Genomic DNA, 72,089 nt, shown 5'->3' with positions numbered 1-72,089 from the left:
ACCCCCATAATGAGAGAAAATAACTGTCAGGAATCCTCTGGCCCTTATTAATTCCTGAATATTCAGAAATTAAGAGGAGAGGCACGCCTTTCCTGGGGCTGAGGAATCCAGGAATTTCCTTTGCTAGTTTCTCATTATTGTGATAAGTACCCTCTTGTCTCTTTAATAGGGATCACCTTGTGTTTTGTAAGTCTGGAATTTTAGCCTTTATCTTTGCTGAGAATAACTACCTTGTAAGACAGTATATATGCCCACGCCATGTTGGTTAAAACACTTTGCTCCATCAGAGTTTTGGTCCCCGTGTCTTTCTTTCTTTCTTTTCCCTCTCTCTCTCTCTCTCTCTCTCTCTCTCTCTCTCTCTCTCTCTCTATTTCTGACTGATTCCCTGGAGCGCAGAAGCTGGCTGCATAACCCAGGGAATGTTAGCCTATTTCCTTCTTTCATTCTCTTATCGTCGACTCCAGACCACCAGGTTCCAATCCATTAAAGGACCAACAAATAATAACAAATGAAACAACTGACAAAGGATGAATTTCCAAAATATACAAGCAGCTTATACAACTCAATACCAGAAAAATAAATAACCCAATAAAAAGTGGGAAAAAGACCTAAACAGACATTTCTCCAAAGAAGACATACAGATGGCTAACAAACATATAAAAAGATGCTCAACACTGCTCATTATTAGAGAAATGCAAATCAAAACTAAAATGAGATATCACCTCACACTGGTCAGAATGGCCATCATCAAATAGTCTACAAACAATAAATGCTGGAGAGGGTGTCAAGAAAAGGGGACACTCTTGCACTGTTGGTGGGAATGTAAATTGATACATCCACTATGGAAGATGGTAGGGAGACCCTTTAAAAAACTAGGAATAAAGAAAGCCACCATAGACCCAACAACCCCACTCCTAGGCATATTCCCTGAGGAAAACAGAATTGAAAGAGACACGTGTATCCCATTTTTCATTGCAGCACTATTTACAACAGCTAGATCATGGAAGCAACCCAGATGTCCATTGACAGATAAATGGATAAAGAAGTTGTGGTACATATACACAATGGAATTTTACTCAGTCATAAAAAGGAATGCATTTCAGTCAGTTCTAATGAGGTGGATGAATCTAGAACCTATTATACAGAGTGAAGTGAGTCAGAAAGAGAAAGATAAATACCGTATTCTAAAGCATATATACAGAATCTAAAAAATAGTACTGAATGATTTATTTACAGGGCAACAGTGGAGAAACAGACAAAGAGAATAGACATGGGGATAGGGGAAGAGAGGGAGAGATGTATGGAAAGAGTAACATGAAAACTTACATTACCATATGTAAAATAAATAGCCAACGGGAATTTGCTCTATTGCTCATGAAACTCAAACAGGGGCTCTGTATCAGCCGAGAGGGGTGGGATGAGAAGGGAGATGGGAGGGAGTTTCAAAAGGGGAGGTTCATATGAATATGAATCATATGGCTGATTCATGTTGATATTTGACAGAAAACAGCAAAATTATTAAATAAAAAAATTATCCTTCAATAAAAATAAATAAATTTTTAAAAATTGCTTCTACCCCAGATCATGCTATTTCTGGAGCTCTAAACTATCCTTTGTTTTCAGTGCATGAGTCCTGTTTCTTCTGTCTGCATCAATGAATTGAGGCAGGCCAATTAGCAAGTAGGGTAAAAATCTTAGACTCTTGACATAGAGCAGATTAATTTTTACACATATTTATATATTAATTTTTACAGCTATTTATATAAAAATTTCTACAGCCATTTATATATAGACATATAAATGGATATGAATATATGTATAAATATATAAATGGCTGTAGAAAATAGTTTATCCTCACAATAATCCATTCATGTTTCCTTACAAAAACCTATTATTTATGGCAGTATGTACTAACTTATTTTTTAATGTTATTTAGTTTTGTTTTTGCTTGCTTTTTTTTTTTTTTGAAGAGGAAATACAGTGTAGATATAGATACTTCCATTACATAGAAAATAAAATTGTTATCGGTAAGATAAAAGACTTGCCTAATATTACATGAGGAATACAGATCTGGATAGAGTCTTAGTCTCTGAATTCCTCCAATATCATGAAGCATCTACAGATCTTCCAATAATGCAAGATATTCTCCTATCTCACTATCATCACTGTAAATCAGCAATAACTTACATGCTGGGTACAAAGAGAAAGCTGAGGGAAATGTCACTCAAAATGGTTACATCAAAAGCATTAAAGCATATCTATTCTCCATTAGCAGTCATGAAGAAACCAACTTATGAAAGGAGATTTAAGTCCTCTTTGAGGTGATCTCTCTTGACATTATAGATAATAAAGCAATTTGCCTGCAAATATCCCATACTCTGAAGATCATGTTACCAGCTGCATTACAAAATTCAGTTAGTTACTTTATTCTCTGCTGGACACCATTAGTTTCTACTGAATGAGCTTTCATATGTACTGGCATCTCCAAACATATGCCTTTGTGAATGCATACTGAAATACTTGAAATGTGCTACTTAACACACTTGGTTGGAACGCTGCATGTTAACATTATGTAAAATTATTAGGAAAACAAGAAAATACATTTTATCTTTGACTTTTGAGATGATTTCCTCATGCAAGCATATTAAAGTCATTGATGCTAAGAAAGGTTTCAAATATTGTTCTGTATGTGATTTCAGCACACAATGTATGTTTCAGTGAAGCTTTCCCTCTCTGCCTTGTGACCTAGACTAAACAAACAATTTTCTTTCATTGCCTAATTTTGAATGATGCTTACAGTTGTCATGCAATAAATGGCTCTTGATTGGCTGGGAAATGGTACATAATGCTTTTAAAATTCTAACATACCAAGAGCAGTGAAAATTTTTGGGACTTTAATAGTTTCTAAAACGTATGCAATTTTAAATTTGTTACTTGAGATGATTTTAATGTGAAACTCTTTAAGCATAGTTTGGATTTCATTTCACTTTTGATTATGAACAATACCCTTTTGTACATGCAGTAAACAGGGCATTATAAGCAAGCACTCTATCCATAACTCATTGGACATCATTCTGATACCCCAGTATGCTGTTTACTAGTACAGTCATTCCATCTACCTTCCAAACTATAATTCTTCTCACTTGCTTCTGTGTGCATTGACTGATCTCTGTACTTATGGTCTATTGTCGAACTAACTTTCATTAGGTTATCTTTTTCCTGGCCAACCCTATCCCATTTCTGTCCTCTCTCAAATACTTTTAGTAAGGCAGCAATCTCCATAAATGGAGAAGAAAATGACAACCCACTGCAGTATTCTTGCCCTGACAACCCCTTGGAAAAAGGAGCCTGGCTCCATCCAGGAGGTCGTAAATAGTCGGATGTGACTTGCGACTGAACACCAACAGCAGCAAATCTCTGTATCTCACAAACACCTTTTAAAAAGGATGGGATTCAACTAAGAGTGAAGTTTAGGTAATTTTTCATTTTATAGCAGCCTTAGCCAAAACCACAAAGAGTGGGGGCCTGTGTTAAGTAGGACTTGTTATGACACTATGAAATGAGCCGTCCTACTCCACCAACCTCAGCTCTTCTGGTCTGAATATAAGAGGAGGTTGAAATGCTAGGAATGAGAACTTCTTAGAAGGCAGTATTCAACATTCTTCTGCTTCCTGATTGATTATTAGACATTAGGTGGGCAGTGGGTTTCTCACTTACCTTAAGCCCTCTCATTAGTATTTAGGGAGACAGACATCCAAAAGTCCCCTTTGAAGAGACTGGAATTCATCTTCTCAAGTTGGTAGAATAAAAGAAATGTTATATGAGTTGTTTTAAAAATCTCGAGGCCTGAGAGAGGCTGGCTTGAGGGACCTGCCTGAGAACAAAAAATAACGGTGAGGAAGTTTCTCACCAAAAATTGAGATAGTGGTTTTTTAAATTACTTATTTTGTTGAATTGCCACCAAACATTTTAATCAATCAGTAAATAATTATTGTGGCTACATGCATGCTCAGTTGCATCCAACTCTTTGAGACCTCCTGGACTGCGGTCTGCCAAGCCATTCTGTCCTTGGGATTTCCAGGCAAGAACACTGGGATGGGTTGCCATTCCCTTCTCCAGGGGATCTTCCTGACTCAGAAAGTCTCCTGAGTCTCTTGCATTGGCAGGTGGATTTTTTTTTTTTTTTTTTTTTTTTACCACTAAGCCACCTAAGACTGCCAGTACTTATCAAGTACCAACTATATGCCAGGCACCGTTCAGATAGCAGTGCTTGAAACAAAGTCTGTCCTCATGCCTCTGCATTCTAATAGAGGGAGAGAACACCCAACAGGTAAGACAAATCCTGGACTTATAACTGCTATAGAGGAAATAAACAGGATGATGTGACAGAATAGAAGGAGTTGGGGGGCTACCTTAGTTAAGTTGTCTTACAGGAGGTGACACCTGTAATTTAAAGGATGCACACAAGCCAGCCATGGGAACCATCTAGGGAAGAGAGAACATTCCACAGCAGAGATAACAGCAAGGCCAGTGGTGTCTGGTGGTACTGATCTTGACATGCTAAAGAAACTGAAAGCTGGATCTTCAGCTGTAGGGGATACCTCAGCTTTGCTCCCCTCCACTTTATGACACTTGCTCTGCCTTTCCCCATTCTAGTGTTTATTTAACTTGCCATGAGTCCGGTTCTTGCCTGAGCCTAGATGTCTGGACCTTGTGCGGGTGAAGCTTCCACTCTCCCCTCCATGCCCTGGGCTTGGGTCAGCTGAAGACACCTATCTAACCCCCACAGAAATGTTCTGCTTTAATCATCCTGAGAGCTGGACACTGGTCATGGTAAAATTCAAAGCAGAATACATGGAGCAGCTCATTCCTCCAATCACATATCTGCCAGTTGGCCAGGACTTCATTCACACCCCACAACTAACTGTGGTAAGGATTATATTTCTCAGGACTCACCCACAGTCTTACCCAATGACATTTCTGGGAGCTCCTATCACCACTCAAGAGACTCTCCTTCCTAATTTGCAAAATAATATATTGAAGGATAGTGGAACATCAGTTGAATAAAATAGCCTGAAGTAAAAATATATCCCTGAGAGCAAGGAGCTGACAGGGTAGTGCTAAATCATCACTTGGATGAGATTGTACCTGAAACAAGGGATCTGGGATGAAATACTCCATTATAGAAGTGTTTCTTTAAAAAAAAAAAAAAAAAAAAAAACTAAAGAAGGAGAAAAAAAAGTGGGGGTAGGGGGAATACCCAGTGAATGAAAGAGCCAGTGTTTGATAATCTGCTGAAAAGGATACCAATACTGGTTTATAGATGCATAAGCTTTCCAGTGGTAAAAAATTCTCCTGTCCATGCAGGAGACACAGGGGACAAGGCTCCCATCCCTAGTAGGGGAGATCCCCTGGAGGAGAAAATGGCCACTCACTCCAGTATTCTTGCGTGGGACAGCCCATGGACAGAGGAACCTGGTGGGCTACAGTCCATGTGGTCACAGAGTCAGACGCAATAATTCAAGCCATGTAAGTCTTAAGTTTTCTCATCAGACTCTCCCCTGCCCTTCTCTTCAGACACAGTCTTCAAGAGGAGAATTGCAGTAGCAGCCAGTAAAGGATGCATGCAGCTGGTAAAAGGGAATGAAATGACCTCACCCTTCCCTTTCTCACAGTGAGCTTCAGGTTCCAGGTGGTTTCTGATGGTGGATGCTATGGAGTTGGGAGGAAAGAGAGGTGAAGGGAGTGGAGAAGTTTTGAATGACATGGGTAAGGATATCTTAGATCGACTGGACTTTTTAATACCTTAGAAAATTAGAGTGTTCTTTAATACCTGTAAATCATAGAGAATGCTATGGAATCTATCAAGATTTTATCCAGGAGTAGGAAAGAACAAGCCCTCAGAATGTGCTCAAAGAGAGCAAATGTGAGAACAAACAAAATTACTTTTTGTTCTCACTTCACTAAGTTCAGTAAATATATTAAACCCACTGTTATAATTTCCATAAGTTGCTTTTTCTCTCTTCTAGAACTGCTAATCCTCTTTCATTGGTTTGTGCTGAAAAAACAAATTTTGATTTCCTGAGTAAACATGAATTAGTTTTTGAGGTGCTCTGCTTAATTCTCCAACCATTATGTCTATCAAATAATAGCTAAAAACACTAAAAAAAAAATCTTCATCTTGTTTACTTTCTATTCTGTCAATTACAATTTGATCAACTGGCTAGTCTTATTGCACATGTACATTGTAAAGTTTTTTTTTCCTTAGTTTGATGTTGTGACCTCAAAAGATTTTTTGTATTATGAAAATGATGTCAAGATTATTTTGGTGCTGTTTCTTATTGTATTATTTTAAAGTAGAAAATGCACATAACTTACATGGTTATGATTACTTTATTTGCCAAATCTCAAATCAAGAAATGTGATCTGACCAATGGTTTTGCGGCTACATCCAGGTAGACCCAAAAGCTTACCTAGAGAGAAAGACCCTATACTGCCCAAACATTGCTAGTGGTTTAGTGTTTCTGATTTAATCCCTTTGGTCTAATGAGCTGACAAATAGAATATTAAACATATGAAGTGAACAGGGAATATATTTGAATTATGTAGGGTAAACAGATGGTAATGTGCTTTCCATTAATATCAGAATCTTAAGTTGCCTTTCTTGCTTCTGCCTTTTAGGGACTTTGTAAAATCTGAGTCACTTTTAAGGAAAACCTCCTCCATTAGATATTACATTAACCAGTTTGTCTATTTGCCTGATCATGGTATTACAACCTCTGCCATGTTGTTGGATACAGAGTCTGTCCACCATATTGCTCTTTCAAAACTCTGAAATATTAAGGATGTAAGCCATCTGTATAGCCATATTTCTAAGTCATTTTATTGCACAATTATTTGGCATGCTAATTCCAGTTATTTTCACTGGAGAGAGATCAGGTTTTTTCTTGTTTTTTGGGGGTTTTTTTGTGTGTGCTTATTTTCAACTATTGTCATTCAGTACATATGCCTTCTACTCTTCTTCTAACTCAGAAAAGGAGACAGTTAGAAAGAGTTTAGAACACCAGATCAAGCATTATCACAGTCCTTAACTATGTTTTGAAGTTATTCCAAATGGTAATGTTCATCTAAGAATAAGCCAAGCATTACAGCAAAAGAAGTGTGAAATAGCCACATAAACACTCCTAATATTAGTTCATTTCTCAGTGTACTAAGAACATCATTAACAAGAAAGCAGCAGGGATTTTTTTTTTACAGTTTAAAATAATTACTGGAATAGTCCAGAATCTAAATAAAATTGCAAAAGTCTGAGACTGAGAACCAAATGTATCTGTAAAACATCTATGTATTAAAAAGGAGTCAAACCTAACTTCAGGCAATAGATGCATGACTGAGTAAGTGGAATACAGGGTTCTTTATTAGTTATAAACCAAGAGTTTGAAAACAGAAAAAGAAACACTCTGAGGAATAATGCACAGTTTATTTGACAGAGATCCACCACCATACGAGCAAATGAATTTTCCAAAGATATATGCTGTCATGTCTGGATGTGAGAGTTGGACCATAAAGAGAGAATTGATGCTTTTGAACTGTGGTATTGGAGAAGACTCTTGAGAGTCCCTTGAACTGCAAGGAGTTCAAACTAGTCAATCATAAAGGAAATCAGTCCTAATTGGAAAGACTGATGCTGAAGCTGAAACTCCAATACTTTGGCCACCTGGTGTGAATAATGGATTCGTTGGAAAAGACCCTGATGTTAGGAAAGATTGAAGGCAGGAGGAGAAGGTGATACAGAGGATGAAATAGTTGAATGGCATCACCAACTCAATGGACATGAGTCTGAGCAAGCTCTGGGAGTTGGTGATGGACAGGGAAGCCTGGTGTGCTGCAGTCCATGGGGTCACAAAGAGTCGGATAGGACTGAGTGACTGAACTGAACGCTCTGTTTCCCCCTTAGCTAAATTCACTAATCTCATCGGAGTTTCTTAAATGTCTTATTTTAAGGTCTGGGCATATAAGTTAATTGTCAGTCATTCTTGTTAAGAAAAATGAAAGTTTATATGGTATTTTTACCTTTTGCTTAAGGAGACTCACTTACTAAACACAGCATTTCTATGATTTTTTTTTTTTTTTTTTTTTTTGTCCTCAAGCTTGACATTTGAAGATATAAAGCTAAAACTCAAAATGACAGTTTGGTTCAGGTTTGGATAGGTTGTTTTTGGTTTTTTTTTCCCCCTCATGTTAAAAAAAATTTAAGTCACAGTTCCAATGTTAATCCTGGCTGAATTTTAGGTTATGATTCATTAAGAAGGGAAAGTTAATTCATATTTCCCTCATCAATAATTTATTAATAAAAAGACTTACCAGCTAGAAGTAATGCAAATTATATTAGAAGGAATGCAACTGAAACACAAAACATAAACATTTAAATAAACCCACAAAGTTCCCAAAAAACTATGTTTGCAATTTTTAAAAAAAACCCTAAAGAAATAAAACCACTGTGAATAAAAATTATCCCAGGGTCGGGGGTGGTGGTGGGAACTACCTGTAGAAAAAGACCCATGAAGATGGCATGTGTTAAAATTAAAAATGCTTGTTTCATATGTTTGGAGAAGTGAAGGATATATTACTTATATGATGGGATTCTACTCTTACTTAGGATATATAAAGTTAGACAAGAGCATCACTCCTGCTCTAACAACAAAAGGATTAACTATATAAACTACAAAATTAGCATGTTTTTATTCCATTGAAGAGCTGAGTTTACATTTTCAGGCCAGAGAAGTTCAAGCAGGAGAGACAGAATACAAAAGAAGAAAGTGCAGCTCCAGTAGGTAAGAGAAAATTAGAATTCCATGACATTCTTCCAAGATAAATGTGGGCTAGGCCAAAAGCATAGAATCCTTGGGTGCCTCAGATGCAAGGGAATTTTCCCTCACTTGGTGACTCTTCTCCATGCAACCCCACTGAAGAATAAGAGACTTACAAGAAAGCTTGTGCAAGTCCAGGAGACAGAAGAAAGCCTCCCATGTGTGGTGGGGGCACAAAGGAAGAAATTATCTATTACTATAGGAAAGCCATGAAGGGTCTTGTTTGTACCCTCTCATACAAAATTAAAACCTTAAGACTTTTGTGGAAAAACAACAAACTCATCACTCTCAGAGCATAGGTTGTCTTTGTTGCTTAGTTGCTAAGTTGCATCCAACTCTTTTGTGACCCTATGAATATAGCCCTCTAGGCTCAGCCCCACTGAGCCACCAGGGAAGCCCTCAAAGCACAGGTTGATCCCATTATTGCTGTGGGAAGGGAAGTGGAAACAAACCTATACCCTTAGGGAAGTGGCAGGAAGAATTCTGTACAGTGTCTTATGTCAATAGCATTAAGAGTTTCAACACTAAAAAAAAAAAAAAAAAAAGAGAGAGAGAGAGTTTCAGCAGTGTAGAAGGTTAAAAAGCAGAAACACTACTTTGTCAACAAAGGGCTGTCTAGTCAAAGCTCTGGTTTTTCCAGTAGTTGTGTGTGGATGTGAGAGTTGTATTATAAAGAAGGTTGTTTTGTTTTTTTAGTTGCTCCATTGTGTCCAACTCTTGTGACCCTATGGACTGTAGCCCACCAGGCTGAGCACTGAAGGACTGATGCTTTGAACTGTGGTGTTGAAGAAAACACTTGAGAATCCCTTGGACTGCAAGGAGATCAAACCAGTCAATCCTAAGGGAAATCAATCCTGAATATTATTGGAAGGACTGATGCTAAGGCTGAGGCTCTAATACTTTGGCCACCTGATGTGAGGGCCTGACTCATTAAAAAGACCCTGATGTTGGGGAAGATAGAAGGCAGGAGGAGAAGGGGATGACAGAGGACGAGATGGTTGGATGGCATCACTGACTCAATGCACAAGCTTTTGAGCAAGCTCTGGGAGATGGTGAAGGACAGGGAAACCTGGTGTGCTTCAGTTGATGGGGTCACAGAGTCAAAGGTGACTGAGTGACTGAACAACAACTGTAGAAGGTGGTGCTAGTGGTAAAGAACCTGCCTGCCATGCAGGAGACGTGAGAGACTCAGGTTCGATCCCTGGGTTGGGAAGATCCCCTGTAGTAGGGTATGGCAACCTACTCCAGTATTCTTTCCTGGAGAATCTCATGGACAGAAGAGCCTGGTGGGGTCGCACAGAGTTGGACACGGCTGGAGTGACTTAGTACACTCATGCATGCACACAATGTAGAAGGAAAATCTACACGATCTACAAAAATCCTTCAAGGGACCTACTACATACAGGTCAAATTAGAGACCTGCTATCATGGGCAGGAGGTGTAGCAATAGTGAGAAAGTTATAAAGCCCAGGCATACAGAGTCTGACTAAGACTTATACTGGACCAGGCCAAAAGAGAACAGCTTCTGTCTTGCAGCCCAGTGGGTAGTAACATGCAATAATGCTCTTTCCTGGGGAAGGAGCAAGGGTCCTTATTAAAGAGAGACCACCTGTGTTGCAGTTAGACAGGATGGCTGAAAATGGAGGTTGGAGCAGGAATATGGGGAGGAAAAAAACAAAAATAAAAACCTCTGGTAGCTTAACTCCCACCCTTAAACTTAAGAAACCACTAGAAGAACTTGAATTCTGCTGTGCACTAAGAGTAACAATAGCTTCCATGAAACCCACCCCCAGCTCAACTCCTGACCAGATGGCTCAGTGCTTTAAGCCAGAAGTTTGACAGAGGAAAGGCCAGTCTTGTTTCCAGGAATACATACAAATTATCTCAGTATCTACTGTTCACATGATACATTTAATTAAATACATATTTTAGACACAATAAAGGAAAAAAAGTTTTCTAGTTTTCTCAGTTTTTTTTTTTTTATCATAAATGGATTTGAATTTTCTTGAATGAATTTTTGGTTTGTCTATGGAGATGATCGTATGGTTTTTGTTTTAATTTAATACAATTAATTTTACTGATTTTCAAATGTTAAGAAAAAAGTTAATTCCTAAAATAAATTCTACTTGGTTACAAATTTATCAATATTTATGTATTGTGAGATTCAACTTAGTTAACTTTGTTTAGATTTTTGCATCTACATTCATGAGCATTGGTCTTTACATGTGATGGCTTTGATCACAGATTTTTACTGATCTCATACAATGAGTTTGGAACAGTTTTTTTCCCTTCCATTTTCTGAAAGGACTAATGAATTATGGGTATTTGTTCTTTAAATGTTTGGGAGAAGTTACCTACAAAGCCATTAGAACATAAGGTACTTTTTTGTTTGTGAAAGGTTTTAAATACAGATTCAACTTCCACAATGAATATTGGCAATTTTAGTATCCTAATTCTTCTTGAGTAAAATTTAGTAGTCTGTAACATTTAAGGGTTTTTTTTTTCTATTTCATTAAAATTGCTATGTTTATGCCATGAAGTAAATCCAAGTATTATCATAACTTTAATATCTGTAAATCAGCTATATTTCTCATAATTGGTATGAATATTTTAGTTTTTCTCTGTTATGTTTCCTTATCGGTCTTGCTAGAGTTTAACAATTTTGTAGGTCATTTCAAAGAATCAGCTCTTGAATTTATTTTCTTTTGTCTTTCATTTAAAAACTGCTCTGTGTCCTCACTGGTGCAATAATACTAACACCTACTTTTTATTTTTACTGGTACAATAATACTAACACCTACTTTTTATTTTTTTGACCTACTCACAGTGATTCGCTCAGACTCAGACAGGCCAATGCATATACAATTTACTCTGCACACTGCTATATGCAAATTTCTTTTGTGTTGCTTTTTAAAAGTTTCTGAAATTGCGTTCATTGCATGGAAATGAATATGTGAACTATAGTTGGTACTTTACTTTGACAAATCAGTGAATGCATATACCAGGAAAAAAATTTGAGTGCTTTTGTTTATATAGGTAAAACTCTGGCAAAGTGGACTCAGGTATATTATATTCATTCTTTTATTTCTCTTTCTACATTCTTGGGAAGGGAAATAGGCACAACATTTTGGGGGATTTCCTGAAGGATAAACTGAGTGTGAATTCCATGCATTACCTCACAAAACAGGCAGAAGGTGTCTGCTGGCTGGATGCAGAGGCATCTGTGTTGCATGTAGGCAGCCTTTTTAGACTTTCTGTGCCAGTGACAATCCCAAATCTTTGCTAAAGTGAGCTGGGGAGACCACCACAGGTAGTGGTCATGACAAATATGAACCTGCATACTGACCTCGAATCCAATCTCTTACTTAGTTTTGTCTGTTTTGTGGTTCAGTAATTAAACAAATTATTATAAGTAACTAAAAAAATGGAAGCCAAGAAACCCATTTCTATTGCTGGCAGCCTGACACATTAGAAGTTTAATCACTAAATGTTCTGTCAGAGCCAAATTCCTTATTATCGTTTGCCTAACAAGTACAAATAAGTGGGTGGGTAGAAGTGGCACTTTGGATGCTATAAGAATTCTTTTATGATGTATTCCCCCCAAAATATATGATTCTTTATAGTGACTGAGTTGCTTGGAAATGGATTAGGGTAACCCATCTTTTTGACCAGAGATGTAGTTTTAAACCAGTGATACTTGCTGCTACTAAGGAGGTTTAAATCATCAGAGTTGGTCTGCATACTTTCTCCAGAGAATTATCAGACAAATAAAGGTTTCAGTTTATATTTTGTTGAGTTTGTGAAGAATGCAGCCTCTTCTTTGAGGTTTCCCCCTCTGCTATGGATGAAAATGTTTCTATGCAGTTCTCTTCCTATTATCTTAAAAAAAGGGCCTTAAAACTAACAAACAGCCACATCCTTGGGACACTCATTTGACCATCACAGTACAAATTATTCCAGCTTCCTTCCAAATGCACATACTGTTTCCAAGACCACTTAATTTTCACTCTTAGTTCCATACCTTAAAGTCATATAGGCATATCTTTTATTTGCATAAAATATGGAAGAAAGCTATTTTTCCATATGGACAACAGATACTATTTATCTCTTTACTATGCTGTGTAGGAAACATTTAATAAGACTTCATGGTTTTTTTGTTAGTTTAAAATTATATATTTTTTGGAGTATTAAAGTAATGCATCTTTAGTTTAGAAAATTGGAAAAATACATAATTGAAAAAAAATATACATTATTCAAAACCCCAAATTGGCTTATTAGATTTATCTCAGCAAATACTCTATTCCTCCTTCAGTTCAGTTCAGTTCAGGTGCTCAGTCATGTTGGACTCTTTGTGACCCCATGGAGTACAGCATGCCAGGCCTCCCTGTCCATCACCAAATCCCAGAGTTTATTCAAACTTGTGTCCATTAAGTCAGTGATGCCATCCAACCATCTCATTCTCAATTATCCCCTTCTCCTGCCTTCAATCTTTCCCAGTATCAGGGTCTTTTCAAATGAGTCAGTTCTTCCCATCAGGTGGCCAAAGTATTGGAGTTTCAGCTTCAGCATCAGTCCTTCCAATGAGTATTCAGGACTGATTTCTTTAGGATGGAATGGTTGGATATTTTTGCAGTCCAGGGGACTTTCAAGAGTCTTCTCTAACACCACAGTTCAAAAGTATCAATTCTTCAGCACTCAGCTTTCTTTATAGTCCAACTATCACATCCATACATGGCTACTGGAAAAACCATAGCCTTAACCAGATCGACCTTTGTTGGCAAAGTAATGTCTCTGCTTTTTAATATGCTGTCTATGTTGGCCATAGCTTTTCTTCCAAGGAGTAAGCATCTTTTAATTTCATGTCTGCAGTCACCATCTGTAGTGATTTTTGGAGCCCCCCAAAATAAAGTCAGACACTGTTTCTACTATTTCCCCATCTATTTGTAATGAAGTGATGGGACTTGATGCCATGATATTAATTTTTGAATGTTAAGTTTTAAGCCAACTTTTTCACTCTCCTTTTTCACTTTCATCAAGAGGCTCTTTAGTTCCTCTTCACTTTCTGCCATAAGGGTGGTGTCATCTGTATATCTGAGGTTATTGATATTTTTCCCAGTAATCTTAATTCCAGCTTGTGCTTCTTCCAGCCCAGCATTTCTCATGATGTATTCTAGATATAAGTTAAATAAGCAGAGTGACAAGATACAGCCTCGACGTACTTCTTTTCCTATTGGGAACCAGTCTGTTGTTCCGTGTCCAGTTCTAACTGTTGCTTCCTGATCTGCATACTGGTTTCTCAAGAGGCAGGTCAGGCGGTCTGGTAGTCCCATCTCTTTCATTCAGAATTTTCCACAGTTTGTGGTGATTCACACAGTCAAAGGCTTGGCATAGTCAATAAAGCAGAAGTAGATGTTTTTCTGGAACTCTCTTGCTTTTTCAGTGATCCAGTAGATGTTGGCAATTTGATCTCTGGTTCCTCTGCCTTTTCGAAATCCAGTTTGAATATATGGAAGTTCATGGTTTGTGTACAGTTGAAGCCTGGCTTGGAGAACTTTGAGCATTCCTTTATTAGTGTGTGCTGCTGCTGCTGCTAAATCCCTTCAGTTGTGTCTGACTTTGTGTGATCCCATAGACGGCAGCCCACCAGGCTCCCCCGTCCCTGGGATTCTCCAGTCAAGAACACTGGAGTGGGTTGCCATTGCATTCTCCTTACTAGCATGTGAGATGAATGCAATTGTGTGATAGTTTGAGCATTCTTTAGTATTGCCTTTCTTTGGGACTGGAATGAAAACTAAACTTTTCCAGTTCTGTGGCGACTCCCGAGTTTTCCAAATTTACTGGCATATTGGGTCTAGCACTTTCACAGCATCATCTGCTAGGATTTCAAACAGCTCAACTGGAATTCCATCACCTCCACTAGCTTTGTTCTTAGTGATACTGCCTAAGGCAGCCCAGGATGTCTGGCTCTAGATGAGTGATCACACCATCGGGATTATCTGGATTGTGAAGATCTTTTTTGTGTAGTTCTTCTGTGTATTCTTGCCACCTCTTCTTAATGTCTTCTGCTTCTTTTAGGTCCATACCGTTTCTTTCCTTTATTGAGCTCATCTTTGCATGAAATGTTTCCTTGGTATCTCTAATTTTCTTGGAGAGATCACTAGTCTCTCCCATTCTGTTGTTTTCCTCTATTTCTTTGCATTGATCACTGAGGAATGCTTTCTTATCTCTCCTTGCTATTTTTTGGAACTCTGCTGTCAAATGGGTATATCTTTCCATTTCTCCTTTTCCTTTTGCTTCTCTTCTAAGGGCTCCTCAGATAACCATTTTACCCTTTATCCTTTTTTCTGTTGTTGTTTGGGGATGGTCTTGATTCCTGCCTCCTATACAATGTCACAAACCTCTGTCCATAGTTCTTCAGGCTCTCTGTCTAACAGATATCTCTTAAATCTATTTGTCACTTCTACTGTATAATAATAAGGGATTTGATTTAGGTCATACCTGAATGGTCTAGTGGTTTTCCCTACTTTCCTCAATTTAAGTATGAATTTGGCCATAAGGAGTTAATGGTCTGTGCTACAGTCACCTTGTCTTATTTTTGCTGACTGTATAAAACTTCTCCATCTTTGGCTGCAATGAATATAATTAATCTGATTTCTATATTGACTATGTGGTGATGTCCATGTCCTCTTGTATTGTTGGAAGAGGGTGTTTGCTATGACCAGTGCATTCTTTTGGCAAAACTCTATTAGCCTTTGCTCTGCTTCATTCTGCACTCCAAGGCCAAACTTATTTCCTACTCCAGGCATTGCTTGAATTCCTACTTTTGCTATCCAGTCCCCTACAATGAGAAGGACAGCTTTTTTAGGTGTTAGTTCTAGAAAGTCTTATAGGGCTTCATAGAACCATTCATCTTCAGCTTCTTCAGCATTACAGGTTGGGGCACAGACTTGGATTACTGTGACATTGAATGGTTTGCCTTGGAAACAGAGATTATTTTCTCATTTTTTGAGATTGCATTTGCCAAGTACTGCATTTTGGGCTCTTTTGTTGACTATGATGGATACTCCATTTTTTCTAAGAGATTCTTGCCCATAGTAGTAAATAGAATGGTCATCTGAGTTAAATTCACCCATTCCAGTCTTTTTTAGTTCGCTGATTCCTATAATGTCAACGTTCACTCTTGTCATCTCCTGTTTGACCACTTCCAATTTGCCTTGATTCATGGACCTAATATTCCAGGTTCCTATGCAGTATAGCTCTTTACAGCATCAGACCTTGCTTCCTTCACCAGTCACATCCACAACTGGGTGTTGTTTTTGCTTTGGCTCCATCTTTTCATTCTTTCTGGAGTTATTTTTCCACTGATCTCCAGGAGCATATTGAGCACCTACTGACCTGCGTAGTTCATCTTTCAGTGTCCTATCTTTTTCCTTTTCATGCTGTTCATGGGGTTCTCAAGGCAATAATACCAAAGTGGTTTGCCATTCCATTCTCCAGTGGACCACTTTTTGTCAGAACTCTCCACCATGACCTGTCCATCTTGGGTGGCCCTACATGGCATGGGTCATAGTTTCATTGAGTTAGACAATCTGTGATCAGATTGGTTAGTTTCCTGTGATTGTGGTTTTAAGTCTGTCACCCTCTGATGGAGAAGGATAAGAAGGCTATGGAAGAGGCTTATGGAAGGATAAGAGGCTTAATGGAAGCTTCTCTCTTCCTGAGAGACTGCTTGAGGGGGAAACTGGGTCTTGTTCTGATGGGCAGGGCCATGCTCAGTAAACCTTTAATCCAAATTTCTGTTGATGGATGGAGCTGTGTTCCCTCCCTGTTATTTACCTGGGGCCAAACAATGGTGGAGGTAATGAAGATAATGGCAGCCTCCTTCAAAAGGTCCCATGCATGCATTGCTACACTCAGTGCCCCCAGCCCTGCCTCAGGTCACCACTGACCCAGGCCTCCAACGACCCAGGTCTCCACCGGAGACTCCTGGACACTTATGGGCAAGTCTGGGTCAGTCTCTTGTGGGATCACTGCTCCTTTCTCCAGGGTCCTTGTGCATACAAGGTTCTGTTTTTGCCTACCAAGAATCTGTTTTCCAGTCCTGTGTAAGTTCTTGTGGCTTTATGGTGGGGTTTGTGGCGACCTCCTCCAAGAGGGCTTATGCCATACGCAAGTCTGCTGCATCCAGAGCCCCTGTCCTTGCGGCTCTGGCTCCTGTACCTTGCAGCCACTGCTCCTTAGAGTAGTATATTTTTCTCCTTGACAGTGAAAGTGAAGTCACTCAGTCGTGTCTGACTCTTTGCAACCCCATGGACTGTAGCCTACCAGGCTCCTCGGTCCATGGGATTTTCCAGGCAAGAGTACTGGAGTGGGTTGCCATTTCCTTCTCCAGGGACCTTCCTGACCCAGGGATGGAACCTGGGTCTTCTGCATTGTAGGCAGACGCTTTACCGTCTGAGCCACCAGGGAAGCATATTCCTCCTTAGAGTAGTATACATCTCCTGGCCCACTGAGTTTGGGCTTGGTGATAGATTTCACTTTGCCTCTGGAATGTGGGCAGAAGTGTCAGTTCAGAGTAAATGCTTTCAGAAGCTTACTCTCTTGTATTCCCACAGCCTTAGCTCATGCAGACCCTGCTCCTTCAGCCTGGGTTCCAGACTGAGAGACATGCAAAACACACCTGCACAAATGCTCATCCAATCCAAGCCAGATCTAGACAAGTTCCAGCTGGCCATTTTTTGAGCCTGAAGTAAATCTCTTAATATAAGCGAATTGATGCTTTCGAATGGTGGTGCTAGAGAAGACTCTTGAAAGTCCCTTGGACAGCAGGGAGATCAAACCAGTTAATCCTAAGGGAAATCAACCCTGAATACTCATTCGAAGAACTGATACTGAAGCTGAAGATCCAATACTTCGTCACCTGACACAAAGAGCTGACTCACTGGAGAAGACCCTGATGCTGGGAAAGATTGGAGGCAGGAGGAGAAAGGGACAACAGAGGGTGAGATTGTTGGATAGCACCACGGATTCAATGGACATGAACTTGGGCAGACTCTGGGAGACGGTTGAGGACAGAGAGGCTTGGTGTCCCTGGGGTCACAAAGAGTCGGACATGTCTTAGCTACTGAACAACAACAATAAACCTTTGAGATTCTGAGAATGCTGATACACAGCAAAGTTGACCTATGTACCTAACTTTCAATAGAGATTTTACTTTTGGGTATTTGTATGTATGCATGTATGTATGCACAGACCTATACACACATACATATACACATACATTCTGGCATATTTTCTTCTAAGTATCCATTAAAAAAAAAAAACTGTCTCAGTATGAGTATGTCAAGTACACTACATGTATATTAAGGATATGTATAGGTTATGCAAAAATATTGTGCGTGTTCGTATGTGTACGTATGTATTGAGTAAATTACATCTAGATTTAAAATAGCTTTCTGAGACTTCCTTGGAGGTCCAATGGTTAATAGTCTGCCTGCCAATATAGTGACATGCATTCAATCCCTGGTTCAGGAAGATCCCACTTGTGTGAGCAACTGTGAGCTGCAACTACTGAAGCCCATGCGCCCTGGAGCTTGTGTTCCACAACAAGAGAAGTCACCACAATAAGCCCATGCACTGCAACTAGAGAAAGCCTGCAAGGAGCAATGAAGATCCAGCACAGCCAAAAATAAGTTAATTTTAAAAATAAATTAGGTCTCTTATAAGGTGATTAACCCATTCTAGTTTGCCTGGAACTTCCCTGGTTTTAGCACTAGTAGTCCTCTATCCTGGGGCACTTTTAGTTTAGGCAAGAGAGGACTGTTAACCCTTGCTTCTTCCTTTCTTTACTTTAAAAAAATCTGCTTTTCTATTTTAATAGCTCTTGGATAAAAATCTTCTAAATTCACTGCATGTTCTTTTTCATCTGCAGTATTTTCATGGTAAGCTCAACACATGCACACACTACACACACAATTTAACCAATCATCAAACCTTAAGTATTTTTTTTTCTATTTTTTCTTATAAGTTTAAAAGCATTTATCTTAAAATCTTCGACTCAGTTGTAAGATAGTTTTTTTTTTTATGTTATCATCATGACTTAAAATTTTATAATTCTGGAGGTTAACTTATTTTCTGAATTCAATGACTTAATTTGTTTTGAAGCAATAGCATAGTTATAACTTATATTACAATATGATTTTTAATCAAAGGATATACATAACAATCTATTCAATAGAATAATTTCCATAACCTTTGAGCCACATGGATTTTCTATTCAATACAAGTCTTAGTACCTACCCTCATTTGACATTCAAAAGAAGTATATGAATAAAATAGGTACATACGAAAAATAAATTTACAATATTAATAATATGGGACATACAAAGTATGATACTAATATCAAATGCTACCCAATTCTGAGGGTGTAAACAGATAATACAATTTAGTGTGGTTAAGCAAAACTTCACCAAGAAGATAGAATATGTTGTTTAGGAAACATTATACATGATATATGGCACTTATTATCTATTCTTAAAACCATTTATATGATGCAAAACAAAAATTAGGACTCAATAAAATAAAAAGCATAATTGTGCAGTTAAAGGCTGAAGTCTATAAAGGAGAGATTCATGTGGAATGAAGCAACAAGGGAGCATTTGTGAGAGAGAAGGCATCTGAACTGGGTCTCAGAATTCTTTTCAGACCTGGTGAATAAGATATTTACATCTCCAATATCTACAAATATAACAAAATTAATAAACAAAAGTGATAAAGTTTCTGAGTTGTGTTTAGAATGCTTTTAAGAAGAAATAATCCATGCAAATATCCTGACAGATAATAATATTTTAAAATAGACCTCTAAAAAACTTTGTTGTCAAATGCTGGGTTAAGAGATTTATATTCAATCTCTAATTCCATCTTTGACTCTCTTGATTAAATTTCTAAAAGTTCCAATTTCGTTTTAGACATGGTGTCTTATTCTTTCCAGTATTGGTAAAAGTGTTTGTGTATTTTGATGTACAGTAGTAAAGTGGCAAGTTTTAAGTCACATTACTGAAATACTGTTACACAAACCTAATATTCCCTTTCATGGCATGATAAACTACAGAGAATATAGTAGTAAACCATACCTTGCCAAGTCATACTAGGAGATGCAAGAATTAAAATAAATGATATTAGACATAAAATGCTACACAGCATGGAAAACAAAACAAAATAATACTCCTTTGTATCTTTATCCAAAGCAATTGTCATATGCAGGTGGGCATTGGTCTTAGCAAGAATGAAATCACTCCCAAACACACAATTTAAGTAAACCAAACAGCTAGTGGTATTAACACTTAAAGGTGTCACATATGTTTCAAGAATAAAAAATGTCTTGAATAGAATATTTTCTGAATCAGCTTGCAGATTTATTAGTCATCCTCCAACACCTTGAGACCAATTCAATTTGTCAGAACTCAATATCATTGCCATTTCCCACAGGATCTTGGGTTTTAAATCAAGGCCAACATCGCAACTAACCTTGGAGGGAAAACACAATTTATAGTATTACTGTAAGCCCCATGTCTCAAAGGGATTTAAATCATTTGAATAATCCATTCTTATTTTTTTCCCTAGAGATGTGAAAAGAGGACAGCTACAAGTATATTTAACACTATAAGTAATGATATTACATGAGCAGCAAGAGTGTTCAACAGAACAGGTTATGTTTTATGCTTATTAAATTTGGGGTTTGAAGACAAAAATGTGTTCATAAAAGTTACTTTTGTCATTGCTAAAGGTGCTGATTAAATCTGTTTACCTACTCAGACTTATGAGAAGGCCATCATTCAAGGAATATCTTGAAATCACCCAAAAATGCACATGTGGAGGCAGAAAAGGTCTGAGGTGGCTGGGAAAAGGGTATATTTTGTTATCCTGAAAAATACAATACATTAAAGAAAACTAATTTATTTTTATTAGGGAGTTCATATATTGGGAGAAGGTCAGTTCAGTTCAATTCAGTTGCTCAGTCATGTCCAACTCTTTGCCACCCCATGAACTGCAGCAAGCCAGGCCTCCCTGTCCATTACCAACTCCTGGAGTTCACCTAAACTCATGTCCACTGAGTCAGTGATGCTGTTCAACTGCCTCATCCTCTGTCGTCCCCTTCTCCTCCTGCCCTCAATCTTTCCCAGCATCAGGGTCATTTCAAATGAAGTCAGCTCTTCCCATCAGGTGGCCAAAGATTGGAGTTTCAACTTCAACATCAGTCCTACCAATGAACACCCAGGACTGATCTCCTTTAGGATGGACTGATTGGATCTCGTTGCAGTCCAAGGGACTCTCAAGAATCTTCTCCAATACCACAGTTCAAAAGCATCAATTCTTCCATGCTCAGTTTTCCTTATAGTCCAACTCTCACATCTATACATGATTACTGGAAAAACTATAGCCTTGGCTAGATTGACCTTTGTTAACAAAGTAATGTTTCTGCTTTTTAATATGCTGTCTAGGTTGGTCATAAGTTTCCTTTCAAGGAGTAAGTGTCTTTTAATTTCATGGCTGCAATCACCATCTGCAGTGACTTTGGAGCCCCCCAAAATAAAGTCTGACACTGTTTCCACTGTCTCCCCATCTATTTGCCATGAAGTGATGGGACAGGGTGCCATGATCTTAGTTTTCTGAACACTGATCTTTAAGCCAACTTTTTCACTCTCCTCTTTCAGTTTCATCAAGAGGCTCTTTAGTTCTTCTTCATTTTCTGCCATAAGGGTGGTGTCATCTGCATATCTGAGGTTATTGATATTTCTCCCAGAGATCTTGATTCCAGCTTGTGCTTCCTCCAACCCAGTGTTTCTCATGATGCACTCTGCATAGAAGGTAAATAAGCAGGGCGACAATATACATCCTTGATGTACTCCTTTTCCTATATGGAACCAGTCTGTTATTCCATGTCCAGTTCTAACTGTTGCTTCCTGACCTGCATACAGGTTTCTCAAGAGGCAGGTTTGGTGATCTGGTATTCCCATCTCTTTCAGAATTTTCCACACTTTATTGTGATCCACACTATCAAAGGCTTTGGCATAATCAAGAAAGCAGAAAGAGATGCTTTTCTGGAACTCTCTTGTTTTTTCGATGATCCAGAGGATGTTGGCAATTTGATCTCTGGTTCCTCTGCCTTTTCTAAAACCAGCTTGAACATCTGGAAGTTCACGGTTCACGTATTGCTGAAGCCTGGCTTGGAGAATTTTGAGCATTACTTTACTAGTGTGTGAGATGAGTGCAATTGTGCAGTAGTTTGAGCATTCTTTCCAAAGAATGCTTTTTGACTTTTTTGAGGATTGGAATGAAAACTGACCTTTTCCAGTCCTGTGGCCACTAGTGAGTTTTCCAAATTTGCTGGCATGTTGAATGCAGCACTTTCACAGCATCATCTTTCCGGATTTGAAATAGCTCAACTGGAATTCTGTCACCTCTGCTAGCTCAGTATTATGGTCTAATTTCACATATCCCCCAAATTAGGTAGATTAGGGCATTACGCACATTAAAAGGGAATGTAATTATACACCTGTCTTAGTTACTCAGATTGTCTAATTGAGTTATAGTAAGTTCTGAGATTTCTATTTTACTGTGTACCAGGGCTTCCCTGGTGGTTCAGATGGTAAAAAATCTGCTGTAATGCAGGAGACCCAGATTCAATCCCTAGGTCTGGTCCTTGGGTAGGGAAAATTCCCTGGAGAATGGAATGGTAACCCACTGCAGTAATCTTGCCTGGAAAATCCCGTGGACAGAGGAGCCTGGTGGCTATTGTTCATGGGGTCACAGAGCCAGACACGACTGAGTGACTAACACTTGTAGGAATTAAAAAAAAAAAATCATGTTTTTAAGATATGGTAGTCAGTAAGTTATGCTTAATGGCCAACTTCATATTTTTTTTTTTGTCTCCCCCTAACTCATTTCCCCTTCCTTTACTCCTGCATCTCTGGGTTTGCAAGGCCTTATTAATCAGCTTGTGCTAAATCGCTTCAGTTGTGTCCAACCCTTTGTGACCCTTTGGACCATAGCCCACCAGGCCAGTCTGTTCATGGAATTCTCCAAGCAAGAATACTGGAGGGGGCTGTCACTCCTTCCTCCAGGGGAATCTTCCCAAATCAGGGTTCGAACCCCATCTCTTGTCTTGCCTGCATTGGTAGGCAGGTTCTTTACAACTAGCACCACGTGGAAAGCCTTATTAATCAGCTTAGGCTGCCATAATAAGATATTAATAACATAGCCTGAGTCACCCTAGCATAGAAATGTATTTTCTCTCAGTTTTGGAGCCTGGAAATCAAAGATCAGGGCAGCATGGTCAGATACTGGTGAGAGGTCTCTTTGCAAATAGCTGCCATCTCATTGTGTTCTTACATGATGGAGAGAGAGTTCTGGAGTCTCTCTTCCCCTTCTGATAAGGGACCAGTTCCATCAGATCAGGACTCTACCCTGTGATATCACTTAACTTTGGTCACCTCCTTAGAGACTCTATCTCCAATATAGTCACACGGGGGTTAAAACTTCAGCATATGAATTCTGGATGGACACAAGTCAGTCCCTAGTACATATCCATAAATAATAACAAAAATGTGTGCCTCAAAATCTGCTTCCTTGGAACCAAAACTATGACTGGATCCCTTCAAAATATATTTGAACACTTTTGTATGGTGTGTACTGGTAATAATTTTGTAATGTTATGACGTATATATATATAAACAAAAATTATAATAAAATTTGACTGTAACAAATTGTTACTATTTAGCATAGAAACAAGATTTTTTTTTTATACATTTTTTTCCTTTGATGCTGCTTCTTTTCCCATTGCTACTTACTTTTTACTCTTCTTTGCATAAGCTTTCTCAGAGTAATATCTAAACATGTCCCTTTTATCTTCTCTGATTCTTTCCAAACTCACTCCCCACAGGCTCCCAGCTTCCCCATGTGCTGATATTGTTCTCCTTTTCATCCACTGCAATAGATATTTTTCAGTCAGTCTGTCTTCAGTTCCTCATCTCCTATACAAGCATACTTCCCCTCACATTAAGAGGTATAGCTTACCTCAACTACCCCTGAATCTGGGCTCACCTTAGTTATTCCATCAACAGTGTGTAGCAGAAGTGACATTTTGAGACATCTGAGATTGTGTTCTAAGAAGACTGGAAGCTTCTATCTGAGTCTCTTGGATAATGTTTTCTTAAGGTGCTGCCTCTGAAACCAGACTTCATGATCAAAAGCACTTAATTCAGATGAAGATGTGACAAATGAATGTTTTGGTTTTATATTGTTGTTGTTGGCAGCCTGTATTAGCTTCCTACTGTCATAATAAATTACCACAAACTTAGAATCATAAAACAAAATAGTTATCTTTCAGGTCTGCCTGAAACTTATTAATAGCTGCTTGAGATAAAATCAAAGTGTTGGCAGGGCTATATTTTTCTTCTGGAGACTCAAGGAGAGAATCCACTTTTTTGTCTTTGCCAGTTTCTAAAGATCACTTGCATCCCTTGACTGGTAAACCCTATCTTCAACCTGCAGCCATTAATGAGCATTGAGCCTTCCTCATATTGCTTTGCTTCACATTGAGTCTTCTGCCTTCCTCTTCTGTATTTAAGGACCCTTGTGATTATCCTGGTTTCAGTGGGATAATGCAGGACATTTTCCCCATCTTAAGATCAGGTGCTTAGCAACCTTAATTCCTTCAGCTGATTTTCTTTACCAAATATCATAGTTAATCCTCAGCTTATGGGGATTAAAACATGGACATCTTTGAGAGGTCACGTTCCTACCTATCATACAGCCTCAGCCTAAGCTTCGAACTGACAGTCAGCCTCAACTCCTAGCCATATGAGTGATCCATCAGGGATGTTCATACTACAGATGTTTCAGGTTTTCAGATGACTACAGCTGAACTGATACCTAATGCCACTGCCTGAGGGACCCCACATGGGAATCACTCAACTAAGATGATTCAACACAAAGAACCAGAAGATATAATAATAGATTCACAATTTTAGCCCCAAATTTTAGGATGGATTGCTATCACAACACATAATGGGAACCTCATCTTCTAATTCAATGGTCAAATTTCTTACTCCTTATTTTCATCATGCTATCAATCAACATCATTTGATAGAGTTGATAACTCCCTATTTTTATGGTATATTTTATTTCCTTGATTTCTAACACATCACACACTTCTGAGATTTCTTTATCTTTCTGGTTGTTTTCTGCGTCCCCTTTGCTAATTCTTCCTCTTCTATCTAACTTCATAATATTGGAGTGACCTAGTGCTCTGCCCCTATTCCTTTTCTGTATTTACATTACATCCTTAAGTAATCTCAGTCTCACAGACTTAGATGCTAACCATATGTCAACTCCTGTGTTTATATCTCTTGTCCAGAATTCTCTGCAAGACAGTGGACTTCATGACATCTCCACTTGGATATGAATTGCCATCTCAAACTTTAATTCTCCAAAACTGCCTCTAAATCTGTACTGTGCAGAGCCATTCTTATCTTGAAAAGTGAAAGTCAGTCGTGTCCTACTCTTTATGACCCCATGGACTATACAGTCTATGGCATTCTCCAGGCCAGAATCCTGGAGTGGGTAGCCTATGCCTTCTCCAGCGGCTCTTCCTGACCCAAAAATTGAACTGGGTTCTCCTGCCTTGCAGGCAAATTCTTTACCAGCTGAGCTAACAGGGAATCCCTTTCTCATCTTAATTGTTAACAAATCTATTCTTCTAAATTCTTATGGCATGTATTTTGTCATCAACCCTTCAGTATCATATCTCATACTCAAAATAAGAATCAATAAAGAAAAAAAAGAATCAATAAGGAGTTATGAAAAGGAGATGGATAACTAGATGGTTATATGCAGTCTCTTCATGTTCCTGCCTCTGAATGACACATATTGTTTCTATTCAAGCCATCTGACTAGAGCTAATCATCTTTACCTGAAAATGTTGGCAAATTGGAAGAGTAGCTAGACTATTTGGGAACCACCACTATCTCTCGTATAACTTTCTCATAGCTTACATTTGTTATTCAACCTCTAAATTGTGTCCACATCTTTGCGACCCCATGGACTGCAGCATACCAGGCTTCCCTGTCCTTCACTATCTCCCCGAATTTCCTCAAACTCATGTCCATTGAATCAGTAATGCCATCCAACCATCTCATCCTCTTAATACTCAAGTTTCACATTTTGTTTCACTTAGCTTTCCCTCATATTTTTAATTAGAAGGGGAGGCACTGTTTTATGTCCTAAGGAATATTAAAGTGATTAAAGTGAAGTTGAATGCATACTGCCATTAAGCTGTAAAATTCACACATGGATCCCTGCCCTCTGACTTTTAGTCACAATGCCTTCTCACACGCTGTACAGTAGCACTTAATTACTTTTCACTCCCAAAGTTAAAAAGTCATAAACTCCTTTATGACATTTTCTCTTCCTAGACACACAAAAAATGTCTTAGAAAACTTCCAGTGGGCTTACAGCTATCCTGTAGTTTTTGCCCCCTCTTCTTTTTACATGCTATTGTCTACAACAGACTCAAAGCAGGTAGTCAGAAACAAAACCAGTGGCTGGATGTCTGGAATTTACTATTCTCAGAGAGCTCAGTAATGTAAACATATATTTGAGCCCTGCCCCAGTTTGGCCAACATGCTCAACTCCTGAGTGTCAAACATTGTTAAACAGGCCTTGGGGGGAAAGTTATAATAATTAGATTTATTTTCATGAATAACCCAGGGAATTTCATTCCACAGATATAAAGGACACTCTCATTCCTAAAGATGAAATTGTCCACTGCTCAGACGGTAAAGTGTCTGCCTGCAGGGCAGGAGACCCGGGGTCGATCCCTGGGTTGGGAAAAGCGCCTGGAGAAGGAAATGGCAACCCTCTCTAGTACTCTTGCCTGGAAAATTCCATGGACTGAGGAGCCTGGTACGCTATAGTCCATGGGGTCATAAAGAGTCAGACACGACTGAGTGACTTCACTTTCACTTTTAATGAAAATATGTTCACTGAATAAGTAAAACAATGAAATTATTGAGTCTAATTTCACTAGATGGAAAAATACAAGTCATTCAAAAAATATTCATTATGAAAACAAAATAATCTTATAAGATATACCCCTTTTAAACTGCATGATCCTAAACAGTAGCTTGAACTACTTACCTAATATCTCATATAAAGGTAATATGAAGATGAAGTAAAGGATTCATCCTAATCACCTAGGTTCTCCAACACACTAGAAAATTCAATATACAATTTAAAAAAAATAGACAACATCAACCAAAAAAATAATAAAGCATAGATTTTAGAAATTTTATTGGAAAGGGAAGCTAAGAAATATTTTCCTAAATTGTTTATTCTAAAACCTTGAAAAGATAATATTTGTAAGAAAAACCTTCTCAAAATCTTCACAGGAAATACTAACTCATACATTTAGCTCATACACACTAATTTCCCAGATGGCTCAGTAGTAAAGAATCTACCTGCCAATGCAGGAGATGCAGGAGATGTGGGTTTGATTCTTGGGTCTAGAAGATCCCCTGAAGAAGGAAATAGCAACCACGCCAGTATTTTTGTCTGGAAAATACCATGGACAGAAGAGATTGGTGATCTACAGTCTATGGGGTCGCAAAAGATTTGGACATGCCTGTGAGTACAGCAACTTTTACAATTACACCAAAATTTGTTAGGTTATCTCTCCCAGTAAACAATAAAAAACAGAAATAAATATTCAAAATATTTGAACTGACATAGTTAGCTTAAATTATGCTGTATTAACTTCGCAAATTCTACAAGTAAGTATGTGGTATGTATGCTATTAATTTTTCTGACATACTATTTGTGTGCATAGGACTTGTACACCAGAGATAATGAACATTTTTTCACAAGCACTGAGTACTGAATCAGCCATTTTTCCTTTTACATAAGCACTGCTTAGAGTCATTGTTTTAATTCTTCACAAAATTTAGACACAAACCTGTTGTTCCATGGCTCTTGGCAGAATTCAGAAGAGCACCAGGCTTCTTCTCACAGTCTCAGCTGAACATGTATTCACTTCTTGAATCTTGAAAAACAAAATGATTGCTCTAGTCCGAGACATCATGGAAGACAGATTATTCACTTTTAAAATTGGATCATTTAAAAAATATTTTTAACCGTTTTGTGTGGTTTCTTTCCTCTTTCCCTAATTTATTTGAGGTGCTCGCCATCTCTCTCCACAATTCCTTTCCTTAAGCTTTCTCAGAGTATGACCATTCTTCATCCCCTCTTTTACCTTTGTCAACATTTCCTGAAATTTTTCTTCTCCTTTATTCAAGCCTCTTGAAAATATCCTATATGTGTTGGCTTCTTTTACTCACCTCCCAACTTTCTCTCTCCAGTTAACATCTTAAAAGAGCCTCAACTAAGATCATAGGAACAAAAAGGAGACAAATTGTTTTAAAGATAAATGCTGTTTGACAACAGTGTTAAATACTGTGGAAAGGACAACAAATGATGTTGACACATAAAGAAAATAAAAAATGACCTTTTATAGCCTACCCAGTGATCTCACTGCCATTAGTGAATTCACCCCTTTATCCATATCGCTGTCAGAGTTAAGCTTCTGAAATGAAAATTTTCATACACCAATACCATGGTGACATTTTTCAATAGTTCTCTTAACTTGCAGATTGAAGTCTATGGATAAGCCCCATTTCTCAGGACCCTACCTAATTTTAATAAAACTTCTCACCATATGCCCCCATCAGTCGGGTTACAGAAGAACCAAATTCCTAGTTGCACCATGCCTGCGTCAGGTGATTTCATGCTCTGTGCTATGGCTTGGAAGTGTCTGGAAACCCCCTTCAGATCTTCTTCTTCTAAACCACAGACACATTTTCATCACTAATGGGCTCACTTAGAGATTACTGCATCAGCTTTTGACTCTTCATGCCAATTCATTTACATGATTCTTTCTTTCTAGTCACCATTCACCTAACTACTAGTATGGCGTGAAGATTGGTATAATCATTTGTTAACGGATTTGTCTTTGTACTGTAGTATGAGTCACCTCTAGGCAAGGAATGTATGTTTCCTCTTGTGTACCTAGGATACAAAATGAGTGACAAAATTATATTTGATGTATGCCTATCTACACTAAAAGATAGTATATGACTATTTATAATGTTTAATTATTTGAATACTCACTAATATTTATGATTTTGAGTTGAGTGCAAAAGGTTTAGAGTAAAAATGACATGATATGAGTATCCTGGTTGAGTAATATAAGGTTAGTTTATTTATTTAAATGCCTTGGTTTTCTGGCACCTCATACATGCAGATACTGCTTTTTCACTTCAGAATATTCTTTTATTGTCAACTTCCTTAATGTATCACATTGCCTATACAGTATGTGCTATATGTGAGCTATGGCTATCTTACCTTGTATTTTGCCTCTGTAGTCAGTCGCTAGTTTTTCTTTGTAATACTATAACTCATTTATAGAGCAGGGATTGGGTAATATAGCATAGAAAGCCAAATAACCATTTTTATTCAAGTTAAACACTAATAATCTTCTGAGCAACATATAAGAGAACTCAGCACTTCTAAGATCTTTGAAAACCAGAGCATCAGCCTTGTGGGCTGGTCAGCCTATTCTGGGTGTGCAGACATTTGTTTTGGAAAGATACATAATGGGGCAATTCCCTATTCACTTTAACAGCCTTGGCTGTAGCTACCACTGAATCAATGTAAGTTAATGTAGCAGATCAAGATTTTTTTCTTTTAGTTAGTTTTCTTCTAAAACAGTGAAAGCTAATGAGTAACAGAAGATGAAAACACAAACATACACACACACATATATAAAGGAAAATACTTTTATGCTCTCACACTAAATGTGCAGTAAATGATGCAAAACACAAAATACATTTTGCACAGGATTTCTTCCAGACACCAAAAATAAATCCAAGATATGACTAGGACTATGAATTTAGCTAGATTTTAATGTGAAAATAAGAAACCTGAGTCTGGGAAAATTTACAGCCTTAGCAAATATAACCATAAGTTGCTTTATTTTTTCCCTGAGTTTTTATTTCAGACTGCCTCAGAAGCATGCTACCTTCTTCTTTTAGTCAATCATGGTATCCAACTCCCTGAATTAAACACACTAGAGACTCGTGAGAAGTCACAGACAATGGATCACCAGAGATCAAGTCAGGAATATATGTTCCAATGAAATTGATCCTTAACAGTAATATTAAAACACACAATTATTCACCTAATGTTTGACTTAAAATAAAGTGTACTATTATCTTGCAAAATTCATTTTGATATTACTCCACAATGGATTATGGTATTATCCACCAATCTTGCTGATAATAAATGAAGAGAACTATAGGTAATTTCACTTTCCCACCAATATATTAAAACTAAAGCAGCAGAGTAGTCAGCAATTAGGCAACCTTTCAGTATATTTGTACCAATACACTGATTTCATCAATAAATTATCCAAGTCACTCACTGATGATAGAATTGCCCTGTCATACAGCTATGGAAACAAATGAGAAATCCAACAGAATATAGTATTGGTTTCCACATGTTTAGTTGCTTTGTGAAATATCAAGGAAACATAGGCTAAAAGTCAGTAGTTATGTAAGTAAAAAGTAGCATATGATTCATGGAGATGAGACTGTTTTTCACTGTGGACAATGTATCTGAATTGTAATCAATAATGACACCTATATCAAAAACACCTCAGATATGTACACCCAAAATATAAATAATGAAATGTTGAAAGCAACCTAGCATGCACATCTCACCATAAAAAATCAAGATGAATTCTACAGAGGCTCTAAAGCGTTCCCTACTCTAGGGAGAAAGAATATGAAAATCTATAATTTGATAGATTTATATATGATAATATAATTAACTGAATATTAGAAATTTGCTTAAATCTTTAGCTACATAGTCTATATATGTAGCAGAATATTATGCATAAATATAGAAAAATCATATAATATACACCCACATGCCCATTATCTTGGTTAGATAATCAAATTTCTCCATATTTATATCTTCTATATTTGCTAAAATATTTGAGTAAATGATTGCTATTAAGGCTCTTCACTATGAAATAGTTCATTATATTTTTCAAATAAAATTAGTGCATTGTATCACTTAAAAGTAATATCCTATTACATCTAAAAATTAACAATTATTACAACATTGAAGTAATTATTTATTAAAAAAACCTAGTATATTAATACATCTTGTATTCAAATTCCCAGATTGCCACAATACTGTTTCTTTACCCCTGTTGCCTTAAATCAGGCAGCTACAACAAAGTATAATATAGTGAGTGGCTTATTTCAAAAAAAGAAAAAAAAAAGAAGAAATTTATTTCTCATAGCTCTGGAGGCTAGAAAGTCCAAGATCAAGGCACTCACAGATTTGGTGTCTGCTGAGGGTCAGGACCCATTTCATGGTACATAAATGGCCAGCTGTCTTCTTGTTTATCCTCTCATGCCAGAAGGAGTGCGAGAGGTGTCTGGGGTGAGAAAGGTGCCTGGGATGAGAAAGGAGTTTAGGGTGAGAGAGGTGTCTGAGATTTCCTTATCAGGGCACTAATCTCATTCATGAGAACTCTGCCCTAATAATGTACACACAAAAAAAATCTCCCAAAGACCCCGCCAACCTAGTACCATCACCTAAGGCTTAGAGTGTCAACATATGAAATCAGGGGTGAAACACACACCCAGTCTCAACACTTGTTCTTCCTATAAGCTGAAAATTTGATTTCTAGCCTCTGTTTAACTCAGGTGAAACCTTTTTGGCAAGAACATTTCATAGGTCGTGTGCATCTTCTACCTGCAGCATGTGGGTAGGTACACAATGTTTCATCGTTTCATTCACAATGATGCTAAAGTTAATCACCAGGTGAGGGTGAGGATAGCTTTATTAATCCTTTGAAAACACTTTTTTTTTCTTCCCCAAGACTAGAAATACTGGATGGTGTAATATTTTTAAATCCTGAGAAAAATTTGACAATCAACTTTTCACCCAGTAGCTCTAAGAATGGTGATTTCCTAAACTTTTCTTACTTTCACATTTATTGGATGGTACCCTTCTGTAAAGAAGAGCTTTTCTGAAAAAGTAAAGCTATTTGTTAATGTATAATATGTATTTTTAGAAAGAAATAATAAATATTTTATTTACTTTAATTAAAATTTTTATGGGTAAAATATCTGCCTTAGATAGCAACCATAAGCTTTTCTTTGATTGCAGGAAGTTTTCAGTTCTTTTATTATAGTTTCTAGATTTTTATATATTTAAATTTGTACAATTTTAGTAGTTCTTAAATTTTGAAAAACTTAATTGAATTACAATATACATATAGAAAAATACACACAACATGAGTTTCAGTTCAGTTCAGTTCAGTTCATTCACGCAGTCATGTCTGACTCTGTGCAACCCCATGGACCACAGCACACCAGGCATCTCTGTCCCTCACCAACTCCCAGAGTTTACCCAGACTCATGTCCATTGAGTCGGTGATGCTATCCAACCATCTCATCCTCTGTCATCCCCTTCTCCTCCTGCCCTCAATCTTTTCCAGCATCAGGGTCTTTTCAAATGAGTCAGCTCTTTTCATCATGTAGCCAAAGTATTGGAAGTTTAGCTTCAGCATCAGTCTTTCCAATGAATATTCAGGACTGCTTTCCTTTAGAATGGACTGGTTGGATCTCCTTGCAGTCCAAGGGACTCTCAAGAGTCTTTTCAAACCACAGTTTAAAAGCATCAGTTCTTTGGCACTCAGCTTTCTTTACAGACCAACTCTCACATCCATACATGACCACTGGAAAAACCATAGCCTTGACCAGATGGACCTTTGTTGGCAAAATAATCTCTTTGCTTTTTAATATGCTGTCTAGGTTTATCATTGCTTTTCTTCCAAGGAGCAAGTGTCTTTTTATTTCATGGCTGCAGACACCCTCTGCAGTGATTTTGGAACCCAAGAAAATAAAGTCTGTCACTGTTTCCATTGTTTCCCCATCTATTTGCCATGAAGTGGTGGAACTGGAAGTCATCATTTTAGTTTTCTGAATGTTGAGTTTTAAGACAACTTTTTCACGCTCCTCTTTCACCTACATCAAGAGTCTCTTTAGTTTTTCTTCACTTTCTGCCATAAGGGTGGTGTCATCTGCACATCTGAGGTCACAGATATTTCTCCCAGCAATCTTGATTCCAGCCTGTGCTTCATCCAACCCAGCATTTTGCATGATGTACTCTGCATATAAGTTAAATAAGCAGGGTGACAATATACAACCTTGATGTACTCCTTTCATGATTTGGAACCAGTCTGTTGTTCCATGTCTGGTTCTAATTGTTGCTTCTTGATCTGCATACAGATTTCTCAAGAGGCAGGTCAGGTGGTCTGATATTCTCATATCTTTAAGAGTTTTCCACAGTTTGTTGTGATCCACAGCAACATAGCTTGTTGTTGTGATCCACAACAGCACAGTTTGTTGTGATCCTCCTTATTGCCAAATTCAGACTTAAATTGAAGAAAGTATTGAAAACCACTAGACCATTCAAGTATGACCTAAATCAAATCCCTTATTATCATACATTGGATGTGACAAATAGATTCAAGGAATTAGATCAGATAGACAGAGTGCCTGAAGAACTATGGATGGATCTTCATGACATTGTATCTTCATGACATTGGCAGTGATCAAGACCACTCCCAAGAAAAAGAAATGCAAAAAGGCAAAATGGTTGTCTGAGGAAGCCTCACAAATAGCTGAGAAAAGAAGTGAAATGCAAAGGAGGAAAGGAAAGATATATCCATTTGAATGCAGAGTTCCAATTAATAGCAAGAAGAGGTAAGAAAGCCTTCCTCACTGATCAATGCAAAGAAATAGTGGAAAACAATAGAATGGGAAAGACTAGAGATCTTGTCAAGAAAATTAGAGATACCAAGGGAAAATTTCATGCAAAGATGGGCACAATAAAGGACAGAAATGGTATAGACTGAAGAGAAGCAGAAGATATTAAGAAAAGGTGGCAAGAATACACAGCAGAACTATACAAAAAATACTTCCATGACCCAGATAACCACAACAGTGTGATCACTCACCTAGAGTCAGACATCCTGGAATGTGAAGTCAAATGGGCCTTAGGCAGCATCACTACGAACAAAGCTAGTGGAGGTGATAGAATTCCAGTTGAGCTATTTGAAATCTTAAAAGATGATGCTGTGCAAGTGCAACACTCAATATGCCAGTAAATTTGGAAAGCTTAGCAGTGGCCACAGGATTGGAAAAGGTCAGTTTTCATTCCAATCTCAAAGAAAGGCAATGCCAAAGAATGTTCAAACTACCACACAATTGCATTCATCTCATACACTAGCCACGTAATTCTCAAAATTCTCCAAGTCAGTCTTCAACAGTACGTGAACCATGAACTTCCAGATGTTCAAGCTGCATTTGAAAAAGGCAGAAGAACCAGCGATCAAATTGCCAACATCCGTTGGATCATAGAAAATGCAACAGAGTTTGAGAAAAAACATAAGTATATACATTTTCAAAAAGTGCAACACACCTGTCTTAATACTCAGATCAAAAAACACACCTTATATCATATCGTACTAGTCAGAATGGCCATCATCAAAAAGTCTACAAACAGAAAATGCTGGAGAGATTTTGAAGAAAATGGAACCCTCTTAAACTGTTTTTGGGAAATGACAACTGATATAGCCATTATGGAGAACAGTATGGAGATTCCTTAAAAAACTGGGAATAAAACTACCATATGACCCAGCAATCACTCTACTGGGCATATACTCTGATGAAACCAGAATTGAAAAAGACATATGTACCCAGATGTTCATTCACGATATTGAGGGCATGGAAGCAACCTAGATGTCCATTAACAGGTTAATGAATAAAGAAATCATGGTAAATATACACAATGGAATATTAGTCAGCTATAAAAAGGGACACATTTGAGTTGGTTATAATGAGGTGGATGAAACTGAAACCTATTATACAGAGTGAAATAAGTCAGAAAGTGAAAGACAATAGTATTTTAATGCACATATATTGAACCTAGAGGGGTTCCCGGTGGCTCAAATGGTAAAGAATCCCCTTACAATGCAGGAGACCTGGGTTCATTTCCTGGGTCAGGAAGATTTCCTGGAGGAGGGCATGCAACCCACTCCAAGTATTCTTGCCTGGAGAATCCCACGGACAGCGGAGCCTGGCAGGCTACACTCCATAGGGTCACAAAGAATCAAACGTGACTGAAGTGACTGAGCATAGCACAGGATGTGAGTGCCGGGCTACAAAGGAGACACAGACATAGTGAACGGATTTTAGCCTCAGTGAGGGAAGGGGGGATGCGGTGATTTGGAAAAATAGCATTGAAACATATACATTACTATATGCAAAATAAATAGCCAGTGGGAATTTGATGTATGAAGCAGACACCCAAAGCCAGTGCTCTGTGACAACCCGGAGCGATGGGGTGGGGAGGGAGGTGACGGAGGGGATTCAGGAGGAGGGGACATATGTATGCCTATGGCCAATTCATGTTTATGTATGGCAAAACCATCACAATATTATAAAGTAATGATCTTCCATTTAAAATTTTAAAAACAGAAAAAAAAGAGCATTTTAGAAGCACCTCGAGAAACTTCCCTCATGCCCTTCTCCTGTCACCCTGAAAATATCTACTACCCTCACTTCTAAAACCACAGATTACCATTGCTTGTTTTTGAACTTTATTGAAATCTTACACTATGCATTATTTTGTATCTGGGTCCTTTCACCCAATTGTATTTATGAGATTTATCTATGGTGTTGGTTATTGTTATGTTCATTCTCATTGCTATAGGATCCTATTTCATTTCTGAATATGCAAATATTTATCTATCCATTCTATCCTTGTTGAGAATGTGCATATTTTCAGTTTTGGAATATTGCAAGTAATATTATTGTGCACATCATTGTAATATCTTTTGATAGATATTACTTTTCTATTGAGAATATATAGATATGTGCTTCCACATGAATCAAAACATAATGCATATATATTCCAACACTACCATCAATAATATAAAAGGGTTTTGGTTCTATATCTCTGCCAACTCGATATTGTCATACTTTTTTACTTCAGCCATTCTTGTCAGTGATAGTGGTATCACATTACATTTTAATTTTTAGTTCCTTGATGACTTAGTAAAAATAAAACATTTGAAAAATATATTCACTGGTATTTTGCATATATCTTTTTTGGTATAATACTTGTTTGTTATTTTGCCCAAACTACTGTTAGATTACCTACCTTTTTTATTGACTCATAGAGTATTTGTAGGACTTACTCTGAATAAGAGTTCTCAGTAAGACATTCACATTAAGATTATCCATCCCCAACAGGGAGTCTTTTCTTTATACTACTAATGGTGTCGTTGTTGTTGAGTTGCTATGTCTGTTCTCTTTTGAGATCCCCTGGACTGTAGCCCACCAAGCTCCTCTGTCCATGGGATTCTCTAGGTAAAAATACTGGAGTGGGTTGCCATTTCCTCTTCCTGATGCAGCGGATCTTCCCAACTCAGGGATCGAACCCTCATCTCTTGTGACTCCTGCACCATAGGTGGATTCTTTAACACTGTGCCACCTAGGAAGCCCCAATTGAGTCATAACCTTGAAATAATCAATTTTGAAAGATTTCCAATTTAAAATGTTTTCCCTTAGTTCCGTTTGTATCATGTAAAAATATTTTTCTACTTCAAGGCTGTGAAGATATTCTGTTTTCTTCCAAAGTTCTACTGTTTTACCATTCACATTTGGTTGTGAAATTTCTGGAATTAATTTATCCTTTTACACACACTGGATTTGTTTTGCTAATATTTTGCTTAGGATTATCTTCTTTTTCTTTGGTCAACTGTTTTCCACAGTGATCATGTCATCTGTGTTTCTGATAGAAACAAATGAGAGTTCCATTTGTTCCAAATCTCCACATGAATGTTACAATATATGTCTTATCTATTTACTTAGAGATTCTTGTGGATGTGCAGTAGAATCTTAGTGTGGTTTTAATTGGGTTTAATAAATAATGATATTGAGCATCTTTTCATATTTTTTTTTTTGCCATTTGTATATGTTGTTTGCTGATATGTCCATTTAAATCTTTGATTCATCTTTTTAAGAGACTGTGTTTGTTCTTATAACTGAGCTTTGGCAGCAATTTATGATCATTGGATGTAATTCTTTATTATATATGTTGATTATTATTCTGAAAAGGATGCCCTGAAGCATATTTTCTCTGTGTTCTCTTTTATAATCAGTTATACTTAACCCTACTTAAAATAACTGTTTGGCACAAAGTCATTAAGATTGTCAGCTTTCTGATATTTTTATCTATCATTTTTACGATGTATAGAATTTTAGTTGTTCTCATCAGAAACATTGACTTGTTATCATTACTATCTCCTCCTCATGAGCAGAATTTGTGTGTGTGTGTGCTCAACTATTCCATTATATGTAAAATTAAATGGGAGGCTTTCTGAATGCAATGTTATTTCTTAATTTTTTATTTTGTAGTTAAATAGCTATTTTTTGATATCTGAGACTACCTACTGAGATATTAGAAAGAGATTCAAAAATATCCTGGACAACTGCAATTAAAATAGTTTTTGATCTTTCAAACCAAGATGGATCTGTCAAAAGTCCAAAGTGTGGTTAAAATTTGTTGTTTTTCCTATAAAATATATGAAGTGAAGTTCTGATGAAAATTGAGAAAAGCAAGTGTTTAACTAACAAAAAAAGTATGTGTTTAACAAAATGTAGATATGCCAGCATATATATCAATAGTTTTCACCCAGATGTCTGATAAACTGTAGAACCAAACATTTGGAGATTCTAACAAAATTCTAGAGTTATTTTTTATAGATTCAATAAATAACCCATTTGGATCACAGTGAGAGACATTTCATAATTCTTCATGATCTATATGATAAAAAAGGGAAAGAGTTTCTTATTATATTTTGACCCAAGTGTTTGGTATTTTCTATCTCCACCACCCTCCTATATGTCTAAATCGAGTTCATTTTAGTAAATCAAAGGTTTATAGCAGTTCAGTGAGTAATTTTTAATAATGGTGAACAATAGCAGTGTACAACTGTTTAAGTTCATTGTGGTATCAATCTTGAGAAAGTAATAGGGCAAATAATTGGATAAAACATAAATTACCTGGGATTGCTTTTTTTAACTATGAATAATGATTTTATTTTTGAATTGGGGCATTTCAAAATTACAGGATCCATGTAAGAGTCTACCTGCTGGTGGATCCTGCTGTCTTAAATCTGAATTAGGTGAATATCTAAATGGACAGTTCTTTTACTGCTATACAATTTAGGGCTTCCCTGGTGGCTCTGATGGTAAAGAATCTGCCTGCAATGTAGGAGACCTGGATTCGATCCCTGAGTTGGGAAGATCCCCTGGAGAAGGAAATGGCAACCCACTCCAGTATTCTTGCCTGGAGAATCCCATGGACAGAAGAGTCTGGAGGGCTACAGTCCATGGGATTGCAAAGAGTTGGACAACTGAGTGACTAACACTTTCACTTACATTGTAGATATTTAGCAAAATGCTGAAGAAAAGATGGCTTGTTCCTATGAAACATGTGCAATCCTTTCAGAGAAATGTTCTAGTTACAGTTACTTCCTAACTTACAATTAGTAACTTACAATTACTTCCTATCATAACTAATAGTTCTTGGAAAAATCAAGAAACATTTTGGTAACATTTCTAATTCTACTTGTGCTGAAGCCCCATCAAGAAAACAATTCTGAGCATTTATATGATTCACTTTGTTGTATGGTAGAAACCAATGCAACACTGTAAAGCAATTATCTTCCAATTAAAAATAATTTTTTAAAATGTTCAAAATATGTATGGCATCTATGTAAATGAGGATTAGGTTCAAGTACATATAATAACAACAATAATAATAAGTTGAATTAAACACACTAGAATTTATTCTCTTATATTAAAATGAAAGCAAAAGAAACATCATCAAAGAAAGGAAACATCACAAAAACAAAACAACTCCCCCCCCCCCCTCCCAGCAGCAACAACAAAAAACAAGACTTCTTAGACAATATGCAAGCTCTGTAAAGTCATTTAACTTCTTTCTGCTAGGCTGACTTCTGTACTCAAGGTCAGAGCGTAGACTAATGTACACAGAGCACAGCCATCATGTTCAGTTCTTCCAGGCAAAGAAAAAGCAAGGAAAATCTATATGGGTGTGCTATAAAATGATGGAGTGGCCACAGTCTGTCCCTTTTCCTGACCTCATTCGCATACATCCTTGTTTCTATATGTAGACACACTTTACTTCTCATAACCCCAAAGTCTCTTTAATTTGCTATTAGATCTACATCTGGACTAGTTCAGCTCCTCATCTTAGGTTCATGTGTGTCTCCTCCTGGTCCACTAACCTATAAAATGAATGGTAACTCATCTGCTTGAAACTTACTCACTTCACATTGATGAACAAGGAACAGCACAGCTCGTTAAAACTCCTCTCCATATAACGAATGAGTAGGTGATATTTAGCAGTCCCTGATTTCTGGCCAACAGTAGTCAGGCTCCACCAAGCAGAAGTCATCTGGTTAGACCTCAGCTTTGGGCCCCAGGATGCTATTCCTGGTGCATTATCTTCCAGTGCCATATCAAAACTGGAGTATGGATTTTGACTTTAGCAGCTCATCTCCTCTTGGTAAAAGGAACCAAGACAAACTTCTACAGGTAGGATTGGTGTTTCCTTCATAATAAAGTTTCCTCAAAAAACTAGGAAACTTGGGGTCTATATATTTTTTTTCATAATGTGTTTGAATAACTACAAGCTTTATCAGGAAGTAATTTTTTAGCTTAATGTCTCAGATCTTTACTTACTAGCTTCAGGGATTTTTCTCTCCATCCCTCATAATTTATTGGCCCATGCCACAAAGTCTTCTGAAGTAATAGGCTTTGATGGGAAAGAAATGCTTAATTCCATCTTTAACAGGTTCATCACTTCGTACAATGAAGCACAAGTCTTACTTGTTAAGACTGCATTTTCTAAATTTGCCAAGCCCCAAATTACAGCACTTTACTTCTCATATTACAAATTCCTTTTAGAGAAGTTATGTTTGGATGTTTTCTTCCATTTTTGTTTTGTTTAAAATATCTGCCCCCCTCTCCCAGGCTAGAAATAACAGCTGTATGCAGAGAGAGGTGAAAAACTTAGGCAGCTTGTAAATTCTCAAATCATAACACCCTCTTCTATTGATTGTATCTATTGTGTTGATTTAATATATTCAGTTTCCTTAAGAAATGGGTTATTTTACTGAGAGCATGTGGGTTATGCCATTCAATTCTTCTTTCTTTCTTTTTTTTCATTATCAAGAATCATAGGGGCATCTCTGCCTTCCAAAGGACTTATCTCTTCCCCAGGAGCGCTGCTTTATTAAGAGTACCACCTCTGATTTCTTTCAAACTTAAACCCTATTTGATTATCTCATGAAGGAGTCAGCAAACTCTAACTCAGGAGCTAAGTTCAGCCCACTGCTTATATTTGTAAACCCTGTGCTTTCAGAAATAACCACGCAATTTTTTTTCTTTTTTTTTAATGCATCATCTAAGACTGTGTTCATGTTACAATGACATGAATGGAGTAGGGCCACAGAGACCGTTATGGACACCAGCAAAACCTAATATAATTACTCTTTGGACTTTTACATAAAAAGGTTGGCAACCCCTGCCATGGTAGCTAGTACTCTGATCTATTCATCTCAGTAATATTCAATGTATTTCTTAACTACATGGGTATATTATAATATTTTGATAGGGCAGCTGTAATGAAGTGCCACAGAATGAATGGCTTCAACAACAGAAACTGTCTCACAATTCAGGAGTCTGGAATTGTTTCTTAATAGTTGTGATATTTTCAAAATTGAGTTTTCTAAGTTTATACAACTGTGTCATTGAGACAAAACTAATTCTCTGTGTACATGTGTATGAGTGTGTGTGTGTGTGCATGTGTGTGTGTGATGAAAGGAGACCATATTAAGTTACTAAACTAAGTTAACTATGTGATTAATTTTTGCAAGTTTGTTGTTCTTCATTATCTTTCATATAAGTGAGCTGCAGATCTTAAAAACATTTAAAATTCTACTATGCTTACTAATAAAACAGAAGTAAATTTTAAAAATCAATAAAATAGCTAAAACCAAAAGAGTAAAACCTAAAGATGGTAATATCAGGATGACTACAGTTTGTATCTCAATTTGGATTATTTTATCATGCCATCAGCCGATACTAGAATTTTGGAGAAATTAAATATTAGTTTTTGAAAGAGAACTAGCTTGCTTATTATTCATCAGGTTAATAAACATTTATCTGGAATATATTATGAATGCTGTGTTAGAAATTAAGCATTCCCTGGGATTTTATGAGTTTTGTCTTTAATGATACTTGCTATCTATTTGGAAGACCCATATAAATAAAATAATTGTGCCATCTTATCAGTGGTGCAAAGGGAAAAATATAACCCTATAATAAAGTATAATGAGCTACCTATTTGAAGAGATCTACTTTTGACACAAATAGACAGACTCTGGTAATTTTGCCTTCCACAGCCATTGTCAGGGGGCTGCCTGGGAAGAGGTGGTCTTCCATCGAAAAAAGAAACAGATCTTAAAGACAGTGAAGCTGAAGACTGTCAACTGATTTCATTACTTGCAATCCAATGACAATCTCTTTCTCCAACAGAGATCTGAATGGCATATTTCCATGACTGCTATTAAACTGAACGTTGGATTTGAAAGTCTTAGAGCTGCTTAGATGTTGAGCAAGATGGAGACAGAAGTATCCTTGGATTTGGCAGAATAGAGTTACTTGATGATTTAAGAAAGGTTTTAAAGAGAGTAGTTTGTAAGAATTGTTTAAAAATGAACTAGAATATCTTGAAGCATGTATGAAAATTGAAGTTTGGAAACAGTATGATATGAAAGAGAACAAAGACACCATGTAGGTGTTTCACTGGTGGGTTTGTTAAAGAAAGAGGGTTTCCAAATTTAACAATTTTTGGTTTGATTTTGTAAGAGATAAAGAATTTATGGATTTTATTGAACTAAGTAGAGAACAAGTGAGTGAAGATGCAGGAAGTAAGGGAAAATGTTAAAAATATAAGAACCATTCAGAGAAGACAGAAAATTAGGCTCAGGACTGAAATGGAAAGAAAACATAATTTCTTTAAGGAATAAGAGTAGAATTTTTTTTTTTAATTGAAATGGAGAAAATAGAAGCTTGGTACTTTCAAAAGTAAAAAACTAAATTTGTTAGTGGAAAGATAAGGGAGCTTCAGACTTCCAGCTTACATTTTCTCAATGGATTATGACAAAGTGCCATCATAGAAAGTGAGAAATCAAATTTGAGATTTTAGAGAATGGCTAGCTTTTCAGGTAGTGTTTTGTGGACCACATAACTCTGAACACAAACATGTGTACATGTCATTATGAAGTCAGAGTTTTTATGGGTTTCCCGGGTGTCACTAGTGGTAAAAGAACATGCCTGCCAAGATAGGAGATACAAGAGATATGGGTTCACTCCCTAGGTTGCAAAGATCCCCTGGAGAAGGAAATGGCAACGTATTCCAATATTCTTACTGGAGAATCCCACGGACAGAGGAGACTGCTGGCTACAGTCGGAGAGTAGCTGGAGAGTTCAGACTGAGTCGGAGAGTCAGATACGACTCAAGCGACTCTGCATGCACAAGAAAACGAGGAAGTGAGAGAGGTAAGAACTCTTCAAGGGTGTGACTAAAATGATGAACAATAAATAACAATTAATATTTTTAGGAAGTCAGAGAATTTTAGTTGTACATATCCTGGAACAAGTCATGTGAAAGGACAGATGATTGATACAAAGGGTGAAATATTTGAAATAGACATTTTTAGAAAGAATTCACATTTGGGTGTAAAATTGGAAATGACCGATTGAGGTGGTGTGGTCAAAAATATCATTAGAAATAAGCACATCAAGGAGTAAAGAAATCAAGGAACTGAGGGGTCTCCTTCCAAGATGATAGAAGTAGGCATTAAAATAAAGATAGTTATACAGGAGCCAAAATCTTTAAGAAAAGAAGTAGAATGGTTAGATTAGAATGGTAAAGGTCATGGACTGTCAAGAGGGACTCATATATTTTGAGGAACAGGATTAACTGCATTTATTTCCTTCCCCTCTGGCTGCTCACGAAAGAGGTGAAGAACTTGAATACAGTATCAAATGTGGAACCAGAAGGTCATCAATCTCATATTTACTTACTGCTCAGTGTCAAGTTCATGAGGTCACTGATATTTGGATAAACTTCAAAAAATTGTGGTGGTGAAAAGAAAGAAAAGAACTTTTTCAATTTAGTCTTTGTAAGAAAAAAGTTACCAGTATGTTTTGTTGAGCTATCAAATTTTAGAGGTTTAGTCTATACCCTTCATTTCACATGAGAGAAAACCAAAGCTTTTTAAACTGTGACTTTCTGCGTTCACACGCTTGTTACTAGCCAAGCCTCTACTAATCCTAGGTTTCTGACTCCCAGTTTATATCCTTTGCTCTAGGCAGGCTTATTCTCCTCTAAGAACAATTTTTCAGGTACAGTGTATGTACCTGATTAATTTTAGGACACACAGTAGTTTTTTCTTTCATAAATATTTAAAAAGCAGAAAGTGATTTTCTTTTGGCATAAGAAGTACTTAGGATTCTTATCTATAAGGACTCAACAATGAGGAAATGGTGACGGATTTAGCATGCGTCCTTTCATTTGAACAAAAGCAATTCCTTAAGTTCCATGGCATTTATACAATCTGATGCTAATAAAGCAGCAGCATCACCAAACATGTCCTTAATGTAACCTCAAGGAGAATATCTTTACAAAGGGTTGTTATAGCAGTTTTATTTTTACCTGAAACAGGATTTTTTTTTGCCTTGATGAAAGTAGCAGGGAAGAAAACACAATGTTCTTCTTATTTGTGGTTTAGAGACTGATCACAGCGCTGCTACATCTATAAATAAGCTTCTATGAGAGTCCCGGAGGTCCTGCCACAAGTCCACTGTCACAGTTTATTGGCTAATCAGCAAAGAATTGAAATCTTGATTGGCTTTATTTGTTGGCTGATTGAAACACTGAGATAGGAAGTAGTGGACAGATTAATTAATTTGTGCTGGGGAATCCAAAGTTAATCTAAAGAATGCTGTCACTTTGATTGATGGCTGTGTGAGTGAAGAAGTCTTTAAAAACCACCAGGAATCCTCACTCCGTGGGCACATAAATACAAGGTTTTGTCTATTTAACTGATTGAATTCCACTGAACAATACTGAATACTAATGCTTCTGTGCATTACAATACCACACGTTGCAAAGCTGGACTACACAGGACAGAGGAGAATGGACAAATAGCATTAATAAAAACAGATAAATGAGACTTGAATCTTATCATGTCCAAGAAATAAGAATTTCCACTTTACTAACATATCATCTATGCAGTTGTTTTAATCTAATTGTCAAGATAATTTATTTTACCAATTAGTAGTATTTACTAAGTATAAACCTATAATTGTAAAGATAACCTTGTTTTCTTAAGAACCAGAATAAGATTTTTATACTTGTAGAATCTTTAGAAAAGCAAAGAAACAGAAGAGTTAGCATTAATTTATATTAAGAACTCTTTATAAGTGGCATGCAATAAGTTGAATATATTTAAAGTGTACGAAGAGTTTTGACATTTGAATATACCTGAACAATTATTGTAAACATCAAGATAAGAACATGTTTATTGTCTCAAGAAAATTTCCTCATATCCCATTTCAATCCCTCTGTTTTCCTATTCTTTGTCCCATTAGATCTCAGGCAAACACTGACGTGATTTATGGGGTTCTCTAGAATTTTATGTAAATGTAATTGTAGAGTATATATACCTTTTTGTCTGACTTCTTTCACTCAGCATAACTAATTTGAAATGTACAAATGTTTTTGCATCTAACAATAGTTCATTAAGTTTTAGTATTGAATAGCACTGCATTGTGTGGGTATGACTTAGTTTGTTTATTCACATGCTGAGGGGTTTTGAAAAGAAGTGTGTGTTAGTCACTCGGTCCTGTCCAACACTTTGCGACCCCAGAGGCTACAGCCCACCAAACTCCTCTGTCCATGGAATTCTCCAGGCAAGAATGCTGGTCTGGGTAGCCATTCTCTCCTTCAGGGGATCTTCTCGACCCAGGAATCCAACTGGAGTTGCCTGCATTGCAGGCAAAATCTTGGGCTTTGAAATTGTTTCTAGTTTGGACACATTTCAATTAAAGCTTCTGTTAACATCTGAGTGCAAGTGTTTACATGGGCTTATGCTTTTATTTCTTTTGGGTAAGAAGAATTGTAAATGGAATTCACAACACGTATAAGTTAAAAAAAAAACAAAAAAAAAAACCAACTGCCAAAACTTTTTTTTTTTGGCAAAGAACATATATGCAAATCAAATATCTGAAAAAAAGTAGTTGTATACAGAACAGTAAAGGATTTCTAAAATCCGTTTTACATTCCTATAATCAATGTCAGATAATTCCTATTCTTCTATCTCCTTACCAAAACTGGGCATGGTCAATTTCAATTTTAGCTTTTCTACTTATGGTAAGTAGAGTTGTATCTGTAGTATGCATTTCCTTAATGATTTTGATGTTATGCATCTTTCCATATGTTTATTTGTCATTTACTTATTTTATCTAATGGAAAGTATCTGTTCAACTATTTCTCTTTTTTTAAAGCAATTGAAATTTAGAAATCTTTTGCTAAACTGTATACAACTGATTTTTCAGACATTTGATTTGCAAATATGTTCGTCCAGTCTATGGCTATTATCCTTTACTAGCTGTTCATTTTCTATTTTCCCCATCTGCTCTTTGTTCCCTCCTTTTTACTTTCCTTGGATACATTTTTTTTTATAATTTCACTTTACCTTGTTTATTGACTCATTAGCTAGAACTTGCTCTGCTAGTATAGTTTTAGGATTTATTGCAGATATCTTTACCAGAAACTATTTTCAAATGATATTATGTCACAGAATTATTTCTTTCATTACTTTAAACTTTATGGTCATCTGTTTTTTCACTTGCATTGTTTCTATTTACAAATTTAATTTTGTCTCTGGTTTAAGATTTTTCTCTTCATTCCTGTTTTCTAGCACTTAGATTATCATGTGTCTCAATGAAATTTTCTTCATGTATCTTATCTTGACTTTTACTGAACTACTTCAACATGTGGGTTTATTTTATAAATAAAAAAAATTAGAATTTTTCTTGCCAGTATTTCTTCAAATGTTTCTTTTTTTTTCTGTCTCCTTTCCCCATATTCTTTCAGGCTACCAACTGGACATGCATTAATTTACATGTTCAGCATTTTTTTCCTACATATTTATTTTATTTTTTATTTTGCTTTAATTTTATTTTGGAGTATAGTTGATTTACAATGTTGTATTCATTTCAATTGTATGGCAAAGTGATTTAATTATACATATATAATGTATGTATAATATATAATACATATGTAATATACATATAAAATATATAATACATATATAATATATAATACATTATTATTATACAATATAATACAGTATTATTATTATATAATACATATATAATATATAGTGTATATACAAATAAATTATATATAATATATATAATACATATATAATTATACATATATATATATAGACAGTTTGCATTGCTATGTTGTCAATTCCACTATCATTTTCTCTTATAGTATCAAATCTGTGAATAGTGTGAAAATTGCTCAGTTGTGTCCTACTCTTTGTGAACCAATGGACTGTAGCCTTCCAGGCTCTTCTGTCCATGGAATTCTCCAGCAAGGATACTGGAGTGGGTTGTCATTCCCTTCTCCAGGGGATCTTTGCAACTCAGGAGCTGAACCCAAGTCTCCCACACTGCAGGCAAATTCTTCACCAGCTGAGCCACCTGAGAAGACCTCTGTGAATAATCCTATCCAACTTCTTTACTCAAAGATTTTAGTTTTCCTTTCTATAAGTTTGTTTAATCCATTTCTTTCCAATCTCCAATGTCTCTAATTACATCTTTGACGATATGGAGTATAGTAATATTAGTAATTACTTGATGTGCTTTTCTGATAATTCTAACATGTGTGTTAGTTCTAGTTGGGTTTCAGTGAATCATTTCTTCCCATTGTATTTTCCTGTTTCTTTGGATGCTGCTCTTCTGTGGGTATTAGGTATTGTAAACTGAATCTTGTTGGGGGCTTGATATCTTTGTATTCCTGGTATATACAGACACACACACACACATGTGGCTAAGTGGTAAGGGATCCACCTGCAATGCTGGAGACACAGGTTTGATCCCTGGGTTGGAAAGATCTCCTGGAGAAGGAAATGGCAACCCACTCCAATATTCTTGCCTGGAAAATCCCATGGACTGAAGAGCCTGGCAGACTGGTCCATGGAGTAACAAAAGAGTCAGACACGATTTAGTGACTAAACAATAACAACAATACATATATACAGTTACCGTTTAGTATGCTTAGATTAGCTATATGCGTATTACTTTACTTAAGGATGCACTTAATTTGCTTGTTAAAAAAAAAAAGTAAATTGACTTGTTAGTCAGGACCAGAGCATCATTTAATCTAGATGTAATTACCTCTTACCTTCTTAGGATTCTGGCCAATTCTCTGTGAGTTTTGACATGTTCTAGTCTGGCTGGTTTAAATAGCTATTATTCCAGTTTCTGTGTGAGTGCTGAGTTCTTTCTCATTATCCTTTCATATGATTCTTTCTACAGATTCAGACAGTTTCCTTGCTTGCATGCTTTGATCACTACTATGCTGAATGTTACATTTGGACTCTGTATGCTTCTGGGATTCTCTTTCTATGTAGTTCTTTTCACAGCTATTCTGTGTTGGAAATATTAGCCACCTTGATTTTTCATTTTCTGTCTCTCAGGGGATCCTTTCTTTTACTGTCTGATGTCTAGTGCATTGAATACTATCATTTTATATTTTATCTATTTATTGTTATGTGTTTGTTTCATATGAGAAGATAAATTCAGTTACTCTTATTACCTCTTGGTTGAAAGCAGAGGTCTCTTCTCTTGTGTTTTAATGTATCTTAAAGTGTAGGGGTTATTTTGGCTATATCATGTGGCTTTTGGGAATTTCAATTCCCCTACCACGGACTGAATCAGGCCTTGACAATAAACACCCAGAATCTTAACTACTAGGCCACAAGGAAACTCCCATAAAATGAAGGTTTTGACTTAACTTCCATTTGAGTAAAAAAGAATCATGTAACAAAATCTTTAAGCCCTTAAAAACAGTAGTAGATAAGTTAGGAAACTTAAGCAAAAAAATTAAGCAAAAATACCATATTAGAAAATACATTTGTACCCAATGCCTTAGACTAGGGAAGGAAGACAAAATAAATACCCATGAAAATATGATTTTTTAAAAATTTGATTAAATCATATTGATATGTCAGTATACAAATATTAGTGTTTATTTTTTGACACTGAATTTATATTAAGCAAGAGGATGCATTTAAGTGAAAATCATCTGCTGGGGTTTGAGATGTATGGAGACAGTAACACGGAAACATACATCATTGTATGTAAAATAGATAGCCAATGGGAATTTGCTCTATGACTTGGGGAACTCAAACCAGAGCTCTGTAACAACCTAGAGAGTTGGGATGGGGAGGGAGGTGGGAGGGAAGTTCAAGAGGGTAGAGACATATATATACCTATGGCTGATTCATGTTGATGTTTGGCAGAAACCAGCACAACAGTAAATTCTGGAGAGGGTGGGGAGAAAAGGGAACCCTCTAACACTATTAATGGGAATGCAGACTGATACAGCCACTATGGAGAGCAAGGTGGAGATTCCTTAAAAAACTGAGAATAGAACCACCATATGACCCAGGAAACCCCAGTGTTCATTGCAGCACTATTTACAATTGCTAGGATAAGGGTGTAACCTAGATGTCCATCGGCAGATGAACGGATAAAGACGTTGTGATACACACACACAATGGAATATTAGTTATAAAAAGGAGCACATTTGAGTCAGTTTTAATGAGGTAGATGAACCTGGGGCAAATGCTATATATTAACTCATATACCTGAAATTTAGGAAGACAGTACTGATTGTCCTACATGCAGGGCAGCAAAGGAGACACAGATGTAAAGAACAGACTCTTGGACTCAGTGGGAGAAGGAGAGGGTGGGATGATTTGAGAGAATAGCACTGAAACATGTAAATTACCATATGTAAAATAAATGACCATGGCAAGTTTGATGCATGAGGCAGGACACCCAAAGCTGGTGTTCTGGGACAACCCAGAGGGATAGGGTGGGGAGAAAATGGGAGTGGAGTTCAAGATGGGGGGGACACATGTATACCTGTAGCCGATTTATGCTGATGCATGGCGAAAACCATCACAGTAGGGTAATTATTCTCCAATCGAAATAAATAAATTAACTGAAAAAAAAATAAACCAACACAATACTGCAAAGAAATCATCCTTCAATAAAAAATAAATTAAAAAACACACAAAACAAACAAACAAAAATTTACTCTCCTCCTTCACCACTGCCAGTGAATAGTGGCAAATCCTTAGGGTGTGAAACAGCAAGTTGTATTTCAAACGCAGACAGCTGTGTGTTGCTGAATACAACACTGCAAAGTAAGGAATGGTAGGATTAGACTGTGGTCACAGTCATGTCAGGACCAAAGACCTTCAACGCCATAATGAAGAGTTTAGGATTTTAGTCCAGACAGAGAAAGAATCCAGTGAAACAATTTCTTCTTCTGGTATGTTTACTAATTGAACATTTACTTGAAATAGAGTATACCTATAAAAGGATATGCAAAACCTTTCAATAAACTTTCACAAAGTCAACATGCACATGTAATCCCTGCCCAGATCAAGAAGTCAGCAGTAGTGCCAGACCCTGGAAGCAGCCCTTAGGCCACTTCCAGCCATTAACAGGGCAGCCAATTCAAAAAGTTACCTAATAAACTCCCCAGAGGTAATATATCTACTTGGAGGCCCCAGAGATTGAAACAAGTAGTTATTTTCTTTCTTGCCTTATCTTTAACAAAGAGGAAAAAAGAACATCACTGAAGTAGAAACAAATTCACAAGACACAGCAAAGGAGTGGAGGCAGAGACAACTCAAATTTATACCTTTGTGCCAGGCTAAATTATTCCATGCAAAAGGTTCACTCTAGCCCTCAGAGACACTTTAAAAAAACAAACAGCAGAAACAAGGAGAATAATAAAGACTTCTTACATTATTGTGCTATAAATACTGAAAATATGTTTCCAAATGTGACAAGAAATATTACGAGCGATTGCAGATGCATAAATGGAGCAAGTATAATACTGTTTCCTCAGAGGCACCGATAAAAAAAGACTATTATAAAGCACTACAAAATAATTTCTTTATCCAGAAGCTCTGAAGCAGTTATTAAACCAGCTGTTTTCAAAAGTACACAAATCTGCTAAGTTGCAGTTGGGTAACTGTTAAATGTTAAAGCAGTGAATGATCAGCGTGGAGCAGATGGTCTGGGAATGGGTGAGAAAATGGCAACGTTAATACCACCAGACTGAGATGTTCATTTGTGCTGCGGTATGTGCAGACCGGGTGAATAATGAAGGTTCTGTAATAATTGTGTAAATCCCAACATTATTAAATCGATTCAGCTGGGGTTTCTTAATATATGTGAAGCACTTGATGTACTTGGAGAAATACCTCCTCTTTGGCTAAAGCTGTTCTCATTAACTCATACCGCTTTATTTGCGGTGACCTCGCTGTTCCCGTTAAGTAATGACTGGAATAAGAATTAGAAATTCACTTTCAGTCCAAGTATTAGAAAGGAGGGAAAATGTTAAGAGAAGTGTCAAAGCAGGAGTGTTGCAAGAGATTGGCCCCCGGCGTTAATTTACCTATCAAGTTCAGTTAGTGTTTGCTTTAGACTATTTAAGAGTTTATAATTAGCCTTGCACTTTTGGGATTTGAGAAAGCTGCCATTTTTCAGTTAATGTTTATTTTACCTGAAAGAGAAGAAATCCATATTAATATATTTTCTGGTTTTTAGTTTAACCTGGGCACTCCCAGGTTTTTTTTTTTTTACCACAATATCACTTCAGACGTTTGTGAAAAGGGTGTGTGGAAAGCAGAGCCATCTATAGAAGTTTTTTTTTTCCCTCAGTCTGGGCTCTCCATGTATTTAGTTTCAGGGCTTTCTTTTGCAGCACAGAACATATAACAGCATCTCTGACCTGGCCCTCTAGATGCCAGCCGCAGCCTTTCCCCCTAGATTCTGACAACCAAGAACGTACCCAGACATCTCCCATTCTTCACTGAGAGCCACTGGTCTATAGAAAGCCAAGAGAGCCTATGGCTCATTACCTCTGGTGGTAAAAAAGAAAAGAACATGAAAACACCTTGGAAGTTTCAACAAAGAGTTGGTATTTTTAACTGAACTTGGCTTTAAGGAAAATACTAGTACACAGAGTCCCATGACAAGACTAAAATGCCAAATATAACACTTTGCTTCTATGAGTATGAACTATGTGGTATTCCCAATTGTTGGGAATGAAATAAGATTCAAAAGCAAGTGGGAACAAAGCAGATGTAAGCTGGGTTTCTCAAAATATAATCTTGATAGTAGTCCATCAATATATTAAAAGTAAATAAATCTGAAGCTAACTGGATTCTGAGACATACTACATATTACATCTTCACATTGAAGAGTCATTTTGCCCAAAAGCATATTAAAGGCTCTAAGATGTCTTGCAGTTAAAAAAAAAAAAAACTGCAAATATATACCATTGGAATATATGTGTGTGCATGTGTGTGTGTAATATATAACTTATCATATAAGTATGATAGAATTCTCCAAGTTCATTTTAAACAGTAAAATGAAGTCACAAAATCTGCATCCCACAGCTCATACCATTTACAAGATATCCCATTAAATCTTTGTCTAGAGCTTGCGTATCTTGCATCATATTTTACTCTGTGGAACCCTATGGACTGGAGCCCACCAGGCTGTTCAGTCCCTGGGACTCCAGGAAAGTATACTGGAGTGGGTTGCCATGCCCTCCTCCAGGGGATCTTTCCAACCCAGGGACTGAAACTGTGTCTCTTATATCTCCTACATTCACAGTCAAGTTCTTTACCACTAGTGCACCTGGGAAGCCCAGGTGTCTGGAACTTGCCTTCTGCTTTTGTAAGAAATTGGTAAATGAAGACAATGTGTTTGTACTGAGAGATGGGGTCTAAGAGTGAGGGAGAATTGGCTGTAGTCAGATTCACTGGTACCAGCAAGACCTGACAAGCCAGGAAGAGCTGATGTTAACAGTAGAGACCAATGAACTATTGTAAACATCAAAAAAAAAGCAAAGCTCATGGCAATTTAGAAGAGGGACAAATAAACATGCACACAGGAAAGCCATTCATTCCAATGCTAATAGTTAATAAGGCAGATGTTCATTAATGAATATATTCATTATGAACTGATTATTAAAATAGTCTATTTGGACTAAATCCATTGTTTTATTTCTGTCATGTCATATGTTTTCTGCTTTCCAGATACTGTGAAAATCTATTCAAACAAATACTAAGCAAAAAAGGTAAGAAATTTCTGATTCTTATAAAAATTCCAGGATTTCATGAAATCTAGTAAAGTGATTTTATCAGAATTAATACAATCAACACAAAGCTGTTAAGAATTGAAGACTCTAGCAGAGCCACCCCAGTTAATTACAGAAGATGAGAAATATAAATGATAAGAAGAAAATAGATCTTTTAAGAGAGAATGATTTGAATATCAAAAGATGGAGAGCTTTTTGGAATTTTAATGAAGGAAGTCCTTGAAAATTCTTGCAAAAATGATCCTCCTAATCTTCAGATTGTTAATTCCAAATATAGTACTATCATTTAGCTTTGTCAGAAAAATTACTCCCTAAAAATTAATACAATTAAAAGTTATATTTGTAATTACTACCAAAATATGACAGATAACAGTTAAATAACTCATTTTTATAAATTTAATTTTATGTTTCAAATCAATCATTTGGAACAATTAGATGTTCTCAATATGTATTATAAATTTTTGATCCCATCTTTGGAAACCTCTCAGAATGTGACTTTCTGTACAAGCAAAGAGGACTGTCCTAAATCTCAGAAGGTATGAGAAACTCCACCTGCAAAGGCCATATGACTTCTCTGAGATTCAGCCTTACATTTATAAAATCACCAAGTTATGTCTAATTATATCTATAAATAAATATAAATAATAAATATATGCATTATATATAAACAATAAATATACTATACATTTGTTATTACACGCTTTAATTTTTATAATGAATATATTAGTTCAGTTTCAGAAAACAAGACAGGTGTAATTTTGGGAACTTTCCTTTGTTAATATATGTTCAGTGCTTTAATCTTTAAAAATCAGCCATCTGTAAAAAAAAATTGTTTTCATTGTTTCTTTTCTCATTGTATAAGTTGCATAATATGAACACTTTTTTTTCTGCTTAGAAAATAAAAGAAACCTGTTTTTACATTGTGGAAAGTTTGTAAAAAGACAGATAGACAAAATGCATAAAACATCCATTATCTTTATACTCAAAGATAAAGATGCTTAAGATTTTATCACCATTCTTCTAATCTTCCATGTGAATTGATCAACTTAAATTATATCTGAGACATGTTCTCAAGACATTGAAAACCTTCTATAATCATTTTAATGTCACTGATGCATGTAACAAACTTATGAAATACTCTTCTCCTTGGCTCTTGGCTATTTAAGTTGTATAAATAAACTATTGTAACACAAACCGTGTCATTTTTTTTTTTTTAGAATTCCTCATGTGAGTTTTAGATTATTATCTAAGGACAGATCTGCGGAAATGAAAATTTCAAATGAAAGACCATGACTGTTTAAAAAATTTGTGTTTTGAATTGCCAAATTGTTAAAAAAGAAAAAAAGCTAGGGAACTAACAAAAATGTGTAGAAATGATACAGAGAAAAATTTTAGACACTATTGAGGGGTACAACAGGGATCCTGAATAAATGGAAACATATAACTTGTTTCTGAATTTAAAAAATCAAAATTATAGGCTTAGTTCTAAACCTGAAAAATCAAGCACATATGTTTATCTCTGAACCATCCCCAAATCCTACTAAAACAGTGACAGTGGGATAAAGCACATATGGAACCTCAAAGACAAAGAAAGGAAGAGCTGACAAAAATGATGCTGTGGAATACGGAAAGATAAGTCAACGTTTTACTGCACCACAGAGTGAGTGTGGGAGGGAACTTTATTAGAGACCAGTGCAGATAACAAAAAGCAGTCTAGTTCTGCAATAAGAGCTCAGCTATTCAACTCGTCAGGGATTTTTGAAGGCAAAGGCACACGGTAGGACTAAGACTGAGAGCATGTTTGGATGTTATGGAACTGTTAGACCCCCAAGATCTCTTTCATCCACCCAAGTAGCCAGGCTTCTATTCCTCTCTAATGCTTGCAGAAGGCAAGAGGCCTTCATGCTAGAGATGCTTACCCTGGAGTCTTTGTACTCAATAAAACCAGGAGAGAGAAAACACTTCTCTGTAACCAAAGGAACATTCTCCAATCCAAATATGTTGATAGCTAAACTTAAACTCATAAGGCAAAAAATTTGATTCAGTTTGTGGAAAATGGACTATTGAAACGGGCAAAACAAAACAATACACCAGTCAACCAGGCCTTTTCACCCTAACCCTGTCCAAATGCCATGACTGTAATATTTTAGAGTGTTGATAATGAAAGGGAAAGTGTTAGTTGCTCAGTTATGTCTGACTCTTTGTGACCCGTGGACTGTAGCCCACTAGGCTCCTCTGTTCACGAGATTCTCCAGGCAAGAATACTAGAGTGGGTGGCCATTCCCTCCACCAGGGTATCTTTCCAGCGTCGGTATCAAACCTGGGTCTCCTGCATTGCAGGCAAATTCATTACAGTCAGAGCCACCAAGGAAGCGCATGCTGGTAACATAACACATCAAATATAAATGACAGCCACGGATCACCAAATGTCGGATAAAATCCTGTACCATGAACAGTAAAAACAAAAGTAATAAATAAAATGAAAGAAAGCAGAGGAAAGAACAGAAAAACTTAGAGAAAAGTCCTTTATATACTGTTATAGATAAGAGAGGATACTGCATTGTGACAAAATAAAGTACTATTTAGAAAAAAAATTTAAAGCAGTGTAGGTCAAGAGAATGTTCCTAGAAATCAAAGATATGGAATTCTAAGTTGACAGCTATTAGTTTGCTGTTCAAATTTGAGGAAATCTCACAGGAAATAAATATAGAGTAAAGAGCATAAAAGTAGAGAAACATTCTGACAAATTTATTATCAAATTCATAGATCACTTCACACACACACACACACACACACACACACACATGCATACAAAATTTAAAAGAAAAATAGAAAATAGAAAGTATATAACACAGAAATAATATAATAAAAATTAGAAATTATAATAATAATTTCCAGAAAATATGAATTTATAGAACATTTACAAGTCTCTAGCACAAGGCAGGAAGAAAGAGTAAAACCACTACATTATCATGAAATTAAAGTACCATATCTATATATTGGTGGTGATGGTTTAGTCAATAAGTCATGTCTGACTCTTGCGACCCCATGGACTATATAGCCCAGCAGGCTTCTCTGTCCATGGAATCTCCAGGCAAGAATACTGGAGTGGGTTGCCATGCCCTCCTCTATGGGAACTTTGCAACCCAGGGATTAAACCTGAGTCTCCTGCATTGCAGGCGGATTCTTTACTGCTGGGCCTATGCATATATATATATATATATATATAATATACACATATATAATATAAACATGTATATATATATACATACATATATATATGTATGTAATATATACGTGTATATATTATATATGTGTATATATATTTATATATATACATATTTATTTCTGAAGAAAAACCAACATTCTATAAATCATAGAAAGCAGCATTCCAAAGGTGACCCGACAGCTGGCTTTCCGATCAGTTTAGCCAATTCTATTGCCATTAAATTCTACATGCCAAAGATGGTCCACTTAAAAGAAATGCATACTTTTCTTACATGTTTCTTACTCTACTCTTTTGCCAAGATATTTTAGAAAGAGACTGAAGCTACACAGAATTGAGGTAACTATTTCAACCAAGAAGTAATTTTATGTTTTATCAAAAGGCACTGATTATCCTTAGGAGAACAGTTCTATCTATAGCCCAATCCATCTGGAGGATAACGTCTATTAGTCAGGAAGCGGAACTTGTGCATGTTTTCCAACATATAATCATCTGGACTCTAAATAGCCAATGACACTATTTTAAGTATCTTAATGTGCCTTTTTAACATATGTGGAAATACCAGGGACCTTAATTGTATATCCTTTCTCTATATACTAAAGATACATTTGTATACACCTAGAAAATTGCAGTTTTTAAATAACAGATTGCATGGATCTTAGACATAAATATTTCATGCTGTACTCTTCTATATTTAATTGAAGAGGACTATTATAAAGAGAAACCTAGAATAAATGATTGACAGAGGCAAAGACACACTATGGTATGATTTCTATTTATCTTTAATTTCTGTATTTTAATTTTATTGCAAATGAAAGCTGCCCCTTTCTCCATTACTAAGACTCAGAGATAATCTGAAAATAATTTGGTATGTATACATCTAGATCTGTCTTCTCAGGTGACGCTAATGATAAAGAACCTGCCTGCCAATGCAGGAGATGTAAGAGGCGTGGGTTCAATCTCTGGGTCAGGAAGATCTCATGGAGGAGGACATGACTCCCTGTTCCAGTATTCTTGCCTGGAGAATCCCATGGACAAAGGATCCTGGTGGGCTACAGTCTATGGGTTTGCAAAGAGTCAGACATGACTGAAGCGACTTAGCATTCATGCACGCACCCTATTTATAACAGAAGGCCTCTCTGATAATGTGACATTTGAATAATGAACAAGAGAAAGTAAGGTGGTAAATCATGTAGTTGTTAACAGAAGAATATACTCGGCAAGAGAAAGAAGAGTTCTGAGGTAAGACAGTGTTCAGCGTATCCAAAGAATAGTTAGTAAGGAGGTCAGTGTGGCTGGAATGAGTGAACAAAGGGAGAGTTTACAATTACAGACCCAGAAAGGCGAGTCTTCGGAAGTACAACCACTGAGGCCATAAAACAAAGTAAGAAAACTGACATTTACACCAGTTGATATGGAAAGTAATCTACCATTTGTGTGGAAAAGAATATCATAAGCTGATTTTGTTTTTTAAAATATGAAAAATTTTATGGAATTAAATCAATGTTCTTATATATATATACACACACACACATATATATAACAGAAGATGCGGCCAATGTTAAAAAGGGAAATTTAAGGACAAATGTAGGTTATAATCCAAATAAAAGACTAAACTATATGGTAAAATAAAACTCTTTATGGCAATTTAATAGCCATGAAACTGTGTATCTCATATATACATAAATACACATCTGTTTATATATATATATACATGTATATGTATCATATATATGTATTTCACAGAGTGAAAGGAAAACAAACAATTCACAAAAATTGTAAAAGACTGACATATTTCAGATTGACAGAATAAATTAAAAATTTAAGATACTTAGCTAGTAAGTAATTAATGTAATACCACTTCTGGGCATACACACTGAGGAATCCAGAACTGAAAGAGACACGTGCACCCCAATGTTCATTGCAGCACTGTTTATAATAGCCAGGACATGGAAGCAACCTAGATGCCCATCAGCAGATGAATGGATAAGGAAGCTGTGGTACATATACACCATGGAATATTATTCAGCCGTTAAAAAGAATTCATTTGAATCAGTTCTAATGAGATGGATGAAACTGGAGCCCATTATACAGAGTGAAGTAAGCCAGAAAGATAAAGACCAATACAGTATACTAACACATATATATGGAATTTAGAAAGATGGTAACAATGGCCCTATATGCAGGGCAGAAGAAGAGATGCAGAAGTACAGAACAGACTTTTGAACTCTGTGGGAGAAAGTGAGGGTGGGATGTTTCAAAAGAACAGCATGTATATTATCTGTGGTGAAACAGATCACCAGCCCAGGGGGGAAGCATGAGTCAAGTGTTCAGGCCTGGTGGGCTGAGAAGACCCAGAGGAATCGGGTGGAGAGGGAGGTGGGATGGGGGACCAGGATGGGGAATTCGTGTAACTCTATGGCTGATTCATATCAATGTATGACAAAACCCACTGAAAAATAATAAATTAAAAAAAAAAAAGTGTTTAAAAAGATAATAGCATGTTGTAAGACATGATAGGAAAGAACATGTGCACCAGGATCTGGGTCTGAGATCTGTCCATTTTCCAAGAGCACATTTATATACTATTTCTAGAGTACTATTATTCAACTTGAGTATTATGATTTAGCTAGAAGACTATTGTTTAGCTTAGTAGTCATGGCGTAGTCAATAAAGACCTAAGCCAACCACGGGGTGTGAGTGTCCTGGAGGAGTGATCAGACATCAGAACTTGATGCTCCTTCAAGCTGTGCCTAGTGAAAAAGATTTCATAGGTGAACTATGTGTCTCAACTTCCCCACCTCGTTTTACTTGAAGAATGATTGCTTTCTCTCATCTCTCCATTATCGCTCTCCATAGCCTCACAGAAGCATCAAGAAAGTAGTTTCTTCTCACTTCTATCTTTATATTATCTCCTTGACCAATAATTCTGTTCATATTCAATAAGCCATCTTAAAGGTGGTTATTATCAATACCTAATATCTCTAGACAGTAATATATACTCTGTCTGAGCTTCATCTCTGAATATTAGAAGTAAGTCTCATATTCCCTTTTCTGTCATTATCTTTTGGTGAAAGACTTAAATCATAATGGGGAAATAATTTTAATGAAGAGGATGATTAAAATGATATGGTAGATTAATCAGAAAGTGCCTGCATATAATATATCAATGTCTAACTACAAAGATTTGCCATTGTTGTAAAAATACTCAGAGATTCTTCTAAAATAGACAACATCTTGCACATTTGAAAAGCCCCAAATTGGTATGAATCCTCAAAATTTCAACCAGCAATACCTACTTAATATATTAATTATATTTTTCCAAGTTGCATTAATATAACAATATTTTCTGCACATTTCTCTTTTCTTTCATAACACATGGGGCCAGAAGACTCTGAAATATTATAGTTTTTAGAAATTTAAATGACATTTTTTTACTACTATTATTGCTCAGACTGGCTGTCGTGCCCAACTCTTTGCCACTCCATGGACTGTAGACTGCCAGGCTCCTCTGTTCTTGGGATTCTCCAGGCAAGAATACTGGAGTGTATTGACATTTTCTTCTCCAGCGGATCTTTCCAACCCAGGGACTGAACCAGAATCTTTTATATCTCTTATATTGGCAGCTGGATTCTTTACCACTAGTGCCACCATTCTTACTGAATAATAACAGAAAGTAGTAGGATACAATCTCTTCCTTTAAAAAGTTGTGAGACTATAGTATGTTAATCTAAAATAGTGGTTATTTTCAAATTTGATTTATATAAGTCTAGGCTGAATTTAAATGATGAGAAAGAATTTCAGTAAGATAGAGTTTCTAGATTATAGTAAAAGCAAGATTTATTTATAAGCCCTTTTGTAAAACAATAATTAAGAAAAATTGATTTGAAACTATGATACTTAGTCATAAGAGTTTTTAAAAATTTTAACATGCACTGGTCTCCCTGTTAAAAAATAAAATGAAAATGAAAACAAGACATTTTCTCCTTATAAAAGTGACTGCTATTAAAACAATAATACTTAAACATGGTGAATATATGAGTAAATGTACCCTATTTTATATCTGGTAGAATTATAGGCAGGTTAAAAAAAACTCTATAGTAAAATTTGGCTAAGTATATTGAACAACATAAATAACTCTAATTTCTTGAAATTCATTAAAATGGATTAGTCAAACATTTTCAATAAGATTTGATAGAAAGATGCTAGTGAAAAATGGGAAATAGCCTCAACAAATGGGTAGTTAAATTAGAGAACATTCATTGATGGAATTCTATGAAGTCATAAAAATTCTACTTTAGAAGGATATTTATTTTCAATGTACAGTTTTTATAGAATGTCTATAAACATCTGACCTATAGCATATAGATGGTGCACATAATATTAATGATAATCTAAGTGTAATAGCCATGGCAGATTTCTCTATATGAACATCTTATTTCCTATTTAAAATATCTTTATATTTGCATGTTTTATAATAAATATTAATTTATAATTAGGAAAATATCATTAAGATATGTTTTTATCTTCAAGACCTCTTGATATTAATATGTTCTCACCTTATAACAAATGCAAACATTCCTAAGTATTTTCTACCAATCAGAATGCATCTATAATTTTGTATTGTTTCTATACATTAGGATTACTGATAGATTGTTCTCCAGTATGGTGTGAAGATAGTATTTAGATTTTTCTAACCATTTAAACTATATGTATAACAATTATTTCTTAGCGTTTAAGGAACAAATCTTAGCTTCCATATAGATAAACAGACCCTTTAAAATCAGTAGATAATAAAGCATTAGTATAATAGTAACATAGCTTGCAAGCAATATAGTGTAATTTGCAATCTAAGTGAATGCATTCAACAAAGATCTGGATTCTTCAACTCATTTTTAATTTCCAATACTATTTGAAGAAACATTATACCACCAGAAGATACCTATCTATGCTACTTGATTTCACATCTTACGAATCTCTTTCTCACAGACAGCCAACTATAGACATTTCTCTCTCTTGATAATAACAAAGATATGGCTATACCACCTTAGAAGAAAACAGACCAATCAAAATAATATCATTGAACAGGATACTGGATAAGCATTAGCAAGCTTACTAAATAACAACTTGGCCATCAAATGGTTTTAATGCTTTTAAAAGAGTCAATTTCAATGATGACTAGACTTATCAGATTGTTTCTTAACATACAGAAATATCTAATCTCTGTGTTGTGAATTTAAAGTTAACATAGTATCACTGATCATTATACTTCAATTTAAAATATTTAAAAATCAGTTTCTTATAGTAAAAGCAGTCATAGTTTTGAATATATGAAGCAATTTGAGCTTAAAATTCTCATTTTAATACAGAACTAAAATTTGTTCTGAAATAAAACATTAACCTTAACATAGAAACATAAGCTTTTTTGTTTGTTTGTTTCTCCAATAGGCTAATCTGATTTTTTCTACTCAGAGGACTTCCTTTTAAAGAAAAAAGTTAACACTTTTTTTCCAATAACCTCTCTGTGTTTATGTCTCATTCACCCTTTTGTTTTATCATCTGGCTTAGGCTCTGTTCTTCACATTTTATTGACTGTAATTCTGTTTTGTCTTTGAAATTGAGAATGCACAAGGACTTTTACAAATGTTATGTCAATACACAGTAAACAGCAATATTGGGACAGAAAAGAATAGAACACCATTTGGTATTGTAATGACTATAATAAATGTGCATGTGCAACATAGCACACTTCAAATCTAATTATTAAAATGAGTAACAGGATGAAATTCTATGGTGTTCTAGGCCAAAGTTGAAAGAATAACTATTGATAGCTGCAGAATCACTTGTCTGTTTTTTTCTCAGAATTCTGTTGATAGGCATACAAAATGAAAACAGAGCTATCACTTTTCTCTAGTAGTGATTTTGCCCTTTCATCTGAAATGGTAAATAGAAGCTGTTTTTTTTAAGTCCACCAATAGGACCCCTGTAGGCTACAACCCATGGGGTCGCAAAGAGTCGGACACAACTGAGCGGTATCAAATAACACATAAGGAAAAAACTATAAGTGTGCTCAGTTATTTCAACCCTTTGTGAGCCTGTGGACTGTAGCCCACCAGGCTCGTCTGTCCATGGGATTCTCTAAGCAAGAATATTAGAGAGGGTTGCTGTTTCCTCCTTCAGGGGATCTTCCCTACCCAGGACTCAAACTCAGGTCTCCTGCATTGCAGGAAAATTCTTTACCCACTGAGCCATCTGGTAAGCCCTTAGGAAAGACTATAGATAAAAATAATCCTGAATATCAGGAGGAAAAAATGAATTTAATTAAAAGAAACCACCAAGGTGAGTACAGATTTTCATTAAAAGAATTGTCTTTTAATACAATGAATAAAAATTCCCCAAATATTCAATATTAAAAATCATTAATAAAATTCATTGTATTCAGTACATGTTTTTCAGAAGAAAACTAATATCATCTCCCCCACAAAGATGAAGAAAACATAGGAAAAATTTATTCTTAAAATAGGTAAGTAAGTATATTTTTAAAGACTTGACCAGATAGGTAATTAATTCCTTTACCGTATGCTTAGATATAGGAAATAAGAAGCAAACATGATAAAGAAAATGATTGAATGTAAAAAACACACTTTAAACAAATATCACAAGTAAAAAAGGTTAATAATGTGGATGCTATCAAAGGAAAGAACTATAAAGGGAAGTAGCTAATGAAGATTAGGAGAATGAACATTACCTAATTTTAAAAATAGAGATATTAAATAATAGTTACTTAGCACTTCAAATTTGCTAATAAATTTTAAAATCTATATAAAATTGCTGATTGAAAATAAAAGTATAGATATGACTAAACTGAAAAAATTCTAAAACTTTAAATAAATTTAATAAGCACTCAAAAATTTACCTAAGTTTACAGCAGATTTTATTCAAACTTCTAGTAATGTTAGATTCTATGTCTAAAATAATCTTACAGAGCAACAGGTTAAAAGGGAAACTTCTACAATTGTACTCCAATATTAGTATAAATTTAGCAGAACCAGGCATACATAGTTTAAAGGGAAACTTCATAGAGCAATTGTTTTTACTAAGGAACTGCAAAAATCATGGTGTTAAAAAAAATCCACATGGACACTTAGCAACTTGTCATGGGATGTGTATTTCACATGGTGAAATGGTAATAAATTCATCACCATTCATTAAGTGAATGGTTATGCATCTCCTTATTCAGATTCAAGTCCCTGAAGCAACAAACTCAAAATTTCTCAATGACCACAGCAAGGAGAAAAAAAAGAGTCTTATAAGGTAAAAGTGCCAGTCTGAGTATCACTTCTACTCACAACTGAAGTCCCAGAAGAAACCATATGAATGTGCCCTAATACAAATGGGTTCAGAATTATGGTTAGGAAACACACGTATGAGTGCTCATGAAAACACACACACACACACACACACACACACACACACACAATGAGTTAAGAATCCTCAATAAAATAAAAATGCTATTTCTTCTTCAATGAGATTCAATCCAATCACTTTTAAAGAATACTGAGGATAATTCAAAACAAAAAGATTTAAAAGAGTGAATTGCTCTTACTACCCATTTGAATATATTATTAATTTCCAGTAATAGCTAGTAAATCTGATAGCATAATGCAATGTCAGATAATCAGAAAAGTAAGTAGGCTGGATTAGAGAATCCAGAAGTAGACACAATAAAATGAAAGGAAATATATGAGAAAATAAAGTTGACATTTCAAAACAGTGGGAAAAAAATCGAGACGTTTTAATAGTGATGAGATGATCAGCTTGCTATTTGAAAACAACAATTAATGGCTTATAACTCCTTAAAAATAGACTTCAGATGGATCAGAAGTATATCTTTATTTAAATCATAAAATAATAAGAAAATAAACATTTTTAATAAAGAAGTACTGCCATGAGACATAGTGGTTCAAGTTCCCATAAAGCCAAAAAGTATCCAACTGATTTTGTCATGCTGGGTCTCCGTAAACCTACTTCTTGCATCTGTGAAATGGGCATATAACAAATAACTAATTCATATAATTTTGTTAGGATAGCAATAGAAAACCCAATGTGTTTTTCATGTACTATAATATCTGTCACAAAATGTTCAATAAAATTATATTAATTCTTAATAATATTATAATAATAGTTGTCTGATGAGGCCTTACAAATAGCTGAGAGAAGAGAAGCTAAAGGCAAAGGAGAAAAGGAAAGATATAATCATTTTAATGCAGAGTTCCAGAGAATAGCAAGGAGAGAAAAGAAGGCCTTCCTCAGAGATCAATGCAAAGAAATAGAGGAAAACAATACAATGGGAAAGATTAGAGGTCTCTTTAAGAAAATTAGAGATACCAAGGGAACATTTCATGCAAAGAAGGGCACAATAAAGGTCAGAAATGGTATGGACCTAACAGAAGCCGAAGATATTAAGAAGAGGTGGCAAGAATACACAAAAGAACTATACAAAAAAGATATTCATGACCCAGATAACTGTGATGACGTGATCACTCACCTAGAGCCAGACATCCTGGAATGTGAAGTCAAGTGGGCCTTATGAAGCAACACTACGAACAAAGCTAGTGGAGGTGATAGAACTCCAGTTGAGCTATTTCAAATCCTTAAAGATGATGCCGTGAAAGTACTGCACTCAATATGCCAGCAAATCTGGAAAACTCAGCAATCGCCACCGGACTGGAAAAGGTCAGTTTTCCTTCCAGCCCCAAAGAAAGGCAATGGCAAAGAATGTTCAAACTACCACACAATTGCATTCATTTCATACGCTAGCAAAGTAATGCTCAAAATTCTCCAAGCCAGGCTTCAAGAGTACGTGAACCGTGAACTTCCAGATGTTCAAGCTGGATTTAGAAAAGACAGAGGAACCAGAGATCAAATTGCCAACAAGTGCTGGATTATCGAAAAAGCAAGAGAGTTCCAGAAAAACATCTACTTTTGCTTTATTGACTACAGCAAAGCCTTTGACTGTGTGGATCACAGTAAACTGTGAAAAATTCTGAAAGAGATGGGAGTACCAGGCCACCTGACCTGCCTCCAGAGAAATCTCTATGCAGGTCAAGAAGCAACAGTTAAAACTGGATATGGACCAACAGACTGGCACCAAATCAGGAAAGGAGTACGTCAAGGCTGTATATTGTCCTCTGCTTATTTAACTTATATGCAGAGTACATCATGCAAAATGCTGGGCTGGATGAAGCACAAGCTGGAATCAAGTGTGGCAGGTTAAATATCAATAACCACAGATGTGCAGACGACACCACCCTTATGGCAGAAAGTGAAGAACTAAAAAGACTCTTGATGAAGGTGAAAGAGGAGAGTGACAATTTGACTTAACACTCACCATTCAGAAAACTAATATCATGGCATCTGGTCCCATCATTTCATGGCAAATAGATGGGGTAACAATGGAAACAGTGACAGACTTTATTTTTTTTGGGCTCCAAAATCACTGCAGATGGTGACTGAAGCCATGAAATTGAAAAGTTTGTTCCTTGGAAGAAAAGTTATGACCAACCTACACAGCATATTAAAAAGCAGAGACATTATTTTACCCACAAATGTCCATCAGTTCAAAGTGGTGGTTTTTCCAGTAATCATGTATGGATATGAGTTTTGGACTACAAAGAAAGCTGAGCACTGAAGAATTGATGCTTTTGAACTGTGGTGTTGGAGACGAGTCTTGAGAGTCTCTTGGACTGCAAGGAGATCCTTCCAGTCCATCCTGAAAGAGATCAGTCCTGAATAATCATTGGAAGAACTGATGTTGAAGCTGAAACTCCAATACTTTGACCACCTGATGTGAAGAACCAACTCATTGGGAAAGACCCTGATGCTGAGAAAAATTGGAGGAGGAAAGAGACGGGACGACGGATGATGAGATGCTTGGATGGCATCACTGACACGATGGACAGGAGTTTGAGTAAACTCCAGAATTGGTGAGGGACAGGGAAGCCTGGCATGCTGCATTCCATGGAATTACAAAGAGTCAGACATGACTGAGTGACTGAAGTGAACTGATCTGAATGGTTACATTATTATAATATTATTTAAAAGGCATTTATCCCATGTGGTATATATGGAAAATTAAATTAGGTGCAAACTCCATGACACCTTTCTTGTCAAATAAAAGGCAATCAAGTGGCATTACTAGGAATTTTTTAAAAAATGTAGAGAGATTAATTTTATCAATCAGGCCAGTGTTCTAAATTAAGCAATTATACATCATCAAATCAGTATTTATGAGATCCAATTAATAATTCATCTCAGACACATTTACTTAAAGGTCTTTGGAATCACTGTATTTATTCAGTGAAGAGTGAAATAATTTAATTTGCTAAGCATTCACAATAAGGGTAATATCACTCTCTTCATGAGAAAGAAGCATGCCATGCAAACAAATTGTGGTCACCCTGGAAGAAGGAACCGCTTCTCTTGGAGATTTGGATATTATATTTTCTACTTCCTCAACCACATGTTGTCTGTCTAAGATAAAGGACATCTACCTGCTGGTATTCCAAACAAAAGCTAGAGAATGAAGTCTGAGATAGAAACCCTTAGACTTCAGTAATATTTTGAATATCATTCCCTGATGAATGCCTTTTTCTTGATTAACTATGAAAAAGCATTAGAAGCTTTATTTTATTGAAACCTTTCTTTCATGAAGTTCTAAATGTCAGTCAGATGCCTTTGTACTAAAATAAACAGCTGTTTGCCATTGAATCACATGTCGCAGATTCAGGAACAGAAAATTACCAAATTGGTACACTTATGCTGCTCTTAGATTGATTTTCCTCTGTTGTGTAAGAGGAAATCTCAGCAAATTGAAGCTACACAGTTGAAGACATGCCCCAAATCAATGCGTAATTTTAGTCATCTGTTCAAGATTGGTCTTTATTAACTGGGCAAAATGAAATGATGTTTTAATGGTTCTTTCATGTAACTTTCAGAAAACACAGTGATTGATAGCCGGCCATGATCTTCCTGTAAGGAAGAAAGGTACTCAAGGAAATTAAAGGAGTTATATTTTGAGAGAGGTGAAATTTGCTGTAGTAAGACTGAGTGGGAAGGACATGCTAGAACATAGAACCAGCTTTCTCTAAACGATTGTATAGACTCCTGGGGAAATATTTCTAAGGTAGACAGGCGAAACATAAGTAAAGGTAGTATAGAGCAACAATGAACATGTGGTTGCTAGTGATGAAGGCGGTGGATTCAGGAAGTAGATGGGGACACAGAACTCGGTTCCCAAAGAGGTCCCAGCAGGTATGAATTAGGGCCTCACTCACGGTCTAAGCGTAAGGTTTCCAGGGAGGAGATTTGCACAAGAGGAGCTAAGTGTGAGACCCAGTTAACAAAACCGGAATTCATCATAATTAGGTGAGAAGCCTAAGAGACAGTGCAGAGACCTTTGAGACTCTCAGTCCTGCTTTTTTTAAAAAAATTAGTTCTGTTTTTATGCATATATATTTTTGGAATTTTTAGATACTTGGGAAATGTATTGAAGTATGATTGCTAAATTATAGTTTTTTTATGATTACTAAATTAGTAGGTTTTTATGGTATTGTGATACCTTTTTGATACAAATGGGTATAGTGAATGCAAGAAACGATGGCTTCATTTAAAGAAAAAGAAAAAAAGACATAGAAAAGAAGGGTAAATAAGCAAGATTAGGCAATAATCAAAGAAGAAAGGCTAATTTCAAAGGAGATACTAATTTTAGCCATATATACTTCATAATGTAATATACTAATGGTAAGACGGTTTACACGAAGACAGCTCTGAATACATTTCTGAGAGTAAGGAATGGAACATTTCTTTCTAGTAGGCATCTAATTAACCATCCTAGAAATGTACATGTATATTCTAGGAGAGAACATTTTCTTTACAATGTATGCCTTGATTTTCTTTCAAGTCCACTTATGGTTCTTTCATCTGAGATGCAATTTACCTGAGGAATCTGGATTTCTCATATTCTCAGTTTGGGTTTTCTTTTTTCAGATCAAAGAGGCAATCTCTACATTTGCAAAGGTTTCTTGGCTGATCACCCTGATGGACTTTGCATTTATTAAATGTTAAATCCACACAAGCTTACAAATAGCTGAATACATCATCACCACCATTACACTTCATTCAGCAGCCTTCACTGTTGGTGTTTCATGTAGCTGATGCTGCTCCAAGCAGAGGAGTCAGCACTTTTCAACAGTATTGAATCCAAAGCAGAGAGACCGTGCGATGCAGACTCCATTTTATAACCCTGCCCATAACATACCATCCTGTACTAAGCAAATAATGTGAACCCTGATTCAAATTTTAAAACTGATACACGACAACAATCTCAAAGCACACATACGATCTCAGAAACAAACAGGGTGTAGCAGGTAACTTTGGTTGATATTTTGAATTTAAGTAGTGGCTGAATGGGATTCCTGATGGCTTGACATAACGAATCCACCTGCGATGCAGGAGACTTGCAGGAGATGTGGATTCAAACCCCGTATCAGGAAGATCCCCTGGAGAAGAAAACAGCACCCCACTCCAGTATCCTTGCCTGGGAAATTCCATCACAGAGGAACCCAGCGCGCTACAGTCCATGGGGTGGCAAAGAGTCGAACATTATTGAATGACTCAATAAAAAGTGGTTAAATAAATACAAATATGGGGATCTGAAGGCACTGCTTTTACGGCATGCCAGGAAAATTTCTTCAATAGCTGAGTTACGTGTTTCTATGCATAACCTATTTCCAGTCTGTGGAAATTTCATGATTCTTTTAAGCTAGTGCTGTCTCTTTCTGAGGAGGAAGAAGAAGAGAAGCACAATGAGAGAATAGGTGCATAACTTGATTTTTATTTCTGTCTCTGGACTGAGGGATAAGCTGGAGGCTTTACAAAATCAAGATCTGGGAAGCAAACCCACTAACTTTCAGTAGCCTGGCTTTTATTCATTAAAATTAAACTATTTATGTAAAAAAGGATGCTGCTTCCTTTTTGACCTTCCTATTAACTTTACAATCCAATTCCCACATATTAATTGAAAGTTGATAAAATAGTTTTTATGTAAGTCAAAGTTCAGAAACCATTCCATTGTTGTTCAGTCACTAAGGTGTGCTTGACTCTTTGAGACTCCATAGGTAACAGCATGCCAGTCTCCTCTGTCCTTCACTATGTCCAGGAGTTTGCTCAAATCCTTGCTCAAGTCAGGGATGCTATATAATTATCAAGCACTCTGCTGCCCCCTTCTCCTTTTGTCTTCAATCTTTTGCACCATCGGGGTCTTTTCCAATGAGTTGGCTATTTCTTCCAGGTAGCCAAAGTATTAGAGCTTCAGCTTCAGCATCATTCATTTCAGCATTCATTCAGCTTCAACTTCATTCATTTCCAATGAATATTTAGTGTTGATTTCCCTTAGGATTTACTGGTTTGATCTCCTTGCAGTCCAAGGAACTCTTAAGACTCTTCTCTAGCACCACAGTTAGAAAGCACCAATTCTTCAGGGCTCAGCCTTCTTTATGGTTCAACTCTCATATCCATATATGACTACTGGAAAACCATAATTTGACTATATGAACCTTTGTTGGTAAAGTGGTATCTCTGCTTTCTAATACACTGTCTATGTTTGTCATAGTTTTTCTTCCAAGAAGCAATCGTCTTAATTTCATGGCTGCATTCAACATCTTCAGTGATTTTATAGCCCCCAAAAATAAAATTTGTAATGGTTTCCACTTTTCCCCCTTCTATTTGCCGTAAGGTGATGGTACCAGATGCTATGATCTTAGTTTTTTGAATGTTGAGTTTCCAGTCAGCTTTTTCACTCTCTTCAAGAGGCTCTTTAGTTCCTCTTCATTTTCTGCCATTAAAGTGGTATCATCTGTATATCTGAGGTTTTGATATTTCTTCCAGCAATCTTGATTCCAGCTTATGATTCATGCAGTACAGCATGTCACATGATATACTCTGCATAAAAGTTAAATAAGTAGGGTGACAATATATAGCCTTGTTATACTACTTTCCCAATTTTACACCAATATGCTGTTCCATGTCCAGTTCTAATGATTGCTTCTTGAGCACATACAGGTTTCTCAGGAGACAGGTGAGATGGTCTGGTATTTACATCTCTTTTAAGACTTTTCCACAATTTATTGTGATCCATGCAGTCAAAGGATTTAGCATATTCAAGTAAGCAGAAGTAGATGTTTTTTCCTGGAATTCTCTTGCTTTCTCCATGGTCCAGAGAATATTGGTAATTTGATCTCTGATTTCCCTGCCTTGTCTAATCCCAGATTATACATCTAGAAATTTTAAATTCACATATTGATGAAGAGTAGCTTGCAGGATTTTCAGTATAATCTTGCTAGTATGTGAAATGAGTGCAATTGTGCTATAGTTTGAACATTCTTTGCCATTTCCCTTCTTTATAATTAGAATAAAAACTAATTTTTTACAGTCCCATGGCCATTGCTGAGTTTTACAAATTTGTTGACATATTGAGTGCAGCACTTTTGCAGCATCATTTAGGATTTGAAATAGCTTGGCTGGAATTCCATCACCTGCACTAGGTTTGTTCATAGTAATGCTTCCTAAGGTCCACTTGACTTCATACTTCAGGATGTCTGGTTCTAGTTGAGTGATCACACCATCATGGTTATCAGAGCCATTATGACCTTTTTTTGTTTAGTTCTTCTGGGTATGTTTGCTACTTCTCTGAATCGCTTCTGTTTCTGTTAGGTCCATACTGTTTCTGTCCTTATTGTACCCACCGTTGCATGAAATGTTTCCTTGGTATCTCTAATTTTCTTAAACAGATCTCCAGTATTTCCCATTCTATTTCTTTGCATTATTTATTTGAGAAGGTCTTCTTGTCTCTCCTTACTGTTCTCTGGAACTCTTCATTAATTGGGTGTATATTTTCCTTTCACCTTTGCCTTTTGCTTCTCTTTTTTTCCCAGCTATTGTAAGAGTTCCTCAGACACTTTACCTTCTTTCATTTGTTCTTCTTTGAGATGGTTTTGGTTGTTGCCTCCTGTATGATGTTCTGAACTTCCACCTTCCGTACACTGTTCTCTCTTCCATACAACGCTCCATCTTCCATAAAATGTTAAGAACTTCAAGTACTCTGTCTACCAGATCAATCCCTTGAATTTATGGCCAGTGGTTTTACCTACTTTCTTCAATTGAAAACAAATTTTGCAATAAGGAGCTCATGATCTGAGCCATAGTCAACTCCATGTCTTATTTCTGCTGATTCTATAGAATTTCTCCATGTTTGACTGCAAAGAATATAATTAATCTGATGTCAGTATTGACCATGTGATGATGTCCACATGTAGGTCATCTCTTGGGTTATTGGGAAAAATGTGTTTGCTATGACTGCTGTGTGGTCTTGAGAAAACTCTGTTAGTCTTTGCACTGCTTCATTTTGTACTCCAAAGCCAAACTTTCCTGTTACTCTGGGTATCTCTTGACTTCCTACTTTTGCATTCTAATCCCTTATGATGAAAAGGATATCTTTTTTGGTTTTAATTCTAGAAGGTGTTTAGGTATTTATTGAACCAATCAACTTCAGCTTCTCAGGGTCAATAGTTGAGTTATAGACTTGGATTATTATGATGTTGAATGGTTTGCCTTGGAAGTGGACTGAGATCATTGTGTCATTTTTGAGATTATATACAATTATTGTGTTTCAGGCTCTTTCATTGACTGTTAGGGCTATTCCATTTCTTCTTAGGGATTCTTGCCCATAGTAGTAGATATAAAGGTCATCTGAATTAAATTTCCCTGTTCTCATCCATTTAGTTCGCCAGTTCCTAAGATGCCCATGTTCACTCTTGCCATCTCCTGCTTGACCGTGTCCAATTTACCTTGATTCATGGATCTAACATTTCAGGTTCCTATGTAATGTTGTTCTTTACAACATTGGACTTTACTTATCACCAGACCCATCACAACTATGTGTCATTTCTGCTTTGGCCCAGCTGTTTCATTCTTTCTGGAGCTATTAGTATTGCCCTCTACTCTTCCCCAGTAGCACATTGGATACTTTCTGACTTTGATGTCTCATCTTCCATGTCATTTCTTTTTGCCTTTTAAGACTGTTCATGGGTTTCTTGCAGCAAGAATACTGGAGTGCTTTGCCATTTCCTCCCCTAGTGGACCAT

Source organism: Muntiacus reevesi, chromosome 6 (assembly GCF_963930625.1).
Source record: "Muntiacus reevesi chromosome 6, mMunRee1.1, whole genome shotgun sequence".
NCBI classification, from domain to species: domain Eukaryota; kingdom Metazoa; phylum Chordata; class Mammalia; order Artiodactyla; family Cervidae; genus Muntiacus; species Muntiacus reevesi.
This window is presented reverse-complemented; position numbering follows the sequence as displayed.